At 39.1% G+C, this 63,574-nt stretch overlaps 2 protein-coding genes across 2 annotated transcripts; both read left to right on the top strand.

The window, feature by feature from the left end:
• The first annotated feature begins 6,747 nt into the window (after nt 1–6,747).
• On the top strand, nt 6,748–10,313 carry RLK4 (receptor-like protein kinase 4). The gene has a single exon (XM_010277371.3). The coding sequence runs from the start codon at nt 7,064–7,066 to the stop codon at nt 9,791–9,793; it is 2,730 nt and encodes a 909-aa protein (XP_010275673.1). The 5' UTR covers nt 6,748–7,063; the 3' UTR covers nt 9,794–10,313.
• Nucleotides 10,314–10,464: 151 nt separating this feature from the next.
• On the top strand, nt 10,465–29,174 carry LOC148790795 (uncharacterized). The gene is made up of 2 exons (XM_088890181.1): nt 10,465–12,542; nt 20,718–29,174. The coding sequence occupies exon 2, from the start codon at nt 22,991–22,993 to the stop codon at nt 23,906–23,908; it is 918 nt and encodes a 305-aa protein (XP_088746307.1). The 5' UTR covers nt 10,465–12,542; nt 20,718–22,990; the 3' UTR covers nt 23,909–29,174.
• The last annotated feature ends 34,400 nt before the right edge of the window (nt 29,175–63,574 follow it).

The following is a 63,574-nucleotide window of genomic DNA, read 5'->3' as shown; positions in this document are numbered from 1 at the left end:
TACCTATAGAAGGTGTAGGAGCTCATCCACCGACTTGAGCACTTCGACATCTAGCAGATTACTCGAGTCGAGAACATAAGAGCCGATGCGCTATCCAAGTTAGCCAACTCTCCGAGACCCGACCTCAGCAAAACAACACGGTTGGACACTCTGGCCCAGCCGAGCATCACGCAGACAACTCTCCTCATCCTCCCGATATAGCACGACCCATCCTAGATAGACCCCATAGAACAGTACCTCTGCGAAGGCACACTTCCAGAAGCAAAGAAACTCCACCATAGATTAGCCCGGTATTGATTATCTAGGGTCAGCTCTACCGCCACTCACATACTCTCCCTTACCTGAAATGCCTCTCCCCATTCGAGGTAGACTACATCCTCAGGGAGATCCACGAGGGTATTTGTGGAGACCATCCTGGCGCACGCACAATGGCACACAAGGCACTCCGGCAAGGTTATTTCTGGCCGATGATGAAGTAAGATGCAGTTCAGTTAGTTCGAAGATGCGACAGTTGTCAGCGACACTCCAATTTCCACCACCAGCCTGTAGTCCCCCTGAAGCCAATCACCAGCCCATGGCCATTCGCACAATGGGGGATGGACATCCTTGGCCCCTTCCCTACTATGGTTGCTTAGAAAAAGTTCCTCTTGGTGGCAGTGGATTACTTCACCAAATGGGTGGAAGTCGAATCTCTAGCACACATTACTGCGCATAATGCCTGAGACTTTTTCTAGCAAAGTATTGTCTGCCGATTCGGCATTCCGCGCATCCTCATCACAGATAACGGGACACAGTTCACCGATTGAAAGTTCGAAGCCCTCTACTCCGACCTAAAGATCGACCATCGGACCACGGCTGTACACCGAACCCAGAGCAATGGGCAGACCGAGGTGACCAACTGAACCTTATTGCACAACTTGAAGACTCGGCTAGACCAAGCCAAGGAGAGGTGGGCCGACGAACTGCCGAGCATACTCTGGGCATACATGACTACTCCGTGGACAGCCATCGGTGAGACACCCTTTAGCCTGACCTACGGAGCCGAAGCTATGGTTCCTGCAAAGATTGGCTCTCCAACCCTCCGGACCGAGCTCTTCGATGGAGACCAGAACGACGAGGACCTCCGTGTAGAGTTAGACTTGATCGAGGAAGCCCGAGACCGAGCATATGTCAGGATGGTAGGACAACAGTAGAGGATGGCGAAGTACTACAACACTAAAGTCAGAGGACGTGAGTTCAAGACAGGCGACCTCGTCCTCTACAAAGTCATAGTGCCCACGTTCGGATCGAACTGGGAAGGGCCGTATAAAGTCACCAAGGTTCTTGGCCCGGGCACCTACAGGCTCGAAGACTTGGATGGCCAGCCAATATTGAGGAGTTGGAACACAGGAAACCTTCGGATGTACTATCAATAATTCAGTAGTAATAAAGAGCACCTTGTTCAAGCAAAACACTGAGCGCACAATGCACCACATCTGCGCACACCGCACATAGAATACACGCTACACGATCATGCTACGCCGAACGGCCTAAGCCCACAACGCATAGCTCGACAGCGCATCTCCGACCTACCTGACTTAGCTGACCTCCGAACGGCTTGAGCCCACAATGCATAGCTCGGTAGCGCATTGTCGACTTACCTGACTTAGCTGACCTCCAAAAGGCCTGAGCCCACAACGCATAGCTCGGCAGCGCATCGCCGACCTACCTGACTTAGCTGACCTCCGAACGGCTTGAGCCCACAACGCATAGCTCGGTAGCGCATTGTCGACTTACCTGACTTAGTTGACCTCCAAAAGGCCTGAGCCCACAACGCATAGCTCGGCAGCGCATCACCGACCTACCTGACTCAGCTGACCTATGAACGGCCTGAGCCTAAAGCAGAGAACACCCCCACCCCTGGGGCCTAAGGACGGTCAACCAAACTCTGCTCGTCTACCAACCAAAGTCGGTCAAAGCTAGTCGAGCAACGGCTAGCCCTCGAAGGGATCCAAAAGCTCCCGAGACTGAAAACTGAGCATCCCAAAGACGAGAGCTTGGAATGCACTTCCACTTCACTAGTCGGAGGTTGGCCAAGGCAAGGCTGAGGAAACAAAAAAATTATTATTAAGTTAAAAGTATAACAAGTTGCACACAAGTTCAAAATAAAAAAAATTTCATTAAGTTAAAAATTTCCAGTACATTGGGTGAAAGCTTGGCATGCCAAGGCATTACAAGATCAACAAAAAGAAAATGAAGAGACCTGCAGCAGCTCAATCTGTGGAAGGAAAGTTGGTGGCCTCATCATCTCCACCTTCGTCATCACCGCCTCCGCCTTCCTCGCCAACAAGCTCATCCGAGGCCGGGGGCGTTTCAATGTCGTAGGCCTCCCAAGTCTGTGCAATAGTGACTAGCTCGGGACAGTGGCACAACGCTCTCCGTTGGAAGACATTGAAGCCTATTTCATAGGAAGTTGAAGCATATTGATCCATATCCTATTGAATCTCCACTGAGGTCTTGTACCGCGCCATTGCCTCCTCGGCGGCATCCTGCTTCAGCCATTCCCTCTCCGCCTTCAGTTCAGTGATCTTGTTCTTTAAACTGCAAACCAACTCTACTTGCTTAGCCACCTCCTTTTCCAGTTCAGCAGTTCGCTTCCCAGCTGCCTGAAGCTCAGCTAGTTGCACTTTCAACTGCAGGTACTCAGAATGTTCCTTCTCATACCACCGCCACAACTCTCGAAGGTGGTTAACTACAGCCACGGCCGAGCATGCGTTCTGCGGACACCAAAAGCAGTGTTAGCACGAGGAAACACACTCAAAACAACAGAGATACTTAAGTGTGAACTTACTTAAGCCGCAACCCAGATGAGCAAGCACTCTAATGTGCTGCTCCTAGAATTCTCGGCCTCTTTAGTGATGTAGGCTGTCATCATCTCACAGAGTAGCTGCTCGGGAACTCCAGGAGTCTCTAGCTCGTCCCGACTATGAACCGTCCAGCACGGCACATGGATGTCTGAGCTGCTGCTACCCACCTTGACCTGCATAGGGAAAGCTATCGGACGAGCTTCCTTGGGTTCCACGACCACCATGTCCTCATCATCGTTCCCCCGTCGCCGAGCTCTCTTCTACCGGTGAGGCGCCCTCTTGGAAGACCATGGGGGAGGAACTACCTCAACATGGACCTGTGGTACCGCGCCAGCCCAGCTCTGCCTCTAGCAATTCTCCTCCATCTGGCGTAGATCTCCTCTTCACTAGCCATCTCTACACCTGCATTACGGAAGTGCAACTGTGAATATGAGAACAAGGATGTAAAGAAAGTACAAGAAGACAAACCAACGAAAAGGACAGACTAGCCACCTTGTGCATCAACCCGCCAAGCATCAACATCTTCGAGCATGTATACACAGTTACGTCTATCTTGTGGATCATGCTCAGAGCCGACCTTTCCTCCCAAGTAAGCGCCGGCCATTGAGGCTGGGGCACTCTCATTCTTGGCTATTGTAGCACGACCGAGAAGGGGAGACCCCCAGGGTAGTGGACAAAGAAAATGTTTCATTCCAATGCTTCACAGAGGAAGGAGCCCCGACCAGCACTTTGATGTCCTTCCTAATCGAGAAATAGTAATAGCCTTGTTGATGAGGTTTGAGTTGAAGAAGGAAGCTCACCATACCTAGGGTCAACTCAATATCACGAACGGCGCAGTAGGACAAAAGGCTGACCAAAAACATAAAGGAGTTCGACATCAGTTGCACCGACAGTACTCGGTACCATGCAAGTACCTCGGCAACCCCTTCGTTCAGAGGAAACCTCAGCTTAGCCTCCAAACTGTTCTCATACACATAAAGTTCACTGGGCTGAGCATCGGTTGCCATTTCACCGGGCTGTGGGCTCCTCATTCGGAAATCCTCGGGGATGTTACATAGCTCGGATCCAAGCCATATCCTCGAGGCCCAACACACAGGGTGTGGTGCCAAACTGGCTACCAACCTGCAGCGGAGCTCAACTTCTACGCTAGAGTGACCGACCTCGGCCTCCTCAACCTCGGCCCCCTCAACCTTGGCATCCTCAAAAACCCCAACCTCGGACTCGTAATCAGACTCACTAGAACCAGAAGATCTAGAAGCGGAAGAAGAATGGGAAGATGAGGAAGACATCTTACCGAACTTGAAGCCGAGGAATAAAAATAAAGCGTCGAGCAACAATGACAACACCTCGTCGAGCAACAAGAAGAATGGGCAGTACTCGGTACCATGCAACTTCGGAGCTCGGCAAGTCATAGCTGAGCATCGCAACAATCTCGGTCCCACAGCCCGGCAACCCCAAAGGAACCTGTCTCTGCAGCTCGACGCCCCATGGTCGAGCATCACAACCTCGATTTCGGAGCTCGGCCTTTGACCGTCAACAAAAGGCCTTTCCTCGGCATACAACCGAGCTAAGCCCTGACTTTGGAAGCTCGACACATCATAGCCAAGCATTACAACAACCTCAACTCCAAAATATTGACCCAACTCCAAAGCTCAGCACACCATGGCCGAGCATCACCACGACATAAAAGCTCAACTTCCACTTAGAATCAGAGCCATTCCTCGGCTCCACTAAGACGAACTTGGAAGTTTAGTTCAACACCTCGACTCCCTGCTGAGCTACACAACCGAGCAACATTTTGGGCCAAGCACTCCCCATCCTCAGCGGCAGAACTAGGGGAGTGGTGTTCAGATTCCGAAGTTAGAGCTCTTAGAGTTTTGTAGCCGACAATGGGAAGATTCCTCAGCCATTTTCCATATTTCCCGGTTCTCAAGATTGCGATAGGCGTTGAGGAACACCAAAGGGGCCAGACGCCCATCCAGACATCAATTTGAAGTTCTTTAGCTGAAGAACGAATTGAACTACTTCATTCCTCGAGTTCAGAACTGGGGGAGTGGTGTTCGGGTCATGGCTGAGCTGGCCTTACGAGACACCTGGCCGACCAGCTATCGCCCTGCCACGTCATCCTAGCTTGGCCACATTAGCATAGCTCGGCCACGTCAGCATAGCTCGACCACATCGGCCTAGCTCAGCCGAGCTATGCTATTACTGTGGCCCCCCATCTTATCCTTCCAGCCATGTCAACTACACATCATATGGATGAGCACAACTACAGAGAAGGAGAGACAACTCCGCTAGGGAATGAGACTCTATCCTAAATACCTCGGCGGCTAACCTCATCCCGATAACCCCAGAAGCTCAATCTGACAAGGACACTGATCTTCTGCTATAAAAAGGTACTCCATGCTCGAGGTAAGGGATCCCCAACTTCTAACACCCATACTACTAATTAGCTCGGACCAACATCCCTATAGCTCGGCCTGACCATCCATCACGTTCTACTGACTTGAGCGTCGGAATCCTTACCCAGGGATAACTCCTCGGACCTCTGACTTCTGTTTCCTTGATCACAGGTCTTGAAGTGCGGCCTCGTCCTTCTAGCTCAGCCCCACCCTGCCAGTAAGGACTATCTGGTTGCTCTCCTCAATTTATGCACCACCTAGGATTGAGTAGCATCAGACACGATCATATTAAGGCTGTGTTTGATTGCAATGCAAATTTATTGCACTAATACAAAAGAATGGGAATGCAAATGTAAAAAAATGCAATTTATTGTTTAATTTTGTTTTGGATTTTATTTTATTCTGCTTTATATCTTAATTTACTTCATTTGTTCTGCAATCAAACAAAATAAGCTAAAATTTAAAACAAAAATAGTCAGAATTTACACTCATATCATTTGCATTGCCATGGTTTTGCATCAATGCAAATTTATTTGCATTGCAACCAAACACAGCCTTAGTAAAATTCTCTGGCCAATCTTATTTGGCTCAAAGCTCCTAGTGGCAAATCGTTACTTCTTTTGAGCTTCAAAGCAAGCAAAGCAAATTGGGGATTCATAAGTCTCAATCTCTCACAACGAGCATACATATACATATTCTAGGACTCTTTCGATACGCCCCTATAGTGGATGTATCCGGGGTCTTACTGGTTCAGGGGGTGGAAGAGTCCTAAATCGGCCCTCTGAACTGATTTCCAAAATAAATAAAAAAAAAATATCGATTCGCCCGATGTATCTCTACCGACGTATCGGGCCTATCCATAATACATTCTTCTTCAGCATCCAACCCCTAAATTAGGGGTATAATGGGTCCTACATGCTCCAAATGTCCAAATTAAGCAACTTTATTATCCTTGAGAAAAAAACGTTACAAATATCTATTCTGTTTCTGTGGTCTACACGCTACACGCAGTAACAACATCCAATGTTCCGTAAGGCCGTATGTAATGTAATAGGTTTTCTTACGTTTTCCTTCTGACCAAACACAGCCTAAATGCGCATATGAGCTTTTATCTAGTGTTTTACGGATCGCCACATGTCTAGCGGATCTCCGATATGATATTCCAGATGGAGGGCCAGCCTCACGACATATGGGGCTTCCGTGCCAGTTCACGATGGGGGGAAGGGGAAGAGGAAGAGGAGGACCTGAGACCTGATCTCATCAGCCCTGACTACTGACTGACTAGTCACTCCTCACTCTCCACTTTCCAGCAAGTGGGTCCTACAAGTTTGAAAGCAGAATGACGAAGTGGACGGACGGTGGGCCCTTTCTCTATTTTCTTCTTTATTGAAATTTGGGTGTCAGATATGATTGGGTCACGAGGGTTGATTTCCTGTCCTGTCCTCTCCTCCTCTTCACAAAATGCGTTAATACCCCCCCCCCCCTAGAATATACCTTATAACTTTGTCGCCCGTCCTGACTCCTCTCCTAACCTTCTCTATAATATTACAATAATCTAATGATTTGCTCTTTTCTCTATCTGTTAAATCCATTTTCTTTTTGTTGATAACTTCTAACCCCACAAACGATTCAGAAATTTACACCGAATGCTCCTCACTGATTCCCCATCATCGCCCTCTCTCATCTTTTCTTCTTTGAATCTTTTACCCTTTTTTGCATCATTAGTTCATTTAATAGTCTCCTCCCATTTCTGAATCTATGGTGGTTGTTGGCAACAAAAAATGCTCTGCGCCGAGCTAAGAAGAACGGCTGAAAATGGCTCAGATGTCGCTGACAATCGTTTCTACCAACGTGTTTATTGCCGCTCTTCTCTGTGTCTTAATGGCGAACCAGGTCGCATCATCAAGTTCTTTAGTCGGATTGTCTGATAATTCAACGCTACTTCAAACCAAGGATAAGGATGAGATTGTCTCCGGGTCGGTGAAACGTACAGTTCTCTGCAAAGATGGAGGATTATACAAGTTCTGTTGCGGCTCCCAAGTTTCGCTTAATTCGGTGGATGGTTGCGAGAAAGGATCAAAACCTTTTAAGACTAGACGACGTCGCTCAAACAAATTGCATAACAGATATTTATTACGGGAAATCGTGGATTTTGCAAATGAAAGGGCTGCTACCTCCAGCAGGAGCAACAAGTTAGAGATGGAACCTGTAATAGTCTCCGGAAATTCGACCATTTTGAGCAGAAATCGAACTTTCGAGCTTGGGTTTTTCAGCACCAATGGCGGATCAGACTGGTATATCGGCATGTGGTACGCCTCGATACCCATCCGAACCTACGTTTGGGTTGCAAACAGGGAGGCACCAGTCAAAAACCTGACTTCGGCGACAATGAGATTGACTGAGGACGGCCGGCTGAAGATAACGGACTCCGATGCTCGTGATGTCTGGCAGACGGAAAATGCAGAAGGGGCCACGAAGGTGATGCTTCTAGACACCGGAAACTTAGTTCTTCTATCTCGCGAAGGGACGGCCGTTTGGCAAAGTTTCGATTTTCCGGCTGATACGTGGCTTCCGGGAATGAACATCACGGCCCGTGTGGCGATAACGTCTTGGAGGAGCACATCTGACCCGTCACCCGGAAATTACACTCTCAGGCTAAAATCTCCCGGTTACGGCGAGTTCGAACTCGTCTTTAATGGCAGCAAAACCTACTGGACGACCGGAATTTGGACCGGGTCTACGTTCTCCAATGTGCCTGAGATGATGATACGTTACATCTACAGCTTCTATTTCCTCAATCCTTTCACGCCCGTGGCGTCCTTCGGGTACACAGAAATCTCGCTGGAAAACGGTTCCCGGCCACCGCTTACACGGTTTTCCGTCGATTACTCCGGCCAGTTGAAGCAGTACACATGGTCTACGCAGACTGACAACTGGAATATGTTCTGGTCTCGTCCTGAGAATCGGTGCCGTGCCTACGGACTATGTGGGAACTTGGGTGTTTGCAATAGCTTGACATTGAGGCCTTGCGACTGCCTCTCTGGGTTCCGGCCTCTTGATGACCGTGCATGGAACTCCGGCGATTTTTCGGGCGGTTGCCGTCGCGAGGATGAGAGCCTGTGCGATGAGGACGATGATTTCCAAGAGGTTGGGGTCGTCAGTTTCGACGATGTCGTCAGTGTGTCATTTCCTGGCAGTCGGCGATCATGCGAAGAGTCGTGCCTGAAGAACTGTTCGTGTTTTGGTTTCATTCACAACATGAAGGCTGATTTGTGTAAGAATCTATATGGGAATCTGCTGAATCTCCGAAATCTGACAACTGATAGCAGCGGAGAAGAAGTTTTGTATGTTAGGGTTGGGAGTGAAGGATTTAAGAAGAAGGGCAAGTGGAGAGCAGTTGCTCTGCTTAGCAGTGTTTGCGGGTTGATGGCAGTTTTGGGTTTCGCGGTTTTGATGTTACTAGTTCTGCAGAAGAGGAAGATCAGGAAAAAGAAGGAAGAGGAAGCTGTTTTCCCTGTAACGAATTTGAAGGTATTTTCTTACAAGGAACTCTCTGCAGCAACTCGAGGTTTCTCGGAGAAGCTTGGGCACGGAGGTTTTGGGGCGGTTTTTAGGGGGGAATTGTCCGATTCGTCGCTTGTGGCTGTAAAACGGCTTGAACGTCCTGGAGGCGGTGAGAAGGAATTTCGGGCGGAAGTCTGCACAATTGGGAACATTCAACATGTCAATCTCGTGCGACTGAGAGGCTTCTGCTCGGAGAATTCTCACAGACTCTTGGTTTATGACTATATGCAGAATGGGTCATTGAGTGTGTTTCTGCGGCGAGATGCGCAAAACTTGAGTTGGGATGTCAGATTCCGGGTGGCAGTTGGGACGGCAAGAGGTATCGCATACTTGCACGAGGAATGCCGGGATTGCATCATACATTGTGATATCAAACCAGAGAACATTCTTCTAGATAGTGATTTCACAGCAAAAGTGTCAGATTTTGGGTTGGCCAAGCTCATAGGGCGTGATTTCAGCAGGGTTCTAACGACCATGAGGGGGACGTGGGGGTATGTTGCACCGGAGTGGATTTCTGGGGTTGCCATTACAGCAAAGGCAGACGTATACAGTTATGGGATGACATTGCTGGAGATCATAGGTGGGCGGCGAAATGTGGAGGCACCACCATCAGATAGTAGGGAGAAGCCAATGGAGGAAAAGTGGTTCTTTCCTCCATGGGCAGCACGCCAGATAATTGAGGGCAATGTAGCTGGAGTGATGGATGAGCGCCTTGCTGGGGCTTATGATCCTGTAGAGGCAGAGCGAGCAGCAATGGTCGCTGTGTGGTGTATTCAGGATGAAGAAGCCGCCCGACCTACAATGGGTATGGTGGTGAAAATGCTAGAGGGGACGGTGGAAGTCACTGTTCCACCACCCCCCAAGTTGCTACAGGCTCTGGTATCTGGGGATTCCTTCCGGGGAGTTGCCATTACTGGCCATGGGATATCTACTGCTGGTGCTAATTCTGATGAGAGGATGGCAGTCTCCTCTGGGGATTAATCCTAAATTATCATACTAACAACCCCTTTGCCAGTATATCTAATAATGACAAAATTATCTTATTTGCCTTTGGTATCTTATAACAAATTGTCCCAGTCAGGGGCGGCTAAATGAAACCATGGCAGTTGTAGTCTTGCTCGGGCAACCTGAGTACTAGTGGTACACATCAAGTTGAAGTAGCAGTGACTTGGAGGAATTATTACTAACTTGTATATGTCTCAACTTGGGTCAAGTTCAATTGAAAATTGAAACCCAATCTCTACTAGTTGATATGCAACCATTGAATTTTCTTCCAGTCTTTAGTAAGAGTCAGTTTTTCTGGATTCCACTGGGACAGTGAAGCAGAAATACAGCAACTGGGTTGTCTGAACTCTATACTCTAAATTGTTGAATGTGAAAGCATTTTCTGATACTTTTTGGTGGTGGGTTGGTGGTTTTGGGGGGTTCACATTACTGTGTCAGTTGATGATTTGATACGTAGTCTGTATTTTAAGTGAATGAGAATGTGGTTTTTGAAAAATGCTTGGGGTGAAGTACATCATCCACAGGCTAAGGTTACCCTACTCTGAGTCCAATCTTCACTCTTCATCCCTGCTATGTGCTATTAAACTTTCCTAAAGCTGTCCCTTGTACAGAACAATTTGCATCTTATGATTTCAGACCAATTGAAAATACTAAAATCCAAGTCCCAATTTCAGCAGTTACCAGCATTCATGTTTTGTCTTATCTGTCAAATATCAAGTTTAAACCATTTCAAATGAGGTTAGAGTTCCAACCCAAAACTTAAGGTTTTGAGTTTTAAATATAAATTGTGGGACAATCTACCCGTCCCACATGAGTTCAATACTTTAATATGCTTGAGATCTGGTTGTGTTGATAAATCTTTCAGTCAGCATATTAGAAGGGTGTATTAAATTAAAAACATATCAGAGGGTATTAGGTCCTAAGATTAATTCAGATTCAGAATGAAATATTTCAGCTATTATTCATCTCTTTTATGGTGAAAACTTTGTTTTCTGCTTTTTTTAACCATACCAACATTTCTTTTATTTCAGCTATTATTTCCATCTCTTTTTCTGTTTTGATGTAAATAACAAAGGAAACCAAATATTGTCCAAATACTTCTTTTAACCATTCCAACATTTAAAAAATTCAATTTATTGGTTCATTTGACAGTTTAACCAATGTGAAGTGAGGGAAAATGAATGGATGCAACTGAATTATACCTATTAGGACTGTAGGTAGTCAATTTTACTTTCATCAATAATCTGTACACTTGTTCAATAAATTTCATGGCTCCTTGTTACCTACGATCAATTTAGAAATAGTTTAGCCTAGAAATCTGCTGCATTGTTTTGGAAATCTGTTCTTATTCTATCCCCCTCAACAATATGGAATATTATTTTTCTCTGGAAATATATGGAAATCAGAAGTTCTTGTTTTCAGGTATCTTTTTGAATCTTTGTATTGTTTTTAATTGATCCTACAAGCTTCAGAACAGAATTAAGTCCTTGTCATCTTACAACTCTATTCCTTTGCACACTATAGAGAACTGCTTGATGTAAATATTGAAAGAGCATCATATAATGTTTAATTGTCACTCAGAAACACTATATCCATTCAACTTCTGACAACAACAGTGGTTCTTCCATGCAGACAACGGATCTGAGTCTGCCAGAGAAACAACTTCCATACTTTTCAAACTGACTACATGTAGAAGTATCAAAGAATTACATTGCAGTATTCGAAGTGATTTGTTCTTGCCTCTTGAAAGCTGTCTGAAATCAAACATTTGAAGATTGAGCGATCAAAGGCCGGATGAACTCCAGAAATCATTGAATTAAGAAGGCTTATTTATTTATCTCTGCCATGATTTCAACTAAATCTTGGATTTTTTAAGCTTTCTTATCTGATAGAAGAATAATTCAGATTTCATAATCGGTCCATATTTATCTGAACAATTAAAAAAATTTCCAAAAACCACAGATTCTATGACTTGATCTCTCAACGCATCTCTGATTTGACAGAGCAGAGCTTTCGGTATATCATAAAAGAGCTAAAACCCTAAGTGGAACTTTTGTACTCTCACAAATAGTTAAAGCACAAATCTTATACAAGTAAGTAGTTGAACCGACAAACCTCTTGTTATGTAATTTTGACTATTCTTAGATTAAATAGTTGCTTATATAATTAGAATTCCTACATGAATTTTTCAATTTTTAGTGATTTTAGTTGTTGTTTTCAAACATCAGAATATTTGGTTGGATTTGAACTTGGGACTCAACACAAGAATTTTATTTGATTTTTAATTAATATTGGATATATGGTTTGTTTCAAATACTTGAACTGAATCCAAATCCCCCCTGATTCAATTCAAATCCTATCCTTTTATAGCCCTAGGTCAAAGGACCAGTAGCCCCTTCTTTTTTATTGCAGTGCCTTGAAGAGTGATTACTCAGATATTTATGATTTATGGTTTCGTCATATTTCCACCACCTAAAACCTTGGTACCCATTGATACTTGGTTTTGTTCCTATGATTTTAAGTTTGTTTCTTTTGTTCTTTTCACTTGTTTTTTTTATCACCGGTGACATTCTATTCTCAATCCATGTTGTAATGAACTCCTTTTATTTGCTCTGTTCATGCATTTGCAGAGTAGGTGCTTTTCACATATAGTGGAATTTCAAGTGGGTTGCATCATGCATATGATGTAGGCACCTGGTTTTTTCTCTCCTTTTATGTTTTGAAGGTAATGAATTATATCTTTGAGGTTCTTTGTGTCAAAGCATACTTGAGTATTTATAGCCTTATAGGGGGTTTGGCTGTTCCTTGACCAAGGGTTACCAACATCATCATCATCTAAGCCTGTTCCAACTATATGGGGTTGACTACATGAATCCTTTTCCTCGGTTCCACCCAAGGATTAAAGCATTGACACGATATGCCAGATACGGGGTGTATTGTATCGATATTGATGTACCCAAATATGCTTGGATACACCAATACGCAGACTTTTTGAAATATTTAAAGGTCTCAGACCTCTTCCCCAACCCCCTGATTATTATAAAACAAAAAAAAAGCCAGAAAAGCATGAGTATTGGCCATATCTGTATGCACCGCGTATCAATATTTTAATCCTTGGTTCCATCCTGTTCAATGTCATATACATTGTTAAATTGTGTCCTTAAATCATTTTCCATTACTTCAACCAATGTCGTTATTGATAGCATCTCAAGCCCCTTCAACTTGTAACAGATCTCTTCTAGCCCCAACCATCTTAATCTACTCTTCCTTGTTTTATCACATATTGGAACTACTCCTAGGTTCCTTCAAGTAGGGAATTTGGAACATTGGCCTCTAAAAAATACATTCAAGCTGTGAAAACATAAAATATATAAATAGATAAAATAATTTAAACAATGGTCATTATTATTGCTACTATTATCATTTTGTGTTGATGATGTCCATAGTTGGTTGCAAGAAGTTTAGGGTTTAAGTCCCTAATTTCCATCTAGAAATTAAAATATAGGGAGGAAAATGATCCATTTACTGCCAGCTTCTGACATAGTTCCAAGTCAGAACTCCCAAACACTATATCAAAAAAAAGTTCATACATAATATTATTCTGTCTCTGGTCTTCTTGAATATCTGTATTATGCATTAGAATATGACTTAAAATAACAAAAAAGAGACTGTTATTCAGTGGCCTACAAGTCTGTGCTTTCATAGTTGTCACCTGATCTGTTTGGTAAATAATATGTGGGATTGGGCCAAAATTTCAAGGGGCATTTTTTTTTTCCTTTTTTATTTTCTATAAGCATTACTTTTGCATCCTCTACATTTACAAAGTAATTATCTAAAACAGAGATATCTGTAGACCCAGAAACAACATTTTAGATAATTCTTTAACATGTATTATATCACCACATTTTTAGATGGGTTTGCATACTTCTCAAATTAATTAAATTGTAACCATGTTACTAGATGTAAATTTATGATGAAGACTAGAAATAACAACCCGGAGATAAAAGTAGATCAACAATTCTAAAGTAGCCATAGATGAATCTATGTGACATATTTACAGTAGCACCTAAGATCTAATTATAAGCATGGGGGTTATATTCTTAATATTATTTATCAAATTCTAAAGTTATTAACATGGAATAAACGATTTTTAGTAAAACTAGAAGACTTATAGAGCTAAGGAGAAATGAAAGCAAAATGAATTATATAATGGAATGCACTTAGGCTATGTTTGGTTTGAAGGAAAAGGTAGGAAAAGGAAGGGAAAGGTGGGGAAACCTATACAAGGTTTGTAAAGGTTTCTCCACCTTTCCCTTCCTTTCCCTACTTGTTCCTTCAAACCAAACATACCCTTAGGGTAAGAGTGAATTTCTTACTTTTTACATGATTTTAAGGGGATATTGCTGTGATACCTAGATACCTATACAAGGGTGCTGTATTGTGTCAAATACTTAAATTTTTAGTGTAAATTTTTGTATCCAATATTGTATCCAGCCATGCCCCATGTCCATGTCATATCCAGGTAACATGAGGAGATCGTAACCTTTTATCTTCATGTTATAAAGCTTATTTCTAGAAATTGAACATCCAATCTCATAGATTGTTTTTTCTTTTTTGGTATAACTTAATAAGAAAAAAGGATGCAGTTCAACAAAATAAAGCAAGTAGTTGTACCTGTAGAAATACAGAATTGCCTTAGTCTGTAACCTCAGGGTACAACTTTGGTGCTTGAGGGAACCCCAAAATCTATATAGCATGACCTTGAAGGACACTGGCTCAGTATGCTTTAGATGGTTATTTTATAATGCAATGTTTTAGATGCAAATCAATAAAATAATTTGGAATACTAAAACTATGATAGTACGCAACAAAATGTACTATGAATCTATTAAAACATTTTGGTATAGTATAGCAGGTGCATGCTAATAATGTAAGATGGTCTTTTCTTGATGTAGGAACGAAAGCTCAAATACCTAATTGATGTAGGACTTAAAGACCAAGGATGAAACTAGGAGGGTAAACATGGGCTAAGAAGAGTTTAGGGGTGATTTTGTAACTAAAAGCAAGGGTTAAGAATGGTTAGTGAGGTTTTATTCTCCATAGGAGGGTGGAAATAGAAAATTCAAAATCCAAGAATAGGGATGGAATTTCTTCAATGAAAATTTTTAGAGATATTTAGAATGATGGATTGCATGGTCCAATTTAATTTCAGATCATTTTGAGCAGATTTTCCACAGAAGGATGAAAAGTTTTCTTTGTGACAAATTTTATTAAAATGTCAAAAATTAGGGTTTAGATGGATATTCGGAATGAAGTTTGGCAGAGAAAGTTTGGGATTCTAAATATGATAGGAATTGGAGATGGTTTGACATTGAAGGAAGAAAATAAGTATTTTTTATGTAAAGTTAAAAGAAAAAGAGTTGGATCAATGTCAGTCTTAGAGAGGATGTTGAATTGATGCCTATAATAAATAACTTACGGGCTATTGATGGTTGCCCATATGTTATTTTGAGCCCTTGTCATTTGAAAAGGAAGACTTAAGCAAATGAACATGAATGGGCCTAAGATCCATCCATAATACTGAAAATTGAACCTTTGGATGCCCAGGGCATGGGCCCTAGATTCATCATGTGGGTGTTTGGCATCGATGCCATTTTCTGAGAAAATGGCACCACGTAGGCACCACATCACAGAAAGCGGTACTTCAAACAATGTCCTCTTGTTTGGTACCGTTTATTCAGAAAAAAATGCTGCTCCAGACCATGCCTTGGAAATCAGGAAAGTGTAGTTTGGAGCAGTGCCAAATTCAATGTTTTTTGAGAAAACGGTGGATTTCTGCCAGCAGTGCAATGATGTGGCATCATCTTGGACGTTGAATAATATAGACCATGTTGAAAATATTGCTGCCAGCATTGGTACCAAACAAAACCAGTGTTGTTTTCTCAGAAGCCTATGTGGCAGCATCGGTTTCAAACAAAAAATAAACAATGAGAAAACAGTACTTATAACTCCACATGTCCAGCACCAATATTTTCAGAAACAGTGAGATGTTCCCAGCACCAATGCCAAACACCTACCATATCAATGCCTTTGCTGGTGTTTTTCTTTAGCTATATGTTTTTGAAGCATGATTGTAAGTCAGACATTTTTCTGGTGTTTTTCCTAATTCATTGATAGAATAGCCCTCATGCTTCACAGCCTTTATTTATGGTTAGGATGGCCTCGCTCCTAGATTTGTGAAGAATGGTTTGTAGCCATCAAGTGGAAGGGGCCTTGCATTTTGACAGTCTGCATGGGATAACTTGTAATACAGCTAATTTTAGGCAAAATTTTTTATTTGTAATTAATTTATGCAAACCCATTTCTGAAGCCTGAAGCCTCATCTTAGTTTTCATCCTAAATTCAATATCTTTGGGAATGTAGTGTAATATTTTTGTGGTCAAATAGTTGATTTTGAATTGTTTTGGAAGAAATGGGTTAAAGACATTTTGTTGTATTGACTAATCATGGATAGGATGGTTGAGTTTGTACGACTTTTGTTGTTTTGGGTCATTTGATTGATGAGTGTATTCTCTGGACGGACCAAGAATCTTTGTGGGGTTGGTTTAGGGCCCATAATGCTTCGCTTTCAATTAAATTTGGTACCTAGGAGTTTTTGCAACTTCTGAATCCATTGGTGTTGTCCCCACACCTTGGCTTATGCCACAACCTTGTTTTTTTGACCCGTTTCAATGAAACCAGAATCTTTAGGTTGCGTTTGGAAATGATCCAAATGAAGTGTAAATCCTGGCTCAGGGTAAATTTGTATTCTGGTTCACTTTTGCTTGTGTTTGGCAATATTACATTTATGCATCGACAAATGACAGGCCAATGCATATTTACATTGATAATAAGATGTAAAAGTACATCAATAAAAAAAAGTAAAATTGCATTTAAGTGGGCTTCTGAAAAAAAAAAGCATATGTTTTATTGGAATTCATGTTTGCATCTATTATAGGTAAAAGTTTGTTTGGTAAGAAGGTAAATTTGTCAGTACAAAATTAACCCAATTTTGTAATTTATATGAACCATTTTACACTACATATTTGTATGCATATTTATTTACATCGTTTCCAAATGCAGCCTTAATGGGTCGATTTGAGGATTTTTAGAACCTGTTTTGGCTTCAGATTTTTCCTGTAGTTTTCCGATTTTGTGTATTAACTTCTGACAATTTTTCAAGTTGTTTTGGGCATCAATTCACCAGTTTATCATCTTTTAACATTGATTTTTCGAACCATTTGAGATATAATTGCATATTATACTATTTCTCGATTAACTTGCATGTTTTGGGCTCTTTATGGCTTTTTTCTCAAATAATTGTTTTGTTTATGAACAGTTCCATGGGACAGTTATTTTGTGGGATTTTGTGCACGAGGGATGGGCTAATCATTTGGTTGCAACTGAGTTGGAATTTTTGAACACTGGACAGGTGACCTTATGCCAAAGTGTTTGAAAGCCTGAAAGAAGAGATCAAAGTGTTTAACACCTTTTCTTAATTGAAAACTGTCTTGGGTTGCAGTTTGCATTCAATTTCATCTGTGAAAGGTTAACCCAAAGTTAATTGTTTATAGTAATGGGATAAGAAGTGAAGTATATGTGAATTTTTACGCCCAAAATAGTAAATGCTGAGGCTGCCTTTGAAAACGATGCAAATAAGTGTGAATGTAAATATGTAGTGTAAAATGGTTCATATAAATTGTAAAGTTGGATTAGTTTTGCATTGACAAATTTATCTTTTTACCAAACAGACTTGGTTGTAATGGATGCAAACACGAATTCCAATAAAGCATAAGCCTTTTTTTTATCAAAAGCTCACTTTGAATGTAACTTTACTTCTATTTTTAGAGAGAAGTACACTGTAGCCCAATGAAAAGTTCTGAAATTACAGCCCCCCATAGTCTACTAGTAGCCCCCCCCATAAACCACATCCTGTTTGTGGATTTGACATCAATCCATGGTCAAGATTCATCCCCCTGTATGGTGGGGCTAAGAATTCTGACTTGGGCTAATCGGTCATTCTCCCTCTTTTTTATTGATGTAATTTTACATCTTATTATCAATATAAATATGTATTGGAAAATGTGTTTTCTGTCATTTGTCAATGCATAAATGTAATATTGCCAAACATTGGCAAAAGTGAACCAGAGTGCAAATTTACCTTGAATTGGTATTTACACTCCATTTGCATAATTTCCAAATGCAACATGAAGAATATATGAATCTTGCTTTGTTGAGGCGGCAATTATTTATGCCATTATGTATTTAATTATGGATTTGCTTTCTTGGCCTAAAGAAAGGAAAAGTGGGATTCATGAACATCATGGGCTTGTTCAGTCCCTCAATCGAGACCATTTGGTTTTGGATCAACCATGTTTAATTGCTTCTTGATTTATTGTTATCATCTAGATGTTTCAACATAATGTTTATGTTCCGGTTCCTAAATGCTAAAGTGGTTTGTTTGATGCATTTCATTAGTTTTAAAGCTTTTGGTGTATTGGTCAAGCACATAACAAATGGCATAGAGCAAAGTGAAAGCTGTCAAAAGAAAAATTTCCCAGTGCCACCAAAGTGTGAGCTGTGTAAAAGGGAAACCTACCATCGTAGTGAGAGCTGTTGTGAAGAGGGCTACTTGTCGCTAGAATGAGAATTACCTAGAGTGAAGCTACACTGAGATGTTGGTTGTGGTATATTACAGTCCCAAGTGTTAAAGTGTTTGGCTTGATGTGTTTCATCAATCTTAAAGCTTTTGACATATTGATCAAGCACAAAACAAATGGTATAAAAGAAAACAATGAACTCTGGTTATGAATGCCAATTTTTACAACTGGAAAGAAAGGTTGAGTTGTTAGTGGCGAACAAAGAGAAGCTGAGGGAGAGAAATGATGCAGATGTTCGAGTCCCTCTCCACCAATTGGAAGTCTGTGTTGTTGTGAGGAAGATCATTTAGCTGCTTAAGCCTGACTAGTCCAAGGGTTTATAGTCATCGAGGTGTGGACATTTTGGTGGATTTTCTTGAGAACATTACTATCGTTGTGGTATTGCACCAAAGGAATGAGCCTCTTTATGACAAGGGTAAAATTGGCACATGAATCAATCTATAGCCTGGATCATGTCCATTAGGATGTCGATGGTAGCTAGAGCTACAGATGTTGCATTTGATTTGGGTGGTCAATGACCCTTGGCTCTTTGTTTACATGTGCCACTAGCTGGAATAAGAGTGTAAGACCCTGTTCGCTTTTCGGATAGTTATTTACCCGGGTAAATGCAATTACCTGTGTAAGTTTTTCCTGTGAAACATTTACCCGGGTAAGTGCATTTATCCATGTTCTTTAATTTCTCATGTAAATAAGGTAACCATTTTTAGCTATAAAAATCCATTATTAAAAGGGACATTTTTTGTCCCATTTAAGTATTGGCAATTTCCCCTTAGGTGGAAAAGTTATTTACCCACCTAGGAGATGGGCATACCTAGGAAAATAAACTTTCCCTGGTCTCCACATAAATCTGAAAAAAAGAATATAGGATTCTTGGTCAATGGGAACCCCAGTCCCATTGACCAACTTTCCCCCCTCTCAAAATTCAAAAATAGAACACCCCCTAAGAGTGACAGTTTTGGGAAGCGGTATGAACAAAGATCTTGCTCACAAAAACATCATCAATAACTTTAAGAGAGGTTGTTTCCCTTGCCAAGGATGTTCATCTTTCGACCAGTTTGAGCATAGACGTTAAGTGTTGGGTCAACATGCCTATGGTGAGAAGCTTGGTATGTGGTTCATTTGTACCTCCGTGGCTAGTAGTTGAAAGTTAGTGTAAACACGGTTTACATGGTTATAGTAGCGCAACCCTTGAAGAAGTTTCATGATACAGTGTGCAGCAATTGTAAGAATATTAAGCTCATCTACTTCATCATGGACAGGGTGTCAATTGGACTGGATTTGGTCCAATTCAATACAGTAAAATGTGAGTCCATTATAAATGTACCAGGTCCAATCCAATCCAATGAATGTTTTGGACCAATTTGGAACGGTCCAATTCAATGTCTAGATTTGTTCAAATTCATTTTGATTTAGATTGGTTTCAACCTAAACCCGGTCCGTTGACACATATATTCTTATCTTATATCAATGGACTAGATATTAGCTTAATCCAACCCGGTCCATTGACACATAAATTTGTTATGAACGGACCAGGTCCGATTTAATCTAATAAATATTTTGGACCAGATTGGTCCAATCCAATATGTCTTGTTGGTTCATCCAATTCGTCCAAATTGATTTTGGACTAGATGGGGTCCAATCCAAAACCGGTTCATTGACACCCTTAATCATGGTCCATGCTTCCATTCATTCTCCATTTTCCCCTAACATTATTAACTCCATCTCTAGTGCTTCCTTAGCTACATCCCTCATGTTGTTGAGTTATTCAACCATAGTTTGAGGAGCTTCTAGCTATTTTGAGTCTACAATATGGCTACAAATGCAAGAATACCATTAAAGCTACCTTTAACTTCATTAGTGCCTAGGGCGATGTGGCATTCTTGAATGCTACTTGTCCAATAAATAGGCCTAGATCCATGGGGTTAGGGTAATTAGGGAATTCCTTGTAATATGGAAAGTTGGTGGTTAAGTAAAGAGTTTTAAATAGGGAATGGTACATTAAGTAGATTATGATTGTCTTTTGTTAAGATAGGATGGTTAGAGCCTTAAAATAAGGAGAGAAATTCTCCATTAGTTGTTTGATGTGTGCGCATGCTACACATCATTTTTATTGTTTTATATATGGTTTTGATAATGATTTTCAATGGTTTGTACCCTAAATGAGCAAAATTTCAAGAAACTAAGAATTTGGGACAATCTAGGGTGAAGAGAGCATGAAGACATGTTAATACGGCTGAAAGGAAAGCAGTTCGGCCCATCAAGAAGAAAGGCCCAACCAAAACCCTATGGGAAAACAACAATTCAGCCCACCAAGGAGAGCAGCCCAACAACAGTTCGGCCCACCATGGAGAGGCCCAACAACAGCTCAACCGCAGCCCTAAGAGAGGCTCTAAAAGGTGACTGACTTTAGAGAATTGGAGAGAGGCTGAAAGAAGAGTATAAAAAGAAAAGAAAAAGAGGAAATTAGGGTTCAGACCCCTGAAGACAAAATCAAAGAGAAGAAGTGCTGGAGAAGGAGAGAGGGCTGCTGAATGCGAATTGAAGAGGAGATCGAAGATTGATGCAGAAATCTTAGGTTGTCTTCTTCTTTGATTCTGCGAATTTGGTAACCTAGATTCAATTAGGGTTTCATGGTTTTTCTTTGTTGAATCTTTCTTTTCTTCTTTCTATTATGCGAACCATGATGGATTTTAATTCTGATATGTAATTAATCTTTTAAGTAGATCCGATTGATTGTGATTCATTCTTGGGATTTCTTGATTAGGGTTTTCGATTAATAGAGTAATCTTGGCCGAATTATTCTTGTTTCTTGGATTGTTTGAATTGTTTGAGAAAGGGTTTAGGTAATTAGATCAACTAATCAAGAAAACAGATTGAATGCATCTTAGAGATAATATGCATGATTTGTTGGCAGTCATTCAACTAGAATTAATTTTTGTCGAATTCCTTGTTCTTAATACATCTATGGCGATTAAATTTTTGATAGAGATATAGGAATTGTTGCTCATAAATAGAGTGGGTTGTGCTCGAGAGAGGCTGCTCATACGATTAGGGTTAGCCAACCCAAGACTGAATTCACTTCGGTTGGATAGCTTAATGGTTTAATTGCTAAACCGATTCTACTAGTTTTTAAATGCAGTAATTCTTCTCATCATTAAATGTGGTCTAATATGAGAATGCTTAAGGTATTTTACTAATTAGGAGTTAGGTTTTTCTTTGTTTAATTTTTCGGTTTATTAGATAACAAAAGGCTGATTCAGTACTAGTAGTTGTTGGATCAACCCCCGTGGGAACGATACTCTATTCATCATTATATTACTTGATCGGCTAGTGCACTTGCTAGTGTCTTCTAAACGCATCAAGTTTTTGGTGCCGTTGCCGGGGGTTATCACAACAACAATATCTTTATGACTTTGACTTGTATAGTTTATGACACGCAGAAGTGAAAAAAAGAGCATCATCTACGATCCAGAGATTGAATGAACTCTTCGCCGTTGCATTAGAGCTTCTAGGAAAGAGAAAGCTAGAAGTACAAAGATGGCCGAGCAAAGGACCATGATGGACTATGCCAAACCAACCCTCACCAGGGCAGCCTCGAGCATTGTGAGACCAACAATAGCTGCTAACAACTTCAAGATTAAACCAACAATCATTCAGATGCCAGAATACAGTTTAGTTCTGCGGCCTAGCTAATGAAGATCCGAATGCTCACATCGCCAACTTCTTGGAGATATGTGACACATTCAAGCACAACGGAGTTAGTGATGATGCGGTGAGGCTCAGATTATTTCCGTTCTCATTGAAGGACAAGGATAAGACTTGGCTGAACTCTCTACCAGTTGGGTCGATCTCTACTTGGGATGAAATGGCCAGCCGCTTCCTATCCAAGTATTTCCCTCCATCCAAAATTGCGAAGATGCGGAATGATATCACCACCTTCTCTCAGTAGGACGGGGAGTCATTGTATGCGTCATGGGAGTGTTACAAGGAATTACTAAGGAAGGTCTCTCATCATGGACTTCTCGTATGGCTCCAATTTTAGACGTTCTACAACGGATTAACCGAAGCAAATAAGACTATTATGGACGCTGCAACTGGAGGATCCATTAATAACAAGACCCCTGAAGTTGCCCATGCACTCATTGAGGAGATGGCTGCAAACAACTACCAGTGGCATTTCGAGAGAGCCCAAGTTAGGAGACAACCCGGTCTTCACAATGTAGACACCTATACAACACTATTTGCACAAATCGGCGCCCTTAGCAAGAAGATAGATGAAATGCAGTTGGTAGCCATGCATGTTCAAACCGTAGTCTATGAATGGTGTGGGGGAGGTCATATCAGCACTGAATGTCAAGTTGGAAATCAGTTCATGCAGTCCCACGAGCAAGTAGATTTCGTAGGGAATTTGTAAAGGCAACGAGGTAATCAGTACCCTCGTGCATTCAACCCCGGATGGAGGAATCAACCTAATATGTCTTGGTCAAGTCAAAATGCGGTGAAACCCTTCCATCAAAATTTCACTCATCTAGAAAAGAAATCTAATCTAGAGGAGCTGATGATCAAGTTCATAGCAAGTGCGGAAACAAGATTTCAGAACCAAGAGACATTGGTCAAGAACTTGGAAACTCAAGTGGGGCAGTTGGCACAAATGATATCTTTTAGAGTCCAAGGTGCTTTACCTAGCAATACTGAAGCAAATCCAAGAGAGCAGGTGCAAGCCATTACCTTGAGGAGTGGTAAGGAGCTACAAGAGGTGGAGAAGAAAACAAAGGAAGAAGGCAAGATGGGCACACCCCTAGAAATCGAAAAGAAAGAGGAAGAGCAGTCTGACTCAAAGAAAGAGACAAGTCAACAGTCGCAAGTACCATTTCCTAATAGGATTAAGCGACACAAAATGGAAAAGGAATTTGGTAAGTTTCTTGAAATTTTTAAAAGTTTGCATATTAGCATTCCTTTTGCAGATGCCTTATCCCAGATGCCACACTATGTAAAGTTCCTGAAAGAAATATTGGCGAACAAAAGGAAACTGGGAGACGTGACTACAGTTGCATTGAATGAAGAATGCTCAGCAATCCTCCTCAACAAGCTGCCTCAGAAACTGAAAGATCCAGGGAGTTTCACTATTCCTTGCACTATAGATAGTTTGAAAATTAACAAGGCATTGTGTGATTTAGGTGATAGTTTAAATTTGATGCCCTATTCGGTTTTTAATAAATTAGGGTTGGGTGAACCCCAACCCACTAGAGTTGCGTTGCAGTTAGCTGATAGGTCCATCATGCATCGTAGGGGAGTCATAGAAGACATGTTTGTTAAGGTTGATAAATTCATTTTTCCAGTAGATTTCATAGTGTTAGACATGCAAGAGGACGTTGATGTCCACTTATCCTAGGGCGACCCTTCGTAGCTACGGGAAAGGCAATGATTGATGTCCAACAAGGGCAACTCAGCCGTAGAATTCAAGATGAGGAAGTAATTTTTAAAATGTCTGATGCTATGAAACATGCACCTTCTAGTGATGATTCATGTTACATGATAGATGTCATTGATTATGCGGTTGGTGGCTGTTTTTAGGTTAACAGGTTGGCCGATACCCTTGAGCTATGCATACAAGAAGGAAAAACCATAATGGGAGAAAACGAAGAGATGCAAAGCATGGTGGTGTACTTGAATGCCAATCCGCAGTTTCAAGGGAAGGGGTTCATCAAGTTGGAGAGCTTGGACAGACCCTCAATGTCGGAAAGCAAGCCTTCAATCAAAGAGCCACCCACCCTTGAGCTGAAGCAACTCCCACCGCATCTGGAGTATGCCTTATTAGAAGCACCTTCAGCCCTACCAGTGATCATATCAGCAGCCTTGACTCCTTTGCAGAAGGAAAAACTGTTGCGGGTGTTACAGGAACACAAGACAGCTTTGCTTGGAAGATAGCAGACATCAAGGGCATCCACCCGTCCATATGCACTCACAAAATTCTGATGGAAGATGGAAGCAAGCCCTCGGTTCAGCCCCAAAGACGTCTGAACCCAAACATGAAGGATGTGGTGAAGGTATAAGTCATTAAGCTGTTAGACGCAGGTATCATTTATTCGATCTCCGACAGCTCATGGGTGAGTCCTGTACAAGTAGTGTCGAAGAAAGGTGGCATGACTGTGGTACCGAATGCGAAGAATGAACTCATACCTACTAGGACGGTTACCGGGTGGCGAGTGTGTATTGATTACAGAAAATTAAACGAAGCCACGCGCAAGGATAATTTCTCTCTACCCTTCATCGATCAAATGCTAGAGAGGCTAGCCGGACATGAGTTCTGTTGTTTCTTAGATGGGTACTCGGGCTATAATCAGATCTCGATTTCACTGGAAGATTAGGAGAAGACCACCTTCACATGTCCCTATGGTACCTTTGCTTACAGGAGGATGCCATTCGGTTTATGCAATGCTCCAGCAACATTCCAGAGGTGCATGATGGCGATATTTTCTGATATGGTTGAGAAGTTCATGGAGATTTTCATGGATGACTTTTCAGTCTTTGGCTCTTCCTTCGGCACATGTTTACACAACTTGGAAAAGGTACTCAAGCGTTGCAAGGAAACCCATCTAGTGCTGAACTGGGAGAAATTTCTCTTCATGGTGCAAGAGGGTATTGTGCTTGGCCATAAGGTTTCACAGAAAGGGATTGAGATCGACAGAGCCAAGGTGGAGACAATTGAGAAGTTTCCCCCACCAACATCCGTCCGGTCTATGAGAAGCTTCTTGGGACATGCAGGATTCTACAAAAGGTTCATCAAGGATTTCTCCAAGATAGATAAGCTATTGTCTAATTTGCTGCAAAAGGATGTGCCCTTCAAATTCACAAAGGAATGCCTAGAAGCGTTCACCATTTTGAAGGACAAGCTGATTAATGCCCCGATCATAATAGCACCGGATTGGACACTCCCTTTTGAGTTGATGTGCGATGTGAGTGATTCAGAAGTTGGAGCTGTTCTCAGACAAAGAGTAAACAAACATTCTCAGCCGATTTACTATGCTAGCAAGACCTTGAATGGAGCTCAATAGAATTATACCACGACAGAAAAGGAGCTACTAGCGATAATTTTTGCTTTTGATAAATTTCGTTCATATCTGATTTTGTCCAAGGTTATTGTGTACACAGATCACTCGACACTCAGACATCTACTTGCAAAGATGGATGCAAAGCCAAGGCTGATCAGGTGGATCCTGTTGCTGCAAGAGTTTGATGTTGAGATCCGTGACAAGAAGGGTACCGAGAACCTAGCTGCAGATCATCTTTCTCGGTTAAAGAATGCAGATTTGGAAGGGAAGATAACTAGCACCCTCTGAGATGAGTTTCTGGACGAGCAACTCTATTACACTAAGGTAGATACATCCCCTTGGTATGCTGATTTTGCCAATAATCTTGCTGGAAACGTTCTCCATCCTAATCTTTCATATCAGCAGAGGAAGAAATTCTTCTTTGATGTGAAACACTATTTGTGGGAGAACCCCTTTCTGTATAAACTTTGTGCAGATCAGATCATTCGGAGGTGTGTCCCCGACGAGGAGATGGAGTTGGTACTCCGATATTGCCATGATAGGGAAGCAAGAGGCCATTTTGGAGCCAACCACACCATGGCCAAAGTGTTGCAATCAGGTTTCTATTGGCCCACCTTGTTCAAGGATGCTCACAGGTATGTGTCTGCATGTGACCAATGCCAGAGGACAGGTAACATCTCTCGATAGAATGAAATGCCTCTCACTAATATATTAATGTGTGAAATCTTTGATGTATGGGGGTATTGACTTCATGCGACCCTTCCCAATTTTTTTTGGAAATAAATACATCCTAATTGCTATTGACTATGTGTCCAAATGGGTGGAAGCCATGGCTTTACCCACAAATGACTCTAGGAGAGTAGTGCATTTCCTCAAAAAGCTATTCACTTGATTCGGCACACCTCGCGCCATAATTAGTGATAGGGGAACTCATTTCTACAACACCCAATTTGAGCGGCTGATGTGAAAATATGGTGTCACGCATAAATTAACAACCCCATATCACCCTCAAACCAGTGGCCAAGTCGAATTAGACAATAGGGAACTAAAAAGAAATTTGGAGAAGATGGTAGACTCGTCTAGGAAGGACTGGTCAGTCAAGCTAGATGATGCATTGTGGACATATAGGAATGCATACAAAACACCCATCAACATGTCCCCATATAGGTTGGTCTTTGGAAAACCATGTCATCTACCTATTGAACTTGAGCATAAGACATATTGGGTCCTGAAGCTATTAAATTTTGACTTGCAGGTTGCAGGTGAACAGAGACGAATGCACCTAAATGAGATGGATGAATTCAAACTTGCAGCCTATGAGAATACCAAGATCTACAAGGAAAAAACCAAATGATGGCTTGACAAGAATTTATTGAGGCATGACTTTCAGGTGGGACAATAAGTATTATTGTATAATTCACGCCTCTGGTTGTTCCCAGGCAAGATGAAATCGAGGTGGTCTAGACCTTTCACCATATCACAAGTTTTCCCTCATGGAGCTGTAGAGGTGACGCACCTGACACAGGGCACATTTAAGGTCAATGGTTAGCGCCTCAAACCATATATAGTGGATGGAACGGTGCCTACCCCATCAACTGTATACCTAGATGACCGTTGATGCCACTGGAATGTCGAGCTTCAGACAGAAAACAAGCGCTTATTGGGAGGCAACCCAATACTGATGAGTAGTTTTTTTATTTATTTGCTTATTTGTTTTTTGTTTTTTTTCGTATCATTCGATTTTTAGGGTGTTAATTTTGTAGATTATTGATTCTCCCTAGTGTTTCTCATTCTCTCCTCCTAGTTTCTTTTGATCTTAGCAGCTAGAGGGTCCAAACCAAAGAGCCATTCCAGATTTCAGAATGCTCTTCAGGGAAGTTCTCTAAACCCCTTCAAATGCTTAAAGTCCCACTACTCACTTTGCTAAATTCATCTTTGCACTTTCTCCATACGAACATTGAGGACAATGTTCATGATAAGTGTGGGGGAGGCTATAGCTATGCACCTCAATCACCCCAATACATGAATGCATTGATAGACTATATAAACTGGAAATTCCCTTAATATTATTGCTGTCTATAAGGTGAATTCCAAGAGGGAATATGATGAAGTCGAAGGAAATCACTGTAAGTGCTAGAATTTGTTCCTGTGAATTATCCAATTTTATCACAATACATGGGGATGAGGAAGTCGAATAGGACTTTCATCACGACTAGCACTAACTCTACTCATGTGTATAGTGCACTTGATTGAAATCTTAATGATCATTCGAGTTACTAGTGAACATCATGAACTGTTAATGCATGAACTTCAACAATTGATTCAGAAAAAAAGAGAAAAGAGAAGAAGAAAGGATAAAGTCTGAATTACTCTATTGTCATGAACTGAATAGTAAAACTAGTGGTTCATGATATGAGTTCAGTCCCAATTCCGCTATTCCAAGTTGAATAGTAAAACTAGCAACTTGGAATATGAGTATTGTTACCTGCCTCTAGCGTGTGACCCGTGTGAGATGGAGCATAAAATGCACTCACATAAAAAAAAAAACAAAAGAAAGAAAAGAATTCGATGATGGCTGAGGTTCAAAGGGACAAAAGTATAGTTGGAAATTCAATTTAGTGCATTGACAGGATTTGAGACCAAGCTCGAGGTGATGGTTGATTTTGGTGGTCAAGGAGGCTATACATATTGAATGGAATTGAGTGCTGGAGCATGAAGAATCTCATGTTCTCCCTTTCTTTGTTCTTATGTATGTGGTAAGAGTGGCCAATCATGGGGATGAATCAGAATGTTTATGCAGGTTTTCCGACCACTTAATGCATTCTCATCCTAAATTTCATTTGGTAGATGGTAATAATATGGGGAATAATCAGTTTATGGGTAATATCTTTGCTTGAGGACAAGCAAAAACTTAAGTGTGGGGGTGTTTGATGTGTGCTTATTCTACACATCATTTTTATTGCTTTATACATGGTTTTGATGATGATTTTCAATGGTTTGTACCCTAATTGAGCATAATTTCAGGAAACTAAGAGTTTGTGACAGTTTAGGGTGAAGAGAGTGTGAAGGCATGTTGATATGGCTGAAAGGGAAGCAGTTCGACCCATCAAGAAGAAAGGCCCAACCAAAACCCTATGGGAGAACAACAGTTCGGCCCACCAAGGAGAGCAACCCAATAGCAGTTCAGCCCAACAAGGAGAGAGGCCCAACAACAGCCCAACTGCAGCCCTAAGGGAGTCTCTAAAAGGTGGCTGACTTTAGAGAATTGGAGAGAGGCTGAAAGAAGAGTATAAAAAGAATAGAAAAAGAGGAAATTAGGGTTCAGACCCCTGAAGATAAAATCAAAGAGAAGAAGTGTTGGAGAAGGAGAGAAGGCTGCTGAATGCAAATTGAAGAGGAGATCGAAGATTGATGCAGAAATCTTAGGTTGTCTTCTTCTTTGATTTTGCGAATTCGGTAACCTAGATTCAATTAGGGTTTCATGGTTTTTCTTTGTTGAAATTTTCTTTTCTTCTTTCTGTTATGCGAATCATGATGGATTTTAATTTTGATATGTAATTAATCTTTTAAGCAGATCCAATTGACTATGATTCTTGGGATTTCTTGATTAGGGTTTTCGATTAATAGAGTAATCTTCGTCGAATTATTCTTGTTTCTTGGATTGCTTGAGAAAGGGTTTAGGTAATCAGATCAATTAATCAAGAAAATAGATTGAATGCATCTTAGAGATAATATGCATGATTCGTTGGCAGTCATTCAACTAGAATTAATTTATGTCGAATTCTTTGTTCTTAATGCATCTATGGCGATTAAATTTCTGATAGAGATATATGAATTGTTGCTCATAGATAGAGTGGGCTGTGCTCGAGAAAGGCTACTCATACGATTAGGGTTAGCCAACCCAAGACTAAATTCACTTCAGTTGGACAGCTTAATGGTTTAATTGCTAAACTAATTCTGCTAGTTTTTGCATGCAGTAATTCTTCTCATCATTAAAGGTGGTCTGATCCGAGAATGGTTAGGGTAGTTTGCTAATTAGGTGTTAAGTTTTTCTTTCTTTAATTTTTCGATTTTATTAGATAACAAAAGGCTGATTCAGTACTAGTAGTTGTTGGATCAATCCCCGTGGGAACGATACTCTACTCATCATTATATTACTTGATCGGCTAGTGCACTTGCTAGTGTCTTCTAAATGCATTAGTTGTTATGGCACATTGTAATTCCTTGTTGACCTTATGCCTTTTTATGATAATAAACTCAACGAGAGTATTAATAATTTGATAAGTGTGCAACTGCAGAGAAAGAATCCTCAATTGAGCTCAAAAGATTTAAAGAAGTAATTTTTAATATGAAGTGCAAAGGAGCAGTTGATTAGATGATAGATTGAAAACTATCCAAGAAAGAAGAAAACTATAAAGAAGAAAGGAAGATATCAAGCTCCAACACATTTAACTTGTTTTTGTCTTTTTTAGGACTTGATATAATTAGTTGCAAGCAAGGTTTAAAATTTCGATATGATATGCCCATATCGGGCGTATCGTATAGTATCTTTCAAAATCAAATACGGGATACACATGGAAATCAGACATTTCACCTTCTTTTCATGTGTATCGGACCCGTATTGAGGCGTATCAGGGGCGTATCGGGGCATTATCAAGGGTGTATCAAGGCTGTATTGGGGGTGTATCGAGGTGTATTGGTAGCGTATCAACGAAAAAGATACAGCCAAAAATTGAAAAAATAAAGGTGAAAACCAAGCTTCTTTTCCCTGAAATAAGCCTTCTTTCACCCCCCATATGACTAAAACTCAAAACCTCTTTCCTAGAGTGTTAGATTTGCAAAAATTTGCAAGAAACAAGTGTGAATCGTTATTTTTTTTATTATTTTTTTTAAATTTAAAAAAAATATGACAAAAATAGGTAAGTTTTTTTAATTTATAATATTTTGTGAATTTTTTTTTCTTAAATGTTTAAATTTATGTTGATATACATTCTTACATTCAAAATCATAATTTTTTTTGTGTTATTAATAAATGTATGGAAATTTCATGAAGATATTTGGGGAAAATATAAATTAATAAAAAATCTAAAAATGTAATTTTTCTCTTCTTATAAAGACTAAATATGTTTTAGATCTATGGATTTATCTATCATATCCATAGAGCAATTGAAATTTCTCCGATAGTATTTTTTATTTTTATATGTTTAGAGTTAAAAAATAAATAATAATTAATTATATTTTATCATTTGATCACAACAATTGAATATATTATGCTTAAAAGCTTCTTAAGATCTTTTTAGATTCAAAATTGGGCAGAAGTGTGGAAATTTTAAGTTTAGAAGCCTAAGGAATTGATTTCCAAGCTACAGGAGTTGACTACTAGACTTTTTTAAGTTGGATGTTGTTAGTAGTCGGCTACTCGTGACATGGTAGGTAAAGTAGTTGAAAAATAGAGCTTAGTAGTTGACTATTACATGGAGAAAACTTTCTCACATGATATCTTTTTGACCATTTGAGGTGCAACGACTCTTTTCTCTTTTGTAAAAGTTTGAAATACCTTAGAAATCTTCTCGAGATTTTCCAATAGAGGAGTGATAAGTCTTCAATGGCTCAAAAATGGTCATATTATTTCAACTACAAAAATTTGTGAGAATGAGAAAGAAAGTGGGAGATTTAAAGGGTTTAGAAAAAAAAGAAAAAACAAGAGGGAAATGTGAACCATTAAAAGAGTACATCTATTGAATTCCTTATAAGTTAAAAGGAAAGAGGAAAGCCTTGAGTTTAAGAGTGGGAAAATCCCCATTGAGCTCAAAGCAATCCATTGTATTATCTTGTATGTTAGGTTAATTTGATTTAATTGTTCTATAAGCCTATTGAGAGGCATTGTACCATTTGAGCTTAATTGTTTATCATCTTGTTTTTATCTAAGTGTTTATAGATTGAACACCATTAAAGGTTTGGTTGGCACTAGCAGCCCTAATTGTTTAGGTTTGGTTGATACTTGGAAGTTCAACCACTTAGGTTTTGTTGGCACCTATAAGCTTAACTATGTAAGGTCGTATTGGCACTCAAAGTTTCAACTGTTGTAAGGTTTTACAAGCACCTGGAAGTCTAGTTATTCAGTATAAAATTTCAAGAGGTTTCCTAAGAAGAGGACGTAAGCCTTGGTTTGGCTGAACCTCTTTAAATTTTTGTACTCTACTTTATTGCAATTGTTTATTTACTTTTCTAATTGCATTTGTAAGTACATGTTGTTCACAACAACTGCAATTGGTGTGAAGGTATCAAGCTGGAACCATAGAAACACTGACAATGACAAACGGGCCGATGCGGGTCCGCGATGAAGTCCATAATGCGCCACAGACATGCAATGAACCCGTAACCCATCAAACACTTGCGATGAGCTTGAAGCTATCATGGACTTGTGATAGACGAAAACACCATCAACCAAAGTCTCTCGTAGTAGGACATGTCAGACTAGTCTTGACGTCACTTGTGCCACGTCAATACATGAGACCTGCAAAGGGAAGTCACATGTGTACTATGAGACAGACGGAAGGAAACTTCATCCTGGAAAGATCTCATGAGACACATGGTGAACCCCTAGTAGTGTCCCCCTGATAACCGACACCGAATCGAAGATCCCCTTTTCAAATAGGAGTCAAGTCCTTTTTGGCTCCTTCCCTTTGGGGCCTCGGGATCTCCCTTTATAAAACGAGGTGTGGATCATAACACAATTCTATCAATAGAAGATTGCCGCCTACCTTTGTTACCCAAGACTCCTAGCCTTTCTTCGTCCTTCAAGGATACCACTACACTTAGCCTTACCACACCACTTATATTAGAATCTCAGGTTCGTTCTTGATCACAGAGGATTGCTGCTCGCAAATTCAACCTTTCCCTTGTCCTAGAAGAACAATCCAATAATCTCGACAATGCTAACTTGGAAGTTGAAGACCATATTTTTCTAGAAACCATCGACTAAGCTAATATCAAAATCTTGGCCAACAAGGTGTACGACTTTGAAACTCGTTTTGATCGTCTAGAACAAATGCAAGATGAAATGAGAAACACTTGCAACTACTCCTATAGGAAACAACGACAATCAAATACTCCCTATTCACTCCTGTTGGCCCTTCTACACCTGTCCCCACTAACCACCCTAGAGGTATAAATCCTGGAATGACTGAGCATCCCTCCAGAGCCAACCTTGCACCTGCACTAGAAGTAATACAGAGGATCCACTTCTCCTTCATCGAACAACTTTGCATAGTCCCATGGGGTAATGCAACGATGGAGGTGCCCATCAGTTGAATGGAGATAAGGGAATATGCCCAAGGCTTGGTGGAAGAAAGCTAGAACAGAACCCAACCCACACTCGTACTCTAGAAACCTTACTCCAATTGCATCTTATACAAGCCATATCCCTTTGGTTACGTTCCCCCGCAGTAGTGGCCACAATATGATGGGAAAAAATGGAGCCTGCAAGAACACATCAACAAGTTTGAAGATGCACTAGGAGTGTTTTCCTTGGATGGAGACTTAAAGGTCTGGGAGTTCTCTAAATCCTTGACTAGATTGTCATATTTGTGGTTCATCAACCTGATAGTAGGGAACATCGACTCATGGGTAGAGCTAGCAAAGAAGTTCTTGTCCAAGTGGTTCACTCTCGAGCGGAGGTTGACAAATGGCTGACCTAAGCAGCATAGAACAACGTGCTAGAGAAGACCTTTTGGCATATGCCATGTGATTCCAAAAATTAACACACTCGGTCTTCAAAGAGCATGTGACAAAAAACTGCTTTGTGGAGTAGTGCATTTAAGGGATGAACCCAACATATAGAATTAGGATCGAGAACGTTGAAATCTAAACCTTTAGCTAGCTCTAGAAATGTGCTAAGAGAACAGTGTGGACTGTCACCACCCCTACATCACAGTCAATCACATCAAGGTTGTAGTATGCCAGGAACAAGGCATATGCTATCAATCGTAGACCCTGGAACACTAGAGGGCCCAGCCAGGGGCCCTACTATCACACCGATAGCCAAAGCCGGCCCAACCAGGGGCCCTACTCGAACCTCACTACATAGATAAGTCCCATGTGGAGTTCATCCTAGATGACATGTTGGCCATTGACCCCCATTACCACCGGCCCTAGTATATCACAACCAAAATTGGGGGGTATGAAATTTGGTGCTCATTAATTGATCAAGGAAGCTCTGTGAACTTGATCTCCCTCCACACCCTGAAGCTCATGAGTATACAAAAAGGAACTATTAGAGGGCTGCCCATGGAGGTAACGGATTTTAGCGGAAACACGTCTGTCATGGAGGGGTCGATCGAATTGCTAGTAGCCATTGGACCTTTCTTCATCAACCAAGAGTTCTAGGTAATCTTTGGAAAAATGGCATACCATGCCTTGCTAGGGTGACTACTAATACACGGCTTGGTGTTAGTCCCTTCCACCTACCACCAGTGCATAAAAGCCAAGCACAAGGGTTGCACCATCAGGATTCTAGCCACTCATGTCCCATTTGACATATTAGAGGCCCACCTGTAGGATTCCATATATTATACAGAGCTCACTGAAGAAGGGGAAACTCAGGTAGCAAAAGTAGAAACTATGATACTATTAGACCCAATAAACAAGCCTTTGACAATTTTGGAGAGAAAGAAGCAATCCAGGTGAGTGTGGGTGACAGGCGAAAATGAAAGGAGCTATTACACCACTGTGGAAGAGTATGAAGAAGTTGACGCCCTAGACACGAAGAAAGCTATTCCGGAGGTATGATTCACCTTACCATATCTCAATTTATTTTCAAAAATTAGTTAACCATTGTAATCGGTTTGCTTTTATAATAAAAAAGAAAATGAGCATATATATGCATTCTGAATCTTGTCTCGGTCAGAACTACTATGTTAAAGGCTCAACTATGAAATCACCATGCAAAGACATCGAGATGCTCTCATTGCAATCAGAACTTGAATATGCATAACAAAACACAACAATACTAAAGGTACATGAATTAATATCCTTAAACATCCATTAGTGATAAGAGAAATATTGAGACAATACTAATAATAGGACCATTCTAAGGAAACAATGGAATACTATGATGAAATCCACGCGCCCCCTAACCACATGCAAGACTCAAATGGCATCGTGGAAGAACCCTTGGAAGAAGTTAACATGGCTACCGAAGGAATGGAAAGGAGGCTGTTGTATGTGTCAGCCATGTTAGACCCTGAAGAGAAGGAAAAATTGTTGAATCTCTTAAAAGGTACTAAACATCCATCCTAATCGAAAAACTGGAGGACTTGTCAAATGCGACTAAACTATTTCTTCTCTCGTTAATAGAATTCCAGGATGTTTTCACCTTGTCATATGACCAGATGCCCAGACTAGACTTAGCACTAGTCAAGCATTCAATCTGCATCAATCCCAAATTTAGGCTCGTGAAACAACCACATCATGTCTTCAAAACGGAAATAGCCCTGAAGATCAAAGAGGAAGTCGAATGACTCTTGAAAGTAGGCTTTATAAAGCCAATTGCTCACCCATAATGGTTAGCGAATGTCATCCCAATCAAGAAGAAAAATGGCCAATTAAGGTTAGTATTCAGATCCCAACGCACTAGTTCATAACCATTTACTACAAGAATGCTAGGGCCACGTACCAAAGAGCAATGGCAAGTGTCTTCCATGATATAATTTACAAAGAGATAGAGTGCTATGTGGACGACATTGTAGTCAAGGCCAAGAAGAGGGTGGATCATTCTAAAGTGTTAAGAAAAGTATTCACATGATGTCGAGCCTTCAACTTGAGGCTTAATCCACTTAAGTGTGCATTTGGAGTGCAATCAGGAAAATTTTTGGGATATCGAGTCAAGCACACTGGAATTCACCCATACGAGAATAAAGTGAAAGCAGTCCTAGACTTGCCACCCCCGAGCACCGAGTCACTACAAAAAACATTCTTAGGAAAGGTCTCCTACCTCAAGAGGTTCGTCCCTAGTCTAGAACATATGACAATGCCTCTCCTTAAGCTTACTAAGAAGTCCGTAGAATACAAGTGGTCAACATAGCATCAATATGCTTTCAACCAACTGAAGCAGACACTAGCTAAAGCCTCAACCATGTACCCTCCGAAGGGCGGTGGAGAATTCAGAATATATATAGCATCTAACTTAGAAGCCATAGGCTGTTTGTAAGCCTAGGAGAATGATCCGATTAGGTACTTCATTGATAGCCCCCCCTCTCTGGAAGATTGGTCAAATAGATGATGTAGTTGAGTGAGTATAGTATCGAATACACCTAACCCAAGGCAGTAGATCTCTTAGCCGCCTTCCCCACTAGTGATGAGTTCCCCATCTCTGAAGAGATACCCGGAGATCTCCCCCTTATTTCAGTAATAGAGGAGACAAAATGGGTCTTAACATTTGATGGTAGTAGTAATAATTCCTCAATGGGAGTCGGAGTTACATTGACTTCGCCTATCGGACAAACTTTAGCCTACTCCTTCAAGCTGCAATTCCCCTGCTCATACAATATCGCAGAATACGAGGCACTCATGCTAGGTTTAATAGTAGCAAGGATCCCAAGGCAAAGAAAGTAAAACTCATAGGAGATTCTAAACTAGAGATTGGACAAATGGGGGGTAGCACGACGATAAACAAATTAACAATCTTGTCATATAGAACACTGATCCAAAATCTGACCAAAGACTTGGAAGTAACCTACACCCTGATGCTCTAGCTACCCTGGGATCTAAGACAGTTGAGTAGCGAACTGATTACCATAACAATTCAGATGCAGTGTGAGCCATCAATAGAGAGATTGGGGCACTAGGTTAAGACAAAGGATGATGTTAAGGAGGGTGATTGGAGGTATGGTGTGATAGAAAAGTTAAGTAATCCAATGGTGGTGATGTAGGGCAGCAAGGTGCTTTTGTGATTCCAATTGGTGAATAGGGTACTGTATCACAGGATGGCAGATGGAGTGTGGGTGAGGTGCCTAGGACCCATGGAAGTGGTAGTATTGTTGAAAGAAACCCATGAGGCTTATTGCAGAGACATAATGACAACATTGTATCGGAGGTTGTAGTGGTTGGGGTACTACTAGCCAGAAATGAAGGTAGACTCGGCTATGGTGCATAATGATTGGAAAGTGTGTACCAGAGGCTGATAAGAAAGAATGTCTCATGGTGAGTGACATAGACTAGAGAGACATGTATATAGATTACATCCAAAATGGTGTTACACCAATCGACTCGGCATTACGAAGGAAACTCCTAACCAAGGTCAATAGATTTTACTTGCAAGACGAGGTGCTCTATAGGAAGTCCTACATGGGGAAACCTCTACATTGCCTAGATGGTGACGAAGTGGAAGAAGCACTAGACACAACCCATAACTCTGAACCAGCCCCACACCAAGGACAGGTGGCCTTGCATAACCATATTTTACACTTAGGCTTCTAGTGGCCAACCATGCTAGAGGATACCCAAAAGCATGTATGCAAGTGTCACACATGCCAAGTACATCCAGCGAGTACACTAGCCTGTGAACGACCTCCACCCCGTTATGACACCATGACCTTTCCATACTTGGGGGTAGACCTGATAGGTAAAATACACACACCCTCTAAGGGGATATTGATTCATCGTTGTAACCACAAATTATTTCACAAAATGGGCAGAGGCCATACTATCAAGGAGGATCTGTGTAGAAAGTATAGCAGATTTCTTAAGGCATAACATAGTCCACCGGTTTGGGGTCCCGATGAGGATACTTATGGACAATGGATTATTTATCAAAAATCAAGAAGTTCGAGATTTATTAGGGCAGTATGGAGCATGGTTGGGGACATTGATGACTTACTACCCACAAGGGAATGGGCAGGAAAAGGCGACTAACAAAACATTGTTGAAGATGTTAAGCAAGATGGTGTCCGAAAGTCAAAGGGATTGGGCCGAGAAGTTATTTGAGACACTTTGGGCCTATCGCATTATGATTAGGAAGAGTACACAAACAACTCCATATTCCTTAGTCTATGGCCAAGAAGTAGTCTTAGCGGTAGAAATGCAAATGGTGTCCACTAGAGTAGCTTACGCGATGGGAAAGCATTTCCATACGGAAGACATGAACCGACTGCTTAGTGACAAACTAGAATGTATAGAGGAAGCTAAGGATAAATCACTACAAAAACAAATAAAATACAAACAAATCATGGCCTCTAACTTCAACAAATTGGTAAAGGAAGGGGACAAGGTGTTGAAGACAACGCTACATGCGCGACAAGGAAAATCAGTTGGAAAATTCGCTCATAACTGGGTCAGACCGTACATTGTCAAGGAAGCACACCTGATTGGATACTATGTATTGAGAGATATAAACACAAATGAGCAAGACAAGACAATGAATGATAATGATATTTATATTTGATATGTATATGTTAATAAGATTCCCTTTTAGTTTCAAACACTTGTGCTTGTTGTGTTTCCTTTAGCAATTATTTAATTCTTGTATGCTAATTACACGATTTTCACTATGGATTATATTGATTTACTAACCATGCTTTGAAATTGAATCAACAACGCGATTACATACCCTGACAACCATAGGAAAGCCCTAGAAACCCTAGGAGTGATTCTATTTACCCTAGTAACCACTGGAAGGCCTTGGCAACCCCAAGTGCGATCACATACCTTGGTAACCTAGGAGTGATTCTACATTCCCTGGCAACTCCAAGAAGGCCTTGGCAACCCCAATTGCAGTCACATACCCTAGAACCCCAAGAAGGCCCTGGAAACCCCACGAGCGATTCTACATACCTTGGAAACCCTAGGAAGGTTTTGGCAACCCCAAGTGCGACCACATACCCTGGCAACCCCATGAGCGATTCTACATACCCTGGCAACCTTAGAAAGGCCTTGACAACCCAAGTGCGATCACATACCCTAGCAACCCCAAGTGCGATCACATACCCTAACAACCCCAAGAAGGTCCTGGCAACCCAGGAGTGATTCTACATGACTTGGCATCTCCAAGAAGGCCTTGGCAACCCCAATCATGATCTCATAACTTGGCAACCCAGGAAAGTCCTATGCAACTCTAGATGTGACCTCACAAAACCCTAACAGTCCTAAGGGTTACATATCACAACGAAGCTCTAGGTGATTGGTCCTAGATATGATCAGATCGCCTTATTTCATTCACATTGCAGATAGAAATAAAGCAACAAATCGAAAAGCCTACTATAACCAAGTAGTTGCATACCAATATGACATTATCAAACTTGACACCTCATGCCAAAACCAATGGAGGAGGCACCCTTTTTTGTTATTTATTAATCTTTCAATACACTGACCATGAGACTGTATATCCCGCATAAAACTTCATACATACATCATGGTCTGCAATATCTTTGCACATCGCAATTGATACTCACTCCACACCACAAGGGTAATGTTATGATGCTTTCCAAAATCCTACACGTTACACGAACTTTCTATAATCTCTGCCTCATATGCTTATTGACAACATTGAGTAATTGTTTTGGCATTCCAACAATCTCAGGTGCACACTCATGGGATTAAGGATCTCCCAGTATACATCTCAACAAAACGAGCGGTAGGAACTCATGCCACACGAATTTCTAATTGCAAATATCAAAATGAAAATAGGTCATGGACCTAACCAATGGGGGGCCCAAGTCACAACCTATGATTGTGATCACTCCGATGTTGAGCTCATGCACTAAGCCCACCGCGGATTTACTGCACCACTAGACACTCAACACAAAATTCATACAATGATCATAAACACCAACACTCTGCATTCTTTTGATGCATTAACAACATGATACCATACCTCAACTATCCCTATACTCACCAAATACTATTGTGCAATTCGAGATTATGACAATTTTAGTGAAGGGGAACATAAAAAAATACATTAACAAGATGACAAAATAGATTCATAAGATAGATTATTTCTGTTAATATTAATAGTTGACATTTACATAGCACAACAAAACAAAAATACCAACACTCTATTCGTCAAGCCTCTCCTTTCGCATCTCGCAACTGGAACAATACCTTCTGTTGACAAGCGTCCTCCTCAAGAAGAGCCACCACCTTCTCCTCAGTCTTAGAAATGTAGGCCTCTACAACCTTTAAACACTTATGAAGATCATCCATAGCTTGCGCAGCTAATAGGCTAGACTCCTTATATCCAACCTTCCAGAAAACATGGACCATGTGAATCATGCGATCCTGAATCATCTCCATCGCAAAACCCATCGCAACAAACAAGATACGGGTCTTCAACCAATGAGCAAAAAGAGGCCATGACAGCATCTCATCCGGCTGCGACATCACGAAGTTCATCAAGCTGGCTATAGTGTTCAGGGAAGCACTCATAACCATGGGAGGGAACTTGGTAGTAGGAAGCCACCCCTTTTGGATAATTAGGGACACCGCGCGACACTATGGGAAACAATGAATTGTTCCCATCTACGGACGCCCTAAATAACAACAGCCACAAAGCCAACATGCACCATGTTCTTCTGGTAGTAGTCCGTCAACTCCTAACGCATTACCGGCTCTGCGGAAATTTCTAGTTCGTCACCAAGAGGCTCAGATACACCGTCTGCAATGTCATCCTCCTCCACAATCATCGGGGACCCATGAGAGGGTTGAGGCTCCCCCTATGCCAAACCAGAGGGAGTGGCAACCTACGCAGAAGTGTCAAGAACCGCATGCCCCACAAAGATGTTTAGGGTCCCCAAGGGCTCAACAATAGAGGTATCAGAAGACTTGACGCCTTCTTGCGACCGACCAACCAGAGACCCAGACACCTCAAACGGATGCCGTTCTAAACCACTATCACCACCATCCCCACCTTCCCTTACAATGCTTTACAGCCAGTAGCTAGATAAGTGGTGAAACAATAACGGTGGAGGGGATGGAGCCGAAAAACACCTAAAAGAAACAAAAAGTCTGAAACAACTAAGAACAAATAACCACCACACACTGATAACACAAACATACCTCATTGCAGTTAACGCGGCCGTCGGCTAACCGTGGGCCTATAGAATTAGTCGTCCTCCACCTCCACCTTCTTTAAAACAAAAAACTGCAGACAAACGAGAATGATCAAACACGTAGACAATAATCAAGAAACAACATACGAAATACACAACAAAAACTTACCAATTTAGAAGTCTTTGACTCTCTCCTTCGGACGCGAAGAGCTATCTTCTTAACCTGCCCACCTGCGACAGGAATTGTAATGATAGCAACTGGTGGCAAAGGAACCCCTTCTGACTGCACTAACTCCACATCGGTTCTCCGCCCCATTTCATGTGAAAGGTTGGGTCCACTCCACACAGTTTCTTTACATACATGCTCGACAGAGGGTTCTCTTGTAGTACCCTCACCATCGGGGCCCCGCACCTCAGCCTGGGGTGCCTCCACATTTGGTACTGTCGCCGAGTCATTGGTGTGTTCTACTACCAACAACAAATATGAGCGAGCCACCCTCGTTGTCCTTCATTTCTTACTTACAAGAGGGCGACTGCTCTCTCCTTCAACCATGGGCCGCTTACCCTTAGAGTCAGCACCGGGATGACATTTCCCTTTCACAACAACCTGGGCCACTGACACACTCTCGAGGCCATGAAACTTAGGAGGAGCTTCTTCACCCTGCCCATTTGCATGGCCTAGCAGAGGGGCCATCACGTGTCACGTTCGGGGCTCTGTCACCATAAATATATGAAGCCCACCAAAATGCACACATAAGTAGCCCAGGCGAACAGAGCTACATACCTCCACACGCCTGAAACCAGCCAAAGGGATATGCGTAATACCGAAAAAGGCTAGCCCATGGTGGCGTTGCCAGAAGATATCTTCTCCATCTGATCGCAAAAATTGTTTGCCCATGCTATCATACCCAAACTGGTGAAAGGCGATCGGGGTGATATACTGTCATTTGCGCTTCTCCGACATGACCCAGATAGGCCACTACACCAAGCCATAAAATCAATCAAGCAGCCCAAACCACAGGGTTATTAGCATCCACCACGTTTTTCTGATCGCCGCTCTCAAGAACACTGACTCCTATGCAGAAAGGCATGGCATGGTGGAGAGGGTGAGCATATGGATGAGAAACAAAACCCTATAGAGAAGCAAGCTTTAACTCTATCTCACCAACACCAAACCGTTTTTCTCTCTTTGCTTTCAGTCACGCTCAACGGGAAGCACTCACAAATGAACATAAATAAAAAAAGGGACAAACACATATGACGTGTGACGCTTACAACTAAGATCCATGATCTGTCGTGTCATCCATCTGGTCGTATAAATACCCCAAGACCATAGAAGCCAAAGGAAGTTGATGACCACTGGTTGCTACGACTGCAAGAGGAGCCAGGACCGTATGGAGGCCATAATCAAGGTTCCCAGGAAACAAAAATCGTGATGCAACATAGAGAATAAATGCTGTGAGATGACACTGGCTATCCGCCTTTCTGACCATGACATCCACCGAGCCCTTGCTGTCGAACCAGTAACCAATCCAGGCTTCGAGGGTCCCTTTTCCTTGAGCGGTCATCACATCCACCTGCACCTTGAAAGTGTCAATCTCCTTCCCCAACTATGTATACAAATCTAATAATGTGCTGGAATAGACTCGGCATACTGTAAATGGTGGGATGAAATGGCACCTTCCAATGGAAATGCAAGTAGAGAAGCCACATCTTTGACGGTGACGCCAAACTCGTAGAGTACACCCACAAATGTATATGTCTGGCAACATCAATGAGTCAAGAGTGGCCACATATAATCCACCCCTTCCCTACCTGGAAGGTGCAGGAAACAGTCGACGAACCTCGATAACCCGATGCTGTGGAGCAACCGGTAGTACATGGGGTTTTCTGAAATGAAAAGAGTCCATGCCATAAAATTCGCAGGGGACTTAGAGCCATCAATCCTCGGTTCAGAACACCTAAAAGAAATGGCCTGATTCAAGCAACCATACAAAAACGTAATCTCATTTCCTTCCACCGCATTGAATTCGTTGTCTTTCCCCCTTGACACCGACATGGGAGGCCAGAAATCCCTCTCGCAATCAACAATCTTTGTAGACTCATATTTGGATAGTAGCTTAGCAGTGTCCACATCCTTCACAAAGTCAATGAAGGGGCAGTTAGATTGTGTAGCCTTCTTCTGCTTGTGATGAACCATTGATACCGAACACGGGTACACCACGAAAGGGAGGAAAAAAAGTAAGAAAATCAAAACTAAGCGGAAGTCACCTTAGCAATGAAGCAAATGCAGAGACGAAGGCTAAATCATGTAGTACCCTTTATAGAAGTCTCATGTGCACTGACAATCCAAACGGCGCCGTAGGGAGATAAAACGAATGATTACCAGCCACCTGCCAACGTACAGTCAAGATAATAACTATTACACAATTACATTACTATCCATAGGAAAAGGTGGGACACCCAGACATTAAATTTAAAAGAGCTGCCACAACACATAGCAACCAATTCGGTCGAAGAAACATAGATCCCGACACACCCACCAAAACATACAACCCACTAGCAAGAAGGTGAACCGACAATTATACATCCAGCATGACGGGAAGCACACTATCACCCACTACACACATAACCGAAATAAGATGGTACCACCTACAAGAATGACAGGGCACCTAGAAATAGATGGAACAACTCTTCATCAAAATATCGCACAATGAGAAGAGGGGAGGAGAAGCCACCCTTCAATAGACTTCTCCAAAGCAAAAATATACGCACGAGCCATTGGAACCCGAACACACTTCACCAAGATATAGGGGGCTGAAACTACCATGCCTAGATACGTAAACACTCAAAGTGTTCCCCAATAGAAAGCTTTTTTGTCAAATATAACCAAAACTATATCTTGACAAAAATGCTTCCTATCGAGAAGCAAGGGACTAATAACACAAAAATCAATCAACCTTAACAACCACGAACTCCAAATCATGCACCCCAATAGTAGCACCCTTTCCCAAGAGATGATCAAAATTTCACGGATCCCCCTCAACAACTAAAGTCACTGGGAGCACGCACGCGATGCCAAAACCCAAGAGAAAACCAACGATTAGTTGAAAATGAGCTCAAAGTAACTTTTCCCCCACGCATTGGCCATAATAATCTAATTAATACTAAAATGTATCAATCATAGAAATGCTTATTGATAATAATAATCTTACCAATAAGCAATGGGGATAATTGTATGTACATGTTATTCACCACAACTACGATCGGTGTGAAGGTATCTAGTTGGAACCACAGAAACACCCACGGTGACACACAGGCCAACATGGGTTTGCGACAAAGTCCATAATGTGCCACAGACTTGTGATGAACCCGTAACCCATCAAACACACACGATGAGATCGAAGCCATCGCGGACCTGTGATGGATGAGAACACCATCAACCAAAGTCTCTCATAGTAGGACATCTAGCAGGATTAAGCAGGACATATCAGACTAGTCCTGACGTCACCCACGCCACATCAATATAGGAGACCCGCAAAGGGAAGTAGTACACATGTACTATGAGAATCCTTAGACGAAAGGAAATTTTATCTTGAAAAGATCTCATGAGACACGTGGCGAATCCCTAGCAGTGTCCCCCTGACAACTGACACTAAATTGAAGATCCCCTTTCCAAATAGGAGTCAAACCCTTTTTGGCTCCTTCCCTTCAGGGCCTTAGGATCTCCCTTATAATAGGGGGTGTGGATTATAGCAAACACAAAATTTTGTCAATAGAAGATAGTAGCCTACCTTTGTTACCCAAGACTCCTAGCCTTTCTTCAGCCTTCAAGGAGACCACCACACTTAGCCTTACCACACCACTTATAGCATCATTCTACATTGCACACAAACAACTTTCTATTCTCAATAGTCTTGCATTCTAAGTTTTTAGAAGGCTTTAGTTGGGGGGAAATGTTTTAGAATCCAATTCATACCCCTCTTGGGTTATGCTAATTGGGAAACAAGTGGTATTAGAGTGGGTTCTCCAAGGAGATTAGCTTAACAATTAGGAGACATGTTATTGACAACCTAAATTTTAGCCCCTTACCTAGAAAGATCTACATGAAATATGTATAGATCAAGCAAGGAGCAAGACAACAACTAAGGGAAGAAAATCTTAGAAAGGCTTGCAATGACGTTAAAAGTTATTCATCAACCAAAGGAGAAAAGTCATTATCAAGCTATGTTAAAAGAAATGATAGTCAATTACAATGAAGTTTGGCTAAAACTTTTTCTTATACAATGGCTAGTCTTTAATGCTTAGATAGTGATTACTAATGCTATTGTTGATATGATGTGCTATTGAAATCTATGTCTTGTAATTAATGTACATTAGTTGTGTCAATTTTCTTAAGGGTTCAATCTGTTTTTAGTTATAGGGAAGTTCCCAAAAGAAATTGAAGATCTAAGAACTCCTCTTGCAACATGAGAGTCTTCTTTCTTAAATCACCTTCTTTAAGACCATGATTTGTTATTGAAACTTACACAAGAAGTAAATGAGGTGATGTATGATTCTTATGAACTTTATTGGTTTTTCAAATAAGTGCAAGGATGGGTAATCAATTTGTCGCAAACCTTCATCTAATCACCTTTTAGGACACAAATTGAAATGGAAATTGTTCAAGCTCAAACTATGAGTACCAATTTTGATCCCGATTGGTAAGTCTCAATCTTAGTCCCAAAACATAAACGTGCTAGGAGCTCTAAAGTAAAGATGGACCTTGATTCCTAAATATGTGACTTATGAAAAAAAAGGGCTAGTTAGTATTATAAAAAAGGTTTGAAAATTCAGTTGTATAAATTTCAACACAAAGAAACTATGACTAGCCTCATAGGAGAGTTATTCCTACTTGAAATGGTTGTAAGTAGGGAATTTAACATCTTAGGTCTTAGATGAGAATCTAAGAATAGGATTGAAATCTTGATTAAATTTTTACTTGCCTAGACATGGATATATTTTAAAGAATGAATTCCTCAACATCTCAGTTTTCTTTGAGCATGCAAGTATCATGAAAAGTTTAGTGTGTTCAAACTTGGAATGGGTATTTATTATTTTTGAGCCTAAGTGTAAAACCATTTCAATCTGAACTAAAACAATTTTGGTGACCATGTCAACATCAAGGAAATCATATTGCCTTTCATCATTATACAATTGTTTGTCTCAAACTTATTTTGAAACAGAGCTTATTGTTTAACAATTCCATCAACCTTTTCCTCTCTATCAAGGAATGCCACAAGAACAAATTAGATATATAAATTCAACTCACTTCACCTGTTTAAACATATGAAAGAGAAAGATGAATTATAAGAAATCGTCAAAGTAAAAATTAAGTCTCATCAATAAGTATATATGAAAGTAAGTGCTATGATGTGTGGCAACCATGTACTTCTATTGATGAAATTACTCATCATGTCTGTATAAAATCCAATAAGTATGGTTTCAAAATTTGTTATGATGAGTATGATGATCTACTACAAATAGAATGATATTTACATGGCTTGAGATTTATGTAAATCCACTTGCTTGTGAAATGATCACATGATGAACTTAGCCGACAAACACCTTAAATTTGTTATATGGTCTAGAAAAAAAGTAACTAAATGGTGTTTTGACTAAACTGACTAAACCAATCATAGGACCAAAAGATTCTATTGAAGTCCTGAACTAAAAAGACTTGACTATTTTAAGAAGGGACTTCAGTTAGAAAAGAAGTTGATTATTCATAGTGTGACCCTTACAAACAGTTCTAGGCTGAAATAGTGTACTTAATTAGTCCAAGGCAATTTGAGGAAAAAGTGTGTTGGTAAGACTTTGTGCCTAATGTTTTTAAGTTTGAAGTGTTTCTTCTCTTGGATTGTTGAAAGTCTAGCTGTTATGCCAAGGATTTGACTCATTTGTACTTAGAATCCCTAAATGTAGCTAGGATTTTGACTTAGTTATGCTTGAATATGGGGTGATTGTTGTTATAATCAATTGATTATTATGCGTATCCCATGCTAGGGATTAGCATCTCTTGATCCTCCATCCATTCAAGTTTATTTTCATAAAAAAACTTATTAAATAGTCTTAAGAGATGAAAGAAGGTGTTCAATTATGCAAGGAAAAACCCACTCCAAGCATACTTATGACTAAAGAGGTCCATTATACAAAGAGAATGGAATGAGGAGTTTCAATTTTAGAATAGAGATTAATTAGTTAGCATTAAGGTTCAAAAGTTTCAACAATTGAAACTTCATAAGGTGCCTTGGTCAAAGATCCAAGAACCTATCCTCCTTGTTCCTAAGAAAATTTTTCCTTAAATAGAAGGGGAAATAGTTTGGAACCTCTAGTGCAAAAAATTTCAAGTTGGGAAAGAATGAATAGTAACATTGGATAGTGTTTGAAAATCCCAACTTAGGTTCTAGTTACAGGTCAAATCAAACAATTCAAAAATGTAAATATTCCTATGGCAAAAGTAACCTTTTCAAGTCTCTTGGAAGTGTTCTCTCTATTATTTCTCCTCTATATTGATCAAATACTTACTTTTTAAAAATGAGAAAAAAATAACTGATGTAAAAATAGAAGTGAAAGAAAATTATGCCACTACTATTTAAAGGAGTATACAAACTAAGGGGAGAAGAAAATGCTTAAATATCTTTCACTTAGGCCAAGACATAGTCATGGTATGTGCTATATGAATGTCACCCATCCAGGGGGAGCTTTTGAGTTTGACATCTCTCCCTTCTTCAATGATATTGCTTGATGCATGTAAATGCTTAGCCATTACTTCCCTATATGTTTTGATTATCTTTATTCTTAATAATGTCCAAGGTAAGAAAAAGGAAAAAGATTACAAAATGCTCTTGTAATATTGTGAGACATTACTCCTACTTTGAAGGAACATCTATCTTAAGGGGAGAATCTATGCTTTGACCAATATGTATTAAAGCATTTTATACTATTTTTTATCAAATAATCATGCATAATAGCTTCAATTGGAATTTAACATATTCTATGTGCTTGATAAGTTTGTTTGTCAACTGAATACTACTTCCTCATAGTACATATTTTTCTATAACTGATACTTATCATATATTTTGTACTATGTTGAATTAGGGCACATTCTAATTTACTTTATCTATGTTTCTATTGTCCACATATCTAATTGTATGATTTTATTGTTTAATTGTCCCTACTTTTTTCTTTTTATTGATGCCAAAAGGGGGAAAAAGTGTAATTGATGAGAAGAATGATATTATCACATATAGGGGAAGTTATGTGAAATATGATATGTGAACTAATAATGCTATTATGCTCGAAAATGAACATCATGAATACTCTAGTGACATATCATGAGAAATAATGGATGTGTTGGAAATTGCTTAGCAATAGAAAATGCTTACTTAAGTAATCTCTTGAATCTTCTAACACAAATAGGGGGGAATACCTCACAAACAATTAAAGATGAATATATCACCTTCATTAGTTAAGGGGGTTTCTAAAAAATTGATTACAAAATGATGCATCATTTACATGAAAGGGGAAGATAAAATAATACCTTAATGTTTGATTGATGAATTGTTTATTTCTTTGTTGTTATAAATATGATCTTAAATTTTTAATATCCTTTGGTTGCTTTTGTGCTTAAAATGTCCATATCATTATTTATCTTGGATGATATCATTATGATAATAACACTTTGAGAGTACTAATAGTTTGAAAGTAAGTGTGTATCTGTAGAGAAAGAATCCTCAATTAAGCTCAAATGATTTGAAGAAGTAATTGTTAATTTGAAGTACAAAAGAACAACGAATTCAAATGTTGGACTGAAAGTTCTCCAAGAAAGAAGAAAGCTATCAAGAAAAAGGAGAAAAAGAAGGTATCAAGCTCTAGAGGATTTAACTTATTTTTATCTTTTTTGGACTTGATGTAATTATATGCAAGATATTACATATGCTTAACTCAGATCTATTTTGGTTATACCAAACCTCAGAGACCAATGGTTAAGCTTGAAATGGTTCTTAGGCTCTTTCCAAATTCAAAATTGAGCTTAAGTGTGAAAATTCTAAGTTTAGAATCCTAAGGAGTTGATTTCTAAACTCTAAGAGTTGATTACTAGAGTTTTCTAAGGTTGGATGTTGTCAGTAGTTGACTGCCCTTAATATTTTGATGCCGGTATCACCTAGTAGTTGACTACCCCATGGACAATAGTTGACTACTTGTGACAATAGTGTTTGGGTAGGTTATGTAGTCAACTATAAGAGCCGATCAAACCGATTATAATGGTTTTGGTTCCAGGGTTTTGTCCCAATTAATATTTCGATCGGTTCTGGTTCTTACTTGTCCCAAACTGATTCAGACCTGAAACTGATCACTTTATTAAATATATAATATTTTTAATTTTTCTTATAATTTTTATAATACTTTATGTTTGAAATGGAAAACTTGATAGATATAAATAAGATAATACTAATTAAAAATGTTTAATTTATTAACATATAGATAATTTAGTATTTTATACCATTTTTGTTAAGGTTATATTATCAAAGTTTAAATTTTAAGATATTATTTTAATAAACAAATATAGTTTTTAGTATAATTAGGTATATTGGGTTTGGACCTGATAAACTTAACTATTAATCTGGTTGGTTTTGGGTTTGTGTTTTTATCCCAATTAATTATCAATTTGGGACTGGTCCTACTTATAGTTGACTACTACATAAAGAAAACTTTCTCAAATGTTTTCTTTTCGATCGTTTGAGTTGAAATTTTCTCTTTGGAAAAAGTTTGAAACATCTTAAAAATCATCTTTAAAATTTTTCAATAGATGAATGGTGAGGCTTCAATGACTTAAAAACAGTCATATTACTTCAGTTATAAAAACATGTGATAATGAGAAAGAAAGTGAGCAATAGATGTGAGGTTCAGAGGGTTTAGCAAGAAAAATGTGAGCTATTAAAAGAGTAGATTTATTGAGTTTCTACAAATTAAAAAAAAAGAGAGAAACCGTTGAGCTTAAGTGCAAGAAAAGCCCCTTTGAGCCTAAAGCAATCCATTGTGCTATCTTGTATATTGGGTTAGTTTGATTGTAATTGTTCTATCCGCCTATTAAGAGGCACTGTACCATCTGAGCTTAATTGTTTCTCATCTTTTTGTATGAGTGTTCAAGGATTAAACATTATTAAAGGTCTAGTTGGCACCTATAAGCTAACAAGCTAAACTATTTAGGTTTGGTTGGCATTCGGAAGTTCAACCTTTCAGGTCTTATTGGCACCTGTAAGTCTAATTGTGCAGGGTCTTATTGGCACTAGGAACTTCAATTGTTGTAAGGTTTTGCTAGTAGCTGAAAGTTGAGTTGTTTAGTGGAAATTCTTAGGAGGTTTCTTGAGGAGAGGACATAGGTCTAGGTTTGGTTAAACCTCTATAAATATCTATGTTCTTTACTTTGTTACAATTGATTACTTGTTTATTTACTTCTCTAATTGCATCATTTTTCATTGCACATACACTGCCTTCCATTCTCAGTAATTTTGCATTCTAAGTTTTTAGAAGATTTTAGTTGAGGAAAAATCCTTCAAAACCAATTCTACCCCCCTCTTGGGTTAAGCTAATTGGGTGGTACTAGTTCATGTATAAAAGCTATTTTTATGGAATTAAAGAGGATATTAGAACTTATCTCAAATTTGGCCTCTTGTTAGAGTTTCAAGGCTTTAGGTTTCCTTGACTTAACCAACTTATGTTACTTATTTTCCCTATGCCAAGAGAGGAATGCAATAGTTTATTGTGTATATGGTTTTTGTCCCATTACATCATTCAGATTTATGGAATATTTTTGTGGTAATTGTGTTGATATGTAACCTAAAATGCACATTTAATTTTATTACCCTCTTTTGCATCTTGTTATAATTATCTTGTTACGGTACTGTTTGGAGATGATCATAAAAGGTAGGGGAAGAATTGAACACACTTTGTTGGGTTAAGGGAAATGATATGTGCTTTAACTCTGATGAGCTTGCTCAGCCTCAAGATGGTTCAAATGAAAAGACTAGAAGAATTTATACAAATTGGCATAAAGTCAATAAAGTGGAATTATCAATTGTTCAAGATATTGTCTCAAAGGGTTTAAGGCTAGGAATTCTTTTTAAAACAACTGCAAAGGTAACTCTAGAGTGATTGAAGTAATATCTTGGGTCTAATAGAGAAATGGTTTTGAACCCATTTAGTCATAGAGTATGAGATTTTGATGATGAAGTGTTTGATATTGCATTTTAACTCTAGGAACAAAGTTTAGAGTTGATGGTTTTCTAGTTTATGCCATGATATCTAGTTTCCCCGTGTCTTATATGAGACATTTGTGACAAATTATAGCACTAGTCGGTGCAAGTGGGGATTAAATGAATTACTTTGATGTTTTATTGATATGAAACTTTATGGAATATTTACAGTTTGTGATTGCATGCATCTTTGGATTCACTTAGGTTGTGCTTGGTATCATTGGCATTTCTTCTATTTCATTTCAAAGAGAAATGGGCATGCAATGGCCCAAAATTTTAAGAATACTAGAAGTTGAAACTAATTTGGTTCATCACTCTCATTGATTAGACGTTTTGTCAGCATTTTGTCAAAAATTTATTTGGTTAAGCCCATTTAAACTTACACCTAAAATTTATACTAATGTGTTAGTTTGTGACTTCCCTTTGTGACATCCGATATATGAGTGGATTTATACATGATTTAAAGATATAGATCTAATAGACATATTAATCTTGCCAAAAGAAATTATAAAACCTATGTGGTTTATTGATTGATTGATTGTTTTTAGTAATGCATTATTCATTTTAAGACAAGCCAATAAGTGATTAGTCATTTCCACCAAGAAAATATGTTTGGTTAGATATAAATCTAGCTATCCTAAAAGCATGTAATGCATGTAATGTTTCAGGTTAGGAATGCAATTTGGGTGGGTTCAGGTTTTGCTTTTGTCAAGTAGTGTATACTACGAGAAAATAGACCTATAGCTATGGATAAAATCGTAGCTATAAATTCAAAAATCTGTAGCTATAGGTCTATAGCTACGGTAAAAAAAGGTAGTTACAGTTGCCGTGGCTATAGGATATAGCTACGGATGCTAGAATCCGTAGCTAAAACTAACCTATAGCTACGGTCTATGACTGTGGTTAAAGCCTTAACAAACCTATTATATGCAAATTTTTAGCTACAGTTTTTAAGTTATCCGTAGCTACAAAATTGACTTTATAGCTACGGTTGTGAAATAAACCGTAGCTAAATGATACTCTATAGCCACGGTTGTAAGATGTTTTTGAAATGTGTGTAGCCACAAATATGAATCTATAACTACGGTTTAATTTGACTGTAGCTAAAAAGTATAAATTCGTAGCAATGAATTTAGGTTGTCCATGGCTAAAAGTGAAAGCCTATAGCTACGGGTTAAGCTGCCTGTAGCAAAAGACCATGAATCTAGCTATTGTTTTTAACTACATGTAGATAAAATTGTTAATAATGCTTGATAATTAGATCTTGAATTTCTTTTCATTACTATTTTAAGCCATTTTTTCCCTGTATCGAATACAAGCACAACTTATTTCATTCATAATATAAGATGAAAATTGAACACAAAATTTTAATAAAAGATTATATAATGAAGAAATGAATTACATCTCAAGGGTTCTTTAATACATCCATGTATTTAAAATCTATTACAAATTCAAGGTTCTTGAATACATGAAACTAAAAGCATAAAAAAAGAAACTTGATATGTAAATTTTGATCAAATTTGTCTCCTTCTACACGCGTGAAGTATCTCCTTTATCATGTTCAACCTATAAGAAAATAATAAAAAATAAGTTAAAAATCACACTTTTAGAGATATACAATCATGTATAAAAATTTATTAATTTACTGTGCAATATAAACTTGCCTACTTCATCCCAAGACTAATGTTAAACAAATCAAAAGTGCAAGGATTGAGATCAATCTTGAAACAAGGCTTAGGATTTGATGCTTTTTTATGAATAATTTGATAGTTGTATATCATTTTGTTTTGAGACAATGTTAAGGACAACTTTGTTCCCCAAGGAGGTACCCAACTAGAGCTCTCTTGCTTCATGTTGTAATTTTTAATATATTGAAATTAAATAATTGTTATTATTTCCTTGTGGCTACGGGCGATAATTTCAATCTTCACAAAAGGAATAAGAAATAATGACATTTTAATAAATTTTAAGAAGTAATGAAATTTCAAGAGCTATTTCCATGTAGTAAATAGATTACTGTTTGGAAATCTACTTGAATCTAATGCATTAGTTAAAGGAATCAGTGGAAGCTAATAACTTGAGTTTGACTTCTGAATCTTCTTACTGTGAGAGCAGCCTTCCTAAAATCCTTGAGATCCTTAGACTTCTCATTAATCCTTTTCAATTTCAAAACCAACTTTTTTCTCAAAAATCCAAATTGAACCCAACTCTTCACCCTTTTCATTGATACCCCAACAAGTCCAGCTGATCTCCAACCACCCTGCATAACTTCAACCCTTGAAATATTTCCTTAAGAGCCTAGGAATGACCAAACGACATTAGTAATCTTTTAGTCATTGCCCTTCAGCCCTTCATTAGTAATCATTTTAATAGAAGAAAAAAGAATACATATCTTCAACAATAATGTACTTCAAAAAAACTACTACTCTATACAAGCAAAGCTTAAAGAGTGAAACAAGTAAACCAATAAGTATTAGGCTTTGCAAAAAAAGTAAAACAATAAGTATTAGAAGGTTTCCCCCTTAGTCACGACAATCTTCATATTGCCTTTTTTCAAGAAATTTCTCTTGATATCAATAAAAATATTATAACTAAAGTTTGAATTAATGTATCATCGAAGAGTATTTTCAAGAAATTATTAAACTAGAAAATCTATCATATATTAGTGCATACTGAGTTCATCAAGAAAATCCACAAAAATATGTTTCAAAGATTGTTACAACAATAACCAAAACATAAAAATGGAAAAAAGATCATATGCACTTTATGCAATTTATCACCTTATTGTTTTTTCCTCTAAAACCTAGCTTTAGAATATATCATTGTGCAAAAGGATTTTCTAAAATGAACTTTCAAATCAAAATTAATTCAATATTAAAGCCAAAATTAATTTTCAAATTCATTAACATCTTTCCATCGGTGGAAGGTTTTCCTATTCCTAAAAGATAGGGCTTAGTCATTTCTAGGAAGAGTAGAGGTTCTGAATCCTTTTATCCAAAACCCTTTTACCTAAATATTAAGAAGGATCTCTGATCTCATTAAATGATGTTAAACTCATGTTACTCAACTAAGGACCAATCAGAAATTAACGGCTCAAAATTTGAAGGTATGGAACATGAGAACCAACAAAAATTATCAAAATATTAAAAAAAAAAAGAGCACAGAGAGAGAGAGAGAAAATGTTTCAAGCTGAACAAATTTAAATATCTCTTCTTCACAATGATGAGTTCTTATTGAATTGGATCATAAGATGCACAAGTGCCATTAGCTCATTAGGAAATTGTTGAACCTTCTTGGTTGCACGACACTCTGAAACCAAAGCCTCTTCATATGTTAAGTTTTGTTTTCTAGTAACTTTACATGTCCATACTCTCCTATGATACAGATTCATCCACTTCAGATATTCTCTGATTTAGGTTAAGGAAAGATTCAGATAAAGAACATGGTCTGATATATCAGGTTGCAAAATAATGGTGGTGTCAATTTCTCCTTGGTAAACAAGACTTGGAAGATCAAACCTTTGTCACAAGATTTATGGATAAGAAAGAAAATATAACGATTCAAATGCATAAAATAATAACTTTCATGAAAGCTCATGTCATTACCCCTGAAGACACAAAGAGGACACTGATAATCACGAAATATCTCTTTTGTGAAGCGAACTTGGAAAATTATCTCACGAGGCTCCAAATCCCGGGGTGGTTCCACTAGAGAAAAAGCTTTTCTTTTGAAAAGAGGCATAGGAATTCAATCTACCATGAATAAAATAAGTCTAGGAGAATGTACTTCTTGCAAAACCCACAAAATGTCAGTTCTAAACAATCATGGCACTGTAGAAGACAAACCTTTTTTCCAATATTAAAGACCCGTAAGTGTAACAACTTTGTTAACTTTCTAAATCAAGGAGAAACAAGAAAACATTATCCTTTTTCATAGGAAAAAACTTTGGAGAAAATGTCATTAAAAATTCATTCTAGATTCTCATAAGAAGGAAGCCCTACAATCCAATTAATCAAATAAGAATTATACAAATAAATCACCTACTAGAATTAAAACCTGCATTTTCCCAAAAACAAAAAATCCAAACAAATAAAACCACATCAGCAACACCCACATCCAGTAAAGAAAAACAAACCCTAGATCAAAAGATCGCAATTGAAAATAAAAATTCTTTCCTGCCTGAAATCCAACTTCATGAAAAAGATGTTCGAAATCCACAACCACCACAAACTTCCCCACTTTCACCTACTATACATTCAAAGCAGAACTCTTAGGAAGTATAAATCGAACAGAAAACTCAGAACTCCATCAAAGAATGCAAAAACCATTCCAAACAAGAAAGAAAGAAGATGAAAGAAACATCCAATGCTTCAATAGGGGACACTTATTTTGACCTAGAATTCGCAGATATCTGCATAGCTATTCATCAGAAAACTTCCTAACGAGAGATCTTGCGTCATAGATCCATGTAGAAGTAACAAATGAGAAGAACATAGAGTTTGGCACCTGAAAATTCCTGAATAAAAAGCGTGGGAAACTAGGACAAACTGCTCCTCTTTCTTGCTCTTTCTTGGAAGGTTTCATAAATTCAAATGAAAAGTAATATGGACAGAAGAAAGACTAGCAAAATAGTAAGCTTTATTGTCTTTGGTATTTATTTCCTCTATCCATTCCATAAATATGGTTCCTTTGGTTTGGAGTTTTTTGCTATTCTTTGTGTTAGATAGTGTATGCCCTTAGCTCCGATTAGAATGATGTACATTATGACATTTAATGTAAATGAATAAAGTACATATTTGATTCATGTTATTATGGTGTGTTTTAGTGTAATACCCTTAAACTAGACACATATAAGACTCGTGTTAGTTTAGCATTTTCATAGTCGTTGGATAAATTTGGGGAGATTTATCTTGCCAAGGTTGACACTGATGTGCTGCCAAGTTGCTTGGGGTGGCTTGTCTCAGCTACCAGGGTGAGACCTGAGGTACATGTAGTGTGGGTTTTCTTGAAACCCTAAACCGGACCAAAATTTCAGTATTGCCCTGGACCTTGGAGATAGATGGGCAAAACTGGAATATTACACCTGACCCTTAAACTCGATTATGATACTGCACTAAGTGTCGGATTGGGCTATCTTTGATATGCCAATCAGTCAGATCCTTAGAGGGGGTCAAAACTTGGGTATGTTGGGACAGTCCGAGAATTCATCTGAGTGGGTGATCATAGTGATAGGATCAACCCCTTTGTCGGACAAAGTGAATGATCGGGGATGCATTCTCTCTGATGGAAACCAAAACTGCTGGCAGTCGATTTCAACCGTTGAAATTTGTTTTGCAAAATATAATTATATATAGATATACATACATATATATATTATGGTTTCAAAATGTTTGCAAAATGTTTTAATTCCCGGGATCCATGTGAGTAGAGAGTGCAACACTGTTCCTTGCAGCCGAGGGAGAGGTCCTCTCTTGTAATGCTTGATCATTATGACTGAGAGATTAAGTGTAAGACCATTGAGGGTAATACCTGATAGGCTAATATTGCATCTACCCACAGTCCTTGGGTTTTTATAAGGTGGCTTGACCCAATGACCATTTAGTGTAAATGTTGGGCCCATTAAGAACCCATGGTGATGGACTCAGGGGTTTACTGTCTACTACAGTGAATTCGATCAGGCCTTGTAACAAAGGCTGGGCTGAACCCATGTGGTTGATGTGTAGATCAATGTTTGGGTCCCATGCCATATAAGAAGAGCCAATTGAGCAGCAGATTAAGAGGATAAGTGAGCACATAGACTTAATGGGCCTAAAGCCCAATTTGAACTGACTTAATAAGATTAATTAAATAGGGGCGGTTCTGGGATTTGGATCAGCAGATAGGATAAGGGATTATCCCTATCCACTTAAAGAGTCCAGATCCAAATAAAGATTTGGATTAGGAAACTCCTAATTTGATTAGGAAGGTTGATCTTTATCTACAGATAAGATAAGAGATTATCCTTATCTCTTAAAAAGAGTCCAGATCCAAATAAAAGATTTGGACTAGGAAACTCCTAATGGGATTAGGAGATCCTCTCTTTAATGGCTATAAATAGAAGAGCAGGGTGAACCTCCAAAGACACACCAGTAGAACAAGAGTTTAGAGTTCGCAGATCATAGAGAGAAAACATAACAGTTTGACTTCTCTTGTCTTCTGCTTTTTCTTTCCTGCTCTTGCCGCCCCTGCCTAGTTCGATTTCCACCTGTGGGAGTGATTAAGAACAATTCTTGATATTGCCTTTTGCTAGAAAAGACAATCTGAAGTCATGCTCACCAGCCCTCCATCATATTCTTGCTGAAGAATTCGGTTCTTGCTGAAGAACCGTCCTACTGATTCTGCTTCATCTCACACCGTGTCATTTTCGGTGGAAGCAGTCTTTGGTCTTCTCCTTGGGTGTGAACACTTTCATTGGGGGTTTACTATTACCCCGTATCAGGTATATCCCTATCCTCCCTTTTGGTTTCAGATCTGGTCCGATTTGGTTTCAAGATTGATCCTTAAAATGTATTTTTCTAAAATAGGGAATGCGATTCCTACATGGGAGAGAGATAAATTTTTTGAAAATTTGCCCAACCTTCCTATAGGGTTCGGCCATCCATATGATGGATCTCTCATCCCTTCACTTTGTTCTTGCAAGATTGTAAAGATACTAGAACCTTTAATCCTACTTGCTGAGACAACCAAAGAACCCTCAAAAAGAGAGATCTCCAAATACTCAAACCTAGACTCTCAAAAAGAGAAAGATCCCCAAGTTTCCTCATCTTCTCTTTCTTAGTGATCCATCAACCTTAATTGCCTAAATAGCAGTCATCAGATTTCTACTAGAGGCAATCAAGTCCAATGATCTTTGCTAAAATATCAAAAGGAGGTAAGAGGTAAGAAAACACTCCCACTATAACATAGAGCCATGGTTTTGGGATGAATGGTAAGACAATTGGTGAGCAATGGAGTGGAATAAGTACGACAAATGAGTGTCTCTTCCTCTAACGGTTTTTGTTTGTAGACCACGCAATTGCATTGTTGTAGAGTTGGGTATGTTGCAATCAAGGTGGAGAAGATGAGAGGTGAACTAAAAACAGCTCTATGATGCACTATAACATTGTTCATTTTTCCATGCAAGAGGACATATTAGCACCACATCACTTTAAGCATTGCGAGTAATAGTGTCCATTTGGGGAAATACCAATTTGATGCTTCCCAAATGATTTTGTTTCTAATTTTTTGGTGTGGTCGTTTGATATTACAAGTAAAAAAATGGTTCTAACCAAGTAAGTTTTTAGTCATCATACTTAAAATGTTGAGGTGGTGCTTATGGCATTGTTTCCATTACAAACTACCATGGTACCAAACAACACCTTAAGTTGTGTTTAGTACCACTGCCACTTCTACTTGCAATGTTTTAGGTCAGTCAATACAAATTTTATAAGAATATATTTTCTTTTTATCATAAATGCTTTGATTTATTAATACAATATTTGATACCATAGTTTTTTCTCGAGGAAATGTCAATTTTGGTGTTTCTATTATAAATTCCAATGCTCAATCTGATGCCTATATTTTTGTAGTGGGAGTGGTTATCCAATGTGATGTGACAAGACAATTTCTCAAAAATTTGTAGATCAACCTAAAACATTGAAACTAGAAGTGGTAATGGTACCAAACACAACCTTAATTAGTGGGAGTGATTCCATTGCTTTTTTATTTTTATTTTTTCATTCACATATTATATTATGTAGTTAAAGATGCATCTTTGGTTGGCTTATATGCAAATTTGGTTCCCAAAGGGGAAGTTGTATTGTCTGTAAATTTAGGAGGTGTAATGCAGGCCATGTTGGGCTGACATGACCTACTTTTTCTGGGCCACTGCACTGTAGTGGCCTGTGCCATGACAACATTTGTGCCTTGTGGGCCAAGATTTCTTAGCACAAATCTCCTAAGAGGGGAGCACGAAACGGTCCAAGGCCCAAGCCCTAGTAGCATCATACCACGTTGAGCTGGCCCATGGAATGTTTTTTTTTTTACTTTTTTTTCACTTTTTTTCTAAGAATTACAAAATTTAAAGAAAAAGGTAATGAAAATTAACAAAATAGACAAAAATTGAAAAGAAAAATCTAAAAAAATTATTTCAATTGAATTTAATGTATACAATTGATCATGTATGAAATAATAAAATTAAATTGAAGAAATATTATGAAATTGGAAAAAATAGTATAATAAAATTAAAAATAAATTTGCAATGGGATTGGAAAAAATCACAAATAACTTTCGAATAAAACTAAAAATCATAATTTACAATAATATTAAAAATATTGTACATTATTGAATATTCAAAAAAGTATTGGCTTCAATATTTTCTTCAAGTTTCACATCCATCTCCTTAATATACATATTCTCGTGAAGTATCATGTCCTCCTTGATCTTACAATTTGTCTTCTACATCTAGCTAATCCTTCAAGTATATGAATATTCTAGAATTCATCATTCATACAACTTCTCTTTTGGTTCAATACCTTGGTACCTATATGTCAACATCCAATTTTTGCTCGATCCCTTCACTATACTTCTTCGTACCCTTCTTTTAGACCCCAAAACTTGGAATCATAAATAGATCAAATTGAGACTTCACAATGCTAAAAATCCCTCTTTTGACATAACCCACAGGACAAATGAAAACCTCGAGATTAACATCAACATCCAATCAAATATGGCTTACAAACTTAGGAAACTATAAATTAGTCACACATCCACTGTTCATCACGCCAATTTCCTTTCTAATGGCCCTGGTCCAACGATCCATGCCTTAAGATCATTAGGATGCAATCAACTAGTGAATACTACTATAGATCCATAACAATCAACCATAAAAACACTAAGGTCCTATTTTGATGGCCCTGGACAATCACCAAGATCGATCATATATTTCTTAGATCAAAACCATCCACTTGACTTTTCACCGTAAGTTGTGCATACCCACCAAAATTTAGCTCCAAATTCTTCTTTTTGACTCATCATCAAGCCTACATCCTATTTCAATAAATCGTATTGATTAGAGCTTATCATCCATCTTCCTAATTTTATTTGACCAATCAGACCTCATCATTGTGTTTGGAAACCCAAAAAACCCTAGCACATCAAATTTCATCGTTAAAAAAGTGAGATTCCATTTTAGGCCATCTCGTTAACTGATAAACCATTGACCTAAACAAAATCAGTCAATCTACACCTCTAATCAAAGATCCATCACTTTCATCAAATTCAGGATGTCCATAAGGCCTACCCACCAAATTTCATCCCAAAGTTCCCCTGCTTGACCTTTCATTAAGTAAATATTCAATTTCAGCAAATCTCTTTGATCCAAACTTGTTGATGAGAATGAAAATTATCATATCTTTATCCCTTAATATTCAGTCTTTTATACTTATTTAGTGCCTAATTGGACTCACTATTCTTATATTTCGATTTAAGGCACGAAAGGAGGCGTTAGGTGAAAAGCAAGGCTAATCGGGTAATTTTGCATAGTTTCGGCGCCGCGTGGTAATTTGGGCATAACTCTCCCATCCAGACTCCGATTGAGATGATTCAAGATGCATTGGAAATATAAGGAAAGCTCTACAACTTTCATGTTTTGAGTTTTCATAGATTCGGACTGCATCGAGGTCAAAATCGGGCCCGAAGTCTCTGCAAATTCGTAGAGAAGCCCAATTTGCAGCAAAGCCCAATTCGCAGAGAAGCCCCAGATCGCTGGAGAAGACCAACCCAATTCATCATGCAATAGTAGGGCCCACTCATCATTCCTAATAGAATTCGGCTAAGAGTCTTAATCAGATCTGATTTTTATTTTAATCTTAAAGAAAGAAAAGAGTTAGAGTCCAACTCAGTTAAGAGTTTCTATTTAATGATAAGGATAAGATTAGATCTGAATTAGGAAATAGGACTTTCTATTTTTTGAGAAAGAGAACTCCTAAGAGGAGCTGAAAATTGCTCCCTCCTAAGGCTCTATAAAGGGAGATGGACTAACACCCAAGGATCATCAAATCTTGGAAACAAGAATTCAGCATGAAGGGAGAAAAGAAGCAGAATACGCCCCCCTCATCTGGAAGCTGCGATTTCTACATGAAGTGTTTGTAAGCTTTTGATTTCTGGTTGAAAGGTTAGGAAAGCTTGGTTCTATAAACATTGTGAGATCTAATTGACTTTTATTTCAATTCATTGTTTATGGGTATTCATATGTTTTCTGGGATTTCCTGTGAGGATTATTTTTATTGATTAAGCAAAAAGGATCATTTGCTCATTCAATGAGAATAATCTATGGCCAATTGAACCTCCAATGTCGTATATGATTGGTAGATTTAATCATGGTGGAAACTAACATAAATTGATTATGGACAAGTTTTCGATTTATGTTAGGAGGATATATGATCTGGTTTGAACGGTCCAAGCTTGTGAGATCGCTGACCAGAATTTGGTCTCTCCCCTCTTAATGCTATTAATAGATTAAATTCTAAGAGCTTGTTTAGGACTGTCTATTAATAAGAGAAGCAATCAAAGAGCTTGTTTTGGTTGCCAAGAAATAGGAGTAGAGACTGGTTGTTAGAGTTTGTTAATGACTATAACCAATTTATTCATAAACATATGAATTTATCCTTGCATCGATGATCAATGATAAGAATCAAGGCTAAATTTGTCCCTTCAACCAGAAGCTATCTCCCATCGATTTAATCCTTGCTTTATTTTATTTTATTTTATTTTCCTTGCTTTTATAACAACCCCCCTATTTTCTTTTCTCTTGGAAATAAATCCACCCAATCCCTGTGGAGACGACCTTGCTCATCACTATCTACAAAAATATTTAATTTGAGCATGACATTTATCTTTGGTTGGATTCGACACCCACCACTTGTTAGGTATAAATCTCCATCATCCTAACCCTATTTGACCAATCCGACCTCACCATTGTGTTTAGAGACCCAAAAAAACCCAGTATATCAAATTTCATGACTTGATGCGCCCGTTTGACCATTAAACTAGGAAAACGCCATTTCTACACGCTAAGTTGAACCGCCACCTCATCTGTCCCAATTTGAAACCTCAAAAGTGTGATGACTGATGCAAACCCATTCTTGACCTATTCAAATACTTGGACTAGTGAAATTGAGCCTAATAGACCTAAAAAGCCCCAAAAAAAAACCAAAGATGCTCCAACTTAAAACTAAGAAAAGACAAAATCAGTTTTAAAAGTTCATCAAATTTATGTTTTCTGCCATTAATAGTCTCAACTATGAGACTGCCATGATAGGCATGCCCCAAGTTCCCATTGGACGCACAAAACCCGTGAAAACCACCCCCAAATCTAAGAAAACATTTCACCAAAGAAGAAGGCTTGACTGGTCGCCATTTTCTTTGAAAAATCTTTGCCTATTTATGTAAAAAAGAAAATATCTGTTGAATCCCAAGCACTGTAGCTGAACGAGTTTCAAACATCTTCCTCTCCCTTCCTCTGTAAATACAAACCTAATTCAAGCTTTGAGAGAGAGAGAGAGAGAGAGAGAGAAGAGGAAACCTTAGGGGGGCTTTCGAGAGAACTTTAAGGTGCAGATTTGAAGGGGAGAGATCTTAGAAGCACTCCCAACCTCTGTAAAATTCCATTTGTAAGAAACCCATAGATATTTGAACCTTAAACTTCAAAACCACCATCCATGTTTCAGATATGAAATTTTCTTGAAATCCCCAAGCATTCGTCCATATCAAACCTCTATTGAGCTCATTCAACTACTCTTTTGATAAGTTTGATTGCTGAAATATCACTCTCAAGGTTACATACGAGAGGTAAGCCTCTCACCCTATTTGTAGCTCGAGTTTATGCTTTCTGTATTGCTTGAAGTTCTGAGACATCGGAGAACTATTGTTCTTGATTTCTTCTAAATTAAGAATAGAGGCAAAGAGGCGAGGGTCTTAGTCAGTACCAAAGACCCAATAACATCACTTTAAAATTAGTCTTAGGAGAAGTTGAGAGCATATTTCTCTATATTTCAGAAATTCCAACAACCATTTATTTTAATTTTCACATGAAATAGAGCCTAGACAACTCCTGCATTGGGCTACTATAGCAGCTTGGATAGAGGGGTGCTTAACACCTTCCCTCTCCCTGTCCTTATGATCCAAAATCTCTCGGTTAGGTGCCTTTCCTAGCAAAGAACAGAGTCACTATCAAAGTAAGTAAATCGATTTTTGAATCTAAAAATGATGGCCCATTTCCTTTAAAAATGGGTGGTGGCTCTATTTCTTTGAGCCAACCATGAGCTTCTCAGAGCTCACACTACACTAAAACAATACTTTAATGGAACTGTGAACGCTGAAAGGATTAGTAGATCATGTGCCATGGTGGTAAGTATAGGACATTTTTTTCCATATTCTTTCCACCTAGCTAAAATATCAAAATTATTTATTTCTTCATATGTGAGGAATCCATTAAATTAGCTTGCAAATAAAAATGAAATTCAATAAATAGCTTAATGATAGAGGCAACTAATTGTTGCTTACTTTTGTTTATTAATGATAAAACTTTGTTTATTGCACTACCACCACCACTAGTGCTTTCTAACAACTTTAAAAGGCACTGAGC

Source organism: Nelumbo nucifera, chromosome 6, assembly GCF_055504915.1.
Source record: "Nelumbo nucifera cultivar China Antique chromosome 6, China Antique-T2T, whole genome shotgun sequence".
NCBI lineage: Eukaryota > Viridiplantae > Streptophyta > Magnoliopsida > Proteales > Nelumbonaceae > Nelumbo > Nelumbo nucifera.
This window is presented reverse-complemented; position numbering and strand designations above follow the sequence as displayed.

What these genes read in the sequence shown, in the direction of transcription:
- RLK4 (XM_010277371.3), top strand. Translation starts at nt 7,064, where the DNA reads ATGGCTCAGATGTCGCTGACAATCGTTTCTACCAACGTGTTTATTGCC.
- LOC148790795 (XM_088890181.1), top strand. Translation starts at nt 22,991, where the DNA reads ATGTCTTGGTCAAGTCAAAATGCGGTGAAACCCTTCCATCAAAATTTC.